This window comes from Protopterus annectens, chromosome 5.part0 (genome assembly GCF_019279795.1).
Source record: "Protopterus annectens isolate FY-2018-M chromosome 5.part0, PAN1.0, whole genome shotgun sequence".
NCBI classification, from domain to species: domain Eukaryota; kingdom Metazoa; phylum Chordata; order Ceratodontiformes; family Protopteridae; genus Protopterus; species Protopterus annectens.
In genome coordinates, this window is record NC_056735.1 from 1,950,707,487 (window position 1) to 1,950,779,575 (window position 72,089).

A 72,089-nucleotide genomic window follows, 5' to 3' on the forward strand; every position below is an offset into this window, starting at 1 on the left:
TGGCATTTACCCACGTGTGCAGTCATATATGCCAGTGCTATGAAACAGTAGCGGTACACCCACACATACACACCTTCAGTATGTTGTTTCCCATTGGCCCTATGTGTTGGTACTCACCATGGCAATCACACTACTATGGTAGCATGTGCAAAGGTAACCTGTGAATCACCTCTATGGTCCAGTTGTGGTTTATGTGAGTCATGTGGCAATGTCACAGCTGCCACATGTATGAAGTCAGCCATCACCCTTGGCCAAGAATGTACAACACATGTGTGGGATGCCACCACACAGCCAATCTGGGGACTGAGCTCTCTGAACCCAGTAATGCCATACCCTGTCAGGTGGCATGTCATATATACTACATCCTGGACAAACTTCAACCCCAATCCCTGCTGCTACTATTGATAAAACCCCTGAAGATGTTTCTGATAGTTTTGACCAATTCTTTTCTGAGACATTTCAAGCCCTAGCTAGCCATCTACCTCCTAGCTCCCCTGGTCCTTAAAGTAGCACCCCTAGAAACCTACTTGCATTCAGCTGCCAACCAGTCGCCACTTCACTTCTTCGTACCTTGATTGAAAAAGTAAAACCAACTACACTTTCTGCTGATCAACTCCCTGCCGAGTACCTACAAAAATCAGCTGATGCTATTGCTTACCCTGTCTCAAAACTAATCAAACGAACCATGGTAGAATCTAAATTTCCCACCATCTGGAAAATATCCTATGTAATCACACTTCACAAAGGTGGCAGCTCTACTGAATTCTCCAATTATAGGCCAATAGCTATACTCTCTCCACTTGCAAAGATTATGGAAACTTTATTCATAGACAATTCATGCACCACCTAATCCAAAATCGCCTTATGGCAGACACTCAGCATGGCTTCTTTCCTCATCACAGCACTACTTCAGGCCTCCTAGCCTTTACTAACACCATAAACCATACTTGCAACACTAATTATATATCCTCAGCCCTCTTTTTGGATCTTTCCAAGGCATACGATATGGTTGATCAGCAACTTGTAATCCACACCCTGCAAACATTCTGTCTAGATACTGGAGCCTTCCAATGGTTTCAATCCTACCTGCATGGTTGACAGCAGGCTGGCCTCTGGCAGAACAAACTCTCTAACCTTCTACCTAACACCCTCAGAGTACCACAAGGCTCTATACTAGGGCCCTTGCTGTTCTCCATCTTCATTAACGACCTTTATACTGTCATCCCAAAAGTCAGCTGTATCCAATATGCTGATGACTCTACTCTGATCTGCTCAGCCACATCTCCAGTAGAGTTATGGATAGAAAAATGGCTTTCTGAACATCGTCTGATCCTAAATCCCAAAAAAAACTAAACTGCTGTTATTTCACCAACACGTAGGTCTACCACTTTCACCTTTACCATAACATCAACTGATGGCACAATAATCTCCCCTGACCCATCTACTAAACTATTAGGTGTCATCATAGACAATAATCTCAAATGTGACCTACATGTTAACCAAATTATCAAAGCCATCAATAAAAAACTAGGGTCACTTTACAGAATAAAAACCTTCCTAACCCCTCCAGCTAAAATTGCCATAGCTCACTCACACCTTCTTTCAACCCTTCTGTATGCATCCCCTCTACTCTCGAATATGAACAAGACTGTCCTTAATAAACACTCAATTTGCTACAACCACATTGCCAGGTTTGCCACTGGGCTGCCTTTTAGGACACATCATTGCATCAATCTAAATCAGCTTGGTTGGCTTGAACTACCCAGCCTAATACAGTATAACTAACTGATTATGGCCTATAAAATCCTCTATAATCCAGACAATACTCCTGCACTTCAAATATTATCACCCCCTATAACAATCCTAGACCACTTCGACCCTCTAACAAACTACTAATTCAAACTAGCAAATTTAATAACACAGCCGGTGATTCTCTCTTTGCAAACTCTGTAAGTAGATCCTGAAACTCACTTCCAGCTGATATTACCTTACTTTCCACCTTAGGTCAATTTAACACTAGACTCAAACAACATTTGTCACTTAACTGGCTATGTCAATGTATCAAGCCTGGCTAACTTGAATGTGTAAAATCTGTTAACCAGTTTACTGTGTAATTTAATTTAATCCTGACTTGTGCTCAGGACTAACTTTAACCTGTGGAACATGTTTAACTTGCTTACTTATGTAATCTCTGTAAATAATCTGTTTGTAATATGTAATGCTGGTATTATGTAATGCTGTATCTACTTACCCTTGTAGATTTTCTCCCCGGTCCTCCGCTGGAAATGGACATGCATCCAGTCGGACTATCAACAAATGTAGGATAAATAAATAAATAAATAAATAAAATATATTACAGTGACTGCAATACAAGTCAGACATTGACACACACTGACAGCATGCTGAACACACTGGGGCATATATGGGGACTCAGAATAGCATCCTGCCTGAGCATCACACACCTCCGCAGCTGGCACACAGGCATATGTTCCGTCGGAACAGAGCACATGCCACACATGGCACACACATCCCATGTGCCACACACTCACAGCCTGTAGGGCTACACAACACACCTGCTACAGACGTGTCAGGTACCTGTCTTGGGTGCTGCACTGGGGTCCCGCTCAACAGGCTGTATCTGGTGAAGGTCACAGTGATATGCCTCAGGGGCAGTATGGTCCAGTACAGAACACATGAATACAGGTCAGTCAGAGGCATGGACACATATGACTCACTCATTGACCATGCCAGTATGGCTGACCTGAGACATACCTCCCTGGACTACATGATAGGGAACATAGAATGGATCTCTCAGCATGTGGCACAGGCCAGTATGAGCCTGATCTTGGTTGCCAACATACCCTCACCAGGTATGCTACCACTATATGTGGGAAGGGTGTTGTATGTCTACATTATGCTCAGTCTCCAATGTCATTCATAGGGTATCCGCTGGCTGTCAACGTGTGCTTACATGCTAGGGAAGCCACAATGATGTGCAAGGGTCATCTTGCACGTGACACCCATGGCCCGAAATATAATGGCAAAGCTCCTTGATACACACATATTGCCTTATGCTGCAGGACACGGTTTACATAGCCACCTCCATGGGTATCACACAGGTAAGGACACTAACAGTGCTGCTACACAGCAACAGCAGTGTACACCGCAAGATGCATGCACCGGACACTGTCCTCAGCACGGTGAACTGCAATGTCTGTGCAGTACCTGATTCCTGGTTCATGGCTCACAGGTGTTACCCATCACTGACAGGTTATGCCCCATACCATGCCTGTCGTCCCCTACACATGTAACACACATGGACAGGGGGGTGGTATGCCCCATACCATGCCTGTCGTCCCCTACACATGTAACACACATGGACAGGGGGGTGGTATCCCAAGGCACCACAGATACACACACCTCCAGGTTGTTGGCACAGCACAAAGCATCAGGGCCTAATCATGTGCAGCTAACAGTGTGTCAGACTGCCATCTGGTTCATAGCCTGGCACACACAACCCTCCCATACACAGGAAGACCACCTATCCTCCATAACAACACTGGCAATATGACAGTCTCAATAACTGTGTTTATCTGGCTTGACTGCATCCAGCCAAACATTGTGCATGAGCATTACTGTAGCTACAACACACTAGTTGAAGGGTTCACAGCATGTGGTCACTGAATTGCAGTGGAATGACATGTTACCACTACCACAACAGGTGGGAACATGCAGCACCTGTACATTGACTACATGTACACTATATGGCCCAGACTAGATGTATATCCCCTGCTGTAGGTATTTTACCATATACACCCACACTGTATAGACACATACCGCGTGCGGACCCTGCACAGTAAGACACAGTCATATTGGTATACATTGCAAATACCATTTATCCACTCGAGGCATGTGTCAGACATGGTAACTACTGCAGGTCACAGGTATTTATGTGTATGTGTCACACACATACATCATGTGTGCAATGCCATTGCTGGTTTAGGCAATGGCATGCATTGTTATGTACAAAGACCCACACAAGGTCATAATGTGTGACACAACCACACGTGGCAGTTGTGGGTTACCAAAACATACCTATCTGTACTCTGACAATGGTAATAGACACAGTAGCAGAGCGCACTATTGGCATTACTAGCCAACTAGCCCTTTTTGGCTGTGCTGATAGTGTGGAGAAATCCCCTGTGTTTACTGGGGGAATATGCAGCATCTGGTGTATTGTATGCAGCATCTGGTGTATTGTAGTATTTGCCAAAAGGATCTGTTCTCTCACACTTGCATTTACCCCCCCCCCTCCCCACCACCACCACCACCACCACCACCACACACACTTGCCATTTGCAGGATTCATTCTCCTACCTAACTAAGTCACGGCACGTGAAAGAGATGCATTAGCAAAGCGCACTATTCGGATTACTAGATAGTTCCTCTTCTCTGGCTGTACTTATAGGGTGCTGACAACATCAGTATTTTGAAAGGGTAATGTGCATCAGGTAGTGTGATCTCCTGATTGCCAAAACTAACATGTTTTTCAGACGGAAATGCACACACACAAACTCCCCACATCCAAACACACTTGCCGTTTCAAACCCCTACCTAAATATGTTATGGTACTTGAGAGTGATCTCCTGATTGCCAAAACTAACATGTTTTTCAGACGGAAATGCACACACACAAACTCTCCACATCCAAACACACTTGCCGGTTTCAAACCCCTACCTAAATATGTTATGGTACTTGAGAGTGATGCTGTAGCAGGTTGCACTATTCAGAGTACTGGCAGATGTCTCTTTTCCAGCTGTATGTATAGGGTGCTGTCATCATCACTGTTTGGAAAGGGTACTGTGCATCATGTAGTGTGATCCCCTGATTTCAAAAAAGCACATGTCTTTCATACAGAATTGCACACACACAGAGTTCCTACATCCAAACACACACACATGCCATTTACAGCTTTCAAACTCCTACCTAACTATATGATGACACTCGGGAGAGAAGCATTAGCAGAGTGCGCTATTTGAATTACTGGGAGGTTTCTTTTCTCCTGCTGTACTTATAAGGTGCTGACATCATCAGTGTTTAGAAAGGGGAATGTGCATCCTGTAGTGTGTTCTCCCAGTTGCCAGAAGGGACATTTCCTTCACACAAAATTGCACACACACTAATCCCTCTTATCCAAAGATAGACACTTGCCATATGCAGGATTCAAACCACTACCTAATTATGTTATGACACTCAAGTCAGATGCATTAGCGGAGTGTGCTATTCGCATTACTAGAAGGTTTCCCTTCTCCTGCTGTACTTATAGGGTGCTGACATCATCTGTGTTTAGAAAGGGGAATGTGCATCCTGTAGTGTTCTCCCAGTTGCCAAAAGGGACATTTCCCTCACACAAAATCGCACACACGCTAACCCCCCTCACCCAAACTTGCCATTTGCAGGATTCAAACCACTACCTATGTTATAACACTCGAGTCGGATGCATTAGCAGAGTGTGCTATTCACATTACTGGGAGGCTTCCCTTCTCCTGCTTTACTTATAGGGTGCTGACATCATCTGTGTTTAGAAAGGGGAATGTGCATCCTGTAGTGTGTTCTCCCAGTTGCCAAAAGGGACATTTCCCTCACACAAAATTGCACACACACTAACCCCCCTCATCCAAACACACACACTTGCCATTTGCAGGATTCAAACCACTTCCTAATTATGTTATGATAATCGAGTCAGACGCATTAGCAGAGTGTGCTATTTGCATTACTTGGAAGCTTCCCTTCTCCTGCTGTACTTATAGAGTGCTGACATCATCAGTGTTTAGAAAGGGGAATGTGCATCCTGTAGTGTGTTGTCCTAGTTGGCAAAAGGGATACTTCTTTTATACAGTCTTGAACACACACTAACCCCCTCCACACACATGGAGCATGTACAGGATTCAAACCCCTACTTAACTATGTTATAACACTTGAGACGGATGCATTAGCAGAGTGCACTATTCGCATTACTGGGAAGATGCCCTTCTCCTGCTGCACTTATAGGGTGCTGACATCATCAGTGTTTAGAAAGGGGAATGTGCATCCTGTAGTGTATTCTCCTAGTTGGCAAAAGGGATACTTCTTTCAAACAATCTTGAACACACACTCACCCCTTCCACACACACTGAGCATGTACAGGATTCCAACACCTACCTAACTATGTTATGACACTCGAGACAGACGCATTAGCGGAGCGCGCTATTCGCATTACTAGGAGGTTTTCCTTCTCCTGCTGTACTTATAGGGTGCTGACATCATCAGTGTTTAGAAAGGGGAATGTGTATCCTGTAGTGTGTTTTCCCAGTTGCCAAAAGGGAAGATTCCCTCTCACAGCCTTTCACACACACAAACCCCACTCACTCACACTGATCATTTGCAGGATTCAAGCCCCTACCTAACTATATTATGACACTTGAGGGAGATGCATTAGCAGAGAGCACTATCCGAATTACTGGGCATCTGTTCTGCACCTGTAGTATTTATAGGGTGATGACATCTTTATTTCTACAGAGGTAAGCACATGTAGTACTACCTGTCAGGTGGGGGATAACATATATATGCATTTGCAGCCACCTACGTCAGGGTCAGATATGCACATCGCACTGGTAGGTTATGTTCTATACCATGCTTTGGGACCACAGGACCTGTAACACACAACACAACCAGTCCAGAACACCACACCCTCATCCAGGACACACACTTAGCTTCCCTGGGAACAGTGCCAGGATATGCAGGTGTTCACATACACCATTCCAGTTGTTAACATCAGGTACAGGCATATTGTGTGAGAACTACTCAGGCCTCTACCACTTTACCCTACAGCCACTATAATTTGTGGGTCCATGTGCTATGGCAGAACCACACACCACAGACACATGGGGGAATACATATTGCACCTGTCCATCTGCAACGTGGGTACTCACTGTTCCACACCAGAGGTAGACCACCATTGTTGATATCTGACCATACCCACCTTTCCCTGGACATCCATATCACATCTCCACACCCAGGCAAGGTTGTCACTGCACACAAACTGTATTTAGCACAAGCAGACTCTACACTTGTGTAGACTGGGGTGGACGACTTCAGAGGACCCATGCTGGGGGACTATACTGGCCACTCAGCATAATCCTCGACAATTGCATTCTATGAGCATGTGTACGGTTTGCATTGGTCATGCTATCCCACATATAACTATGACTGCTCCACAACAAGACACCTGTCAGCTGTACACCAGCCATATATGCGCCGTACAACAGACAGAGTGACCTAATACATTGCAGAGCTGTAGCCCACAGAGGGAGGACATCTGTGAACAGTTCCAGCACGGCACTTCATTCACACATACTCATTACAACACAGTGTTGACAGTGAAATTGTCCAGAGAATGCAGATAGGGCTCCCCTCAGTCTGTTATTGATGGACACCTACTGTCAGAGATCCTCAGTAACCCTCTCACAGCACACACCGACAACATGGCTGTGGCTTAGCACATTCAATCCCTGGGACCTCCACGGTGCCCCTGCTTGACAGAGGCACAGCTCACTAGCCTCACATGTTGCCTTCAGTGACCTACTTTACAGTGGCACAGTAGCCTACTGTCCTGGGGATGCAGATGCCAAGCACACTCTGGCTGAGCTGTCATTCCCTAGGGCAACAAGCCTAGTATTGACCTCTACACCCATATGTTCAATTGTCGGATGCACAATATTTGTTGTGCTGTTCTACTGTTTGCAGGTCTTTATTGCCATAGCATTCCCTGTTCCTATGACCAACTTGTGTATCTGTGGAAGATGTTTGCATATGATGGCGATCCACTATATCACTTATGTGTCTGTAGTCATTTACTGTGTGCACTGGGCAGATTGCTGTGTTGTGGTTGGTTCCTGGACTGACATGTACAAATACCAGATATGTGTGGCCAACTGCTAAACGGAGATATGGCCTACGTGTGTGAGCATGCCCAGTTCAGCCTTTCCATGGCATGTTGTCTGACATATGCCTCATTTATCAAAGTGTGCGAGCATGCCCAGTGTGAGCTTTCCATATGTTGCACTCTGAAGTCCACCACATATTTGGGTGTGTGTGAACTTCAACAATATCTCACATTTATGGTTGTGTGTTGGGTGTCATATTGTGTACTAACTGGACAACTGCTTCGTGTCTGCCACAACAGGGATTATACTGTGCCTGCAGGGATTGCATGGGATACTTTGCAGACAGTTCTCAACATACTTTCATAATGACCTAACACTGTAGTACCGTATAGTGTACTGGTTCAGTACTTTCACTGTGGTGGACAGTATCCTGGGCTTTAGTCCTATGACTGCTTGACATCTTCATAGTGAACACAACAGACTGTGTAGGGGCCAGTTGTGCACATATGACCATGTTGCATTATGTTCAGATATGGACTACCTACACCAGGCTCGTCCAACACTGCAAGTGTATTCCACAACATGGGTGGACATTGGCAAACACTAGCAATGTTCCCTAGGCCATTTCTGATGCTAGTCACAGGGTGTGTTTGTCCTTCGACACACATTGTAACTGGAGTTTGCCATGGCATATGTCATGGTTAGTATACTGTGCCTCCGTCTACCTCTGACATAACAGTGATACCCAGGGTTAGCCTACCATCTCCCATCCACTCATCAGGATTCCTCTTGAGGGGTGTCGATATGTGACTCTCTGGCTGACCTGTACCAGGAGTTTACTGAAGAGTGGGGGTGCCTTCTGTGCTATGGATCATTCTGTACAGCTTGTCCTATGTATGTCAGTGCTGGGGTTCAGGTCTCTCATGTGCATAGCTCACTGCCATTCAAATTGTACAAGGTGCAACATGTTCATTCATTCCAGGTTGGACATGGCTTCATACATCAGGCACAGCTTGCCTGTAGCTGGGAAGTATGGCGGTGTGTGGGGATGCAGTTTGTTTACTCAGGCAATATATGGCATCCGTTCATGCTCTTTGCTACTCCTGGTGGGGTACTGTTGTGGACTTTACAGTTGATGGAGGTGTCTGCTGTGGTATATCCCACAGGGGCTATTGTAGTCACTTGTGACGCTGATGGAGGATGACTGCAGAGCCACAGTGAGTTCCCCTTATCTACATCTGCCAACCTTCATGTTTGGGTGGGTATATAGTATATGTTTCTGTGAACACTACAACCACATGTTTGTCCAGTGCAGGATATCTATCACCTTTTGTACCCAGGTCTCACATTTCATGTTAGGTACCTCATGGGTTAACACCTGTGTGGTAATTTGTGGGCACTTACTGTATATCCATGGTGGTTGTCTATACACAGTTCTGCAATTAGCTTGCTGACATGGCTATTGCTACAGTTGTCTGTTTGTAGGTGGCCCTTTTGTGGGTTACTTGTGTCAGCTGGGGGTTGGATATGGTGGGCTGTTTGTACTCCTCTGCATACATGTTCAGTCACAGTCCTTCCATGTTGGCCTATACCTATGGGACATATATACAGAACGGGGGTGGGGGGGCAAGACCAGACCTTGTGGGATGCCACTCATATCTGCTTTGTAGTCTGACATGGATGCGGCATGTCTGACCATGTCAGTTCTGTCCTTGGTCTGGTTTGCAACCCCTCTACTGACATAGGGGTATATAGTTAAGCTGGTGAACATATCCATACTGAACTCGTACAGTATTGTCTAGAAGCATGTGCATGGTCCAGCTACACTGTGTGGACCACATTGCCCTCATCAATGACCTTAATGACTGCTTCAAATGGGTCAGACATGTTTAGGGGCAGGTTCTGCAGTTACGACAGCCACACTGTGTAGGGTCCAGTATCAGTAGGTCCACAATAGCCTTCTGTCTGTGGTACATACTGATCCTTTCCATAGCTGTGCAGAACAAGCTTGTCAGGATCCCGGGGTGGTAGTTTGGAGTATCCATTCAGGCAACACCTTTGTTGTGATGGACCACTGTTGTTGTACACTGCTCTTTGGGTACATATCCTGTGGTAAGGCTGACATTGTTCAGTAGTGTGATTTGGCATTCCATTATTCTTGGAGTCCATGTTGGCCTCAGCACAGGACACCATCACATAGCTTTGCTGCTGTGTGTTCTGCTTTGCAGATGATGGCTGTTACCTCAGCATCTGCAATGTCAGGGGACCATCAGTCTGCTGGGATAAGTATTTTGCACTCTGGGGTGGGGAGGGTGTTTGCACTGCACCTGACAGGTTGTATGTTAGCAATATGTGTGTGTGTTTGGTATGTTGTTTGTAATATCTGTGTGATTCGGAGCAAATCTGTGGATGCCCAACATGGTTCCTACCATCAGTTGGGTAAGCCTTGTGATTATCCTTAGTGTCCTGTACGTTTTGTATCTTCATAGGTTCATGGGTTCATAATAGGCTATACACCCTAGGCCATTAGTAAGCCTAGCCAGAGTGTGTGTGTCTTTCGCCACCCCTTGCTAAGTTCTATTATGGCCATTTATGAAGTTTTTCACTGTGCCTCTGTCTGGTCGTGACACAGTGAGGACCCCCAGTATACATGTACGGTCATCCATCCACTTGGCAATATTCCTGTTGAGGGGTGTCAGTGAGGGGCTCTGCCTACCATGGATTGGGATCCTGTTTCTGGGTGTGGGGAGCCTCTGGGTTATGTATCTGTCCCTCCAGCACATCTTATTTCATTATGTGTTGAGGCTGACATCTGTGACTCTCACAGCTCCAATGGCTTTGATTTCCTGTGGTGGAGCATGTCCATTACTCCTGTGTTGGACATGGCCTTGTACAACAGACATACAATGCCTCTGTGTAGGCAGTCTGTGACTGCAGTCAGCTGGGGTGTCTACAGCCAGGCAGCATATGACATATATTTCACACCCTTTATACTGTTGGTGGGGTAACTATGAGGTCTTCCAAACCGCTGCAGGTGTCACGTACGGTACATCCCATATTAGTCATTGTACTAGATTATGGGTCTGATAAGGGAACAGTACAGTGGCACAGTGACCTCTGTTGATGTAGATGTGAATCCTTTCATTATACGGTGTCCAATATCGACAATCTTTATAGCCACATTGGCATTGTGAGTGTCACATGACAGATTACTGTCGACCTGTGTCCCTAGGTCCCTGATTACTCCTTGCATACATAATGGTTTGCCACTTATGTGGTAATTTGTGTGTACCTTGTCTGGTATTTGGTGGGACATTCATACTGTCCAGTGTGTTCAGGATGTCTGGGTGGAGTTCTTGTGTGTGAGAGTGTGGTCTGTCACATGCTACAGACTGTACAGCAGTTCTGAGTACAGTTAGGTGCACATGGGTGGTCTCCGCTGCTTTGTGCATTGTCAGTTACCTGGCCATATGGGTGTCTGTGCTGCATATGGATACTCCCCCTCCTTTGATGTTTTGATGCAGGTGTTGGGGCCATAACACATGATATGTGGTATAACCTAGTAGTGCTGGTGAGCTATCACTAGGCTTGCAGCAGGCTTCTGTCACTGCACAGACATCGATGTTCGCCATAATGGGAAGTGCCTCAGGGGCATGCATATTGCAGTTTACACATCTGGCATTGGTCAGCATTACCCTTATGTTTCCTACCACTTATGTTTTCTAGGGTGGTGGGTAGTCTTTTTGGCCTTGCCTACATACGGCTCTATGGAGGCGGCAAAGGCCTTATCCAGTATCCAGGCGCACATGGGTAACAGGTGCAAGCCATCCCTGGAAAAGCAGCATGGCTTGTCATGCTTGACATCTCAAACAGACAGACATTAGACCCTCTTGGACTGACAGCTGTAACTGTGCCAGCTGTTAAACATGAGCATTCTGTGTTTGTACTGTGGCATCATTCTTGGTGAGGGTTGGATGCTGCACACAGCCAGTGTCATACCGGCCTGGGGTACATACTCAGAGGGACCATCCATGTGTCTTTTCATGTTGACCAGCGAGGTACATCTCAGGTAATTCACACCAGCATGGACATTGAGTGCATCATATTTCTGCTTGCTTTGGGGTGACCTGCGTACTTGTGTTATGTGGCATTTTGTGGCAGCCTACAGGCAGCTTACTCTACCCTTTCCCTTGTTCAGTCTGGTGAGTGGGAAAGCAGTGTGTCTGCCTATACAGACACCTATTACGACTGTATCAGGCATGTTGTTTCTCCTTCTGGCCTGTGACTGTTTGGCACACCAGCTTTGCGTACTATTCGTTGCATGTGCTATGTTTGAAGGTTGTGGTTGCTTGTGGTCTGCTTTGGAGGCTTCTGTTGGTGTGGTGTGTTTGTAATTAAGGCCTCCAGGAATATTTGTCTGTGTTTATGTGTTTGGTTTACAGTTGTGGTAGGTCTATGTGGGACTGGGTTTGTGGTGTATGTGGTTACCTTCTCCTCCTGACTAGTTTTGACAGTACTGAGTTGGTGGAGCTCCACCTCTGGTTTGGATACATGATTGCATCTATCACATATATTTGTATTTATTGGGGGGTGTTGTGGTTGTCTGTGTACTTGGGACTGGTGTCACATTGCCTCTGGATTCACAGATTCTACGTGTTGTGGCTGGACTTAGTGGATTGTATGTGTGGACATATGTTATTGCCATACTACTGGTCAGTGATTACTTCCCTTTTTATGTTTGCTCTATCATGTGGTAGCTTCCTCATTCTCTTGCATGGTTTGGTAATGGCTAGAGTCCAGCATGCCAGATGCCTGCGTGTATGGCATTGTGTGTTGTTATTTGTGATTGCATACTCCAAGCATTCCTGGCTGTATTCATGGAATGCCTGTATAACATGTTCTGTGGTGTGTCCCATATTCTGCACTTGCACAGGGCCTTTCGTGGATTCAACATCGGTTTTGAGGGCTGCAACCTATGCTTTACACATGTTTTTCACTGTGGTATTCTGGCCAGGGACTGGGGTCAGAATGTATATATCCAGTATGATTACTCTATTGTCTGGTCTTACCAGTGAGGGGTACACTTCTCATCTTGCCATCCAGTACACATGTTGCTGATTATCACATCCAGTATGCTTACCCCTCTTGTGGGAGTGGTACATTGTTCCTGGGCATTTTGGTTTATGGATTCTGGGAAATTTTCTCCTACTGTGTTGGTGCTAGTATAATGCTCCCTGTGTATGTCTGGGTATTTTCAGTCAAGCAATATAATGTGGTTTGGGGGGCTTGATATATTCATGTATTTCGACATAGGCCAGGTGCAGTTCCTGGTATTAGGACAGTAGTCTGCAGCAGGCTATATACTGGGAGGCGGTTTTAGCCATTGGTATTTGACCATGGCTAATCCATGCTGCTTCTTGTTGTGGTACCAACATGGGGGTGTGGTTATCCTTGACATTTCTTGCTAGCCACCCTCCTTTTGTAACTTGTTCCATGTTTTGCGGCTGTACAGCACAGTATGAGGTGTGACCTGGTAGTGTTAGGGTGCTGATGTGAGCCTTGACCCAGTTCTCTATTACAGGACTGGTATCTACATTCTCCATACTGTGTGCGTTTACACTGCAAACATCCTGCTGTTTAGACATCTGTCATTGGGTAGAATTACATCTATGTTCCTATCCCTTGTAGAACCTATGAAGGTGGGTTTGTGTTTTGAGACTTACCTATTCAGGGCATGCTGTGGGTACTGACAGCCTTTGCCAGTATCCATGGGGCATGGCATGATAGGTGCACGCCACCCCTATCAGGTGGTGCATCATGTCATGCTCCGCATGTCTTCCCAGCCTGAAACACATTGGCTCCACTTTGACTAACTGCATTACTTCATCCAGTTATTGCACTTGATCATCCCATCGTCATTTCGTGGCTTCATGCTTGGTGAGGGTGAATGTTAGTCAGGGTGCTCATGTGTGCATATAGTACATGGTGTTACATTACTTAACACATGGCATTCATGCCTCAGGTGGTGCTGCAGGGCTGCCTCTGTCGGATGCACATATTACACTTCCCTGTACATGTTTGTGAACAGGTCATGTCATTTTAGGCATCCATGTTATTATTTGAGTGAGTCAGAGGGGGTATCTTTCCCAGGGTTCCTGCTGAGCCAGTGTATGTGCTATGTGTTGCCTCTTTGCCAAGGCCAGGATATACTGGGCACGCCTCCTTCTGCCTACTGGGGCAGGCTCAGGTTGTTCCTCCTCCGAGTCATGCTCTGCCTGTGATGGCCTTGGCAATGGTGGGGGGCTGTTTGGCCCGGCCCTATGCTGGTCCTGCTGCAGCTGTTTTTGCAAGATCATATTATGTAGCATAGCACATACCATGACAATTTGGGTACATGTAGTGGGTGTGTACTGCAAGGCTCCACCAGATGCGTCCAGACACCGGAACCGTGACTTGAGCAGCCCAAACACATGCTCTATTACATTACGTGTTTGTGCGTGTGCCTCATTATGGCGTTCCTGTTCAGGTGTGTGAGCGTTTCTGATGGGTGACATCAGCCACGGCTCCAGTGCATAACCTGCATCCCCCACTAGGTGTCCGTGTGGGATGTCCCCATTGGCAAATGTCTGGTACAGCTGTGTCAAATGCCAGATGTGGGAATCGTGGTAACTCCCAGGGCAGCCAGCACACACATTCATTATTATGCCCTGGGCATCACACACAACCTGGCAGTTGATGGAGGGGAAGCCCTTGCAGTTAATGTAGGCCCTACCCCGCTCACCGGCTGGTGCTTTGATGCGTATGTGCGTGCAGTCTGTTGCACCCACTACCTCAGGGTATTCCGCTATTTGCTGGAAGAGATGCATATTGCTGGCCAATACCTCACGGGCATTGGGGAAATATACATGATCACCGACATGTGCTGACATGGCATCCAGGAACTGGTGCAGTACCCTGGAGGCTGATGCCTGTGATATCCCCATCATATCGCCACTTGGTCTCTGGAAAGTACCTGTTGCTAGTATTCTTAGGCCAACACATACCTTGGTTTCCACTGGGATGGGTTCCCCTCTGTTGGTTCTGTGTGTGAGGCGTGGCCTGCACAGCTCAACTATTTGCTGCAGGAGCTGTCTGTCCACTCTATAGCGCTCTACTATCTCCAGCTCATGTAACCCGTGGTAGGTGACCCTGGGCCTGTACACTCTTCTCTGTCTCCTCACTGTGGGTTGTCTGGCACCATCTGAATTGTCACCACCCTCAGCAAGTCGCCTATGTCTCATTATGACAGCTATGGCAGCCCCTAACATTTCTGCTCTGAGTGAAGCTTTTTCAGTTTTCACTTCTATTAGCTTACTCCTGTCTTGCAGTGTCTCTTAAGAGAAACATCCTGCACTACTGTTTGCAGAGTTTTAAGTGCTGGGCTGGGCTACTATTCTGCCTGTGTAATTGCCTACTTCTAATTGTTTTCACCTGCTAGCTTCAGCAGTTATCCCTGCTAGCTTCCTATTAATTCTGTTGCTTCCTTTTTCCTCTCTGTTTCCTCAGGGGGGACCAACGTGCATACCATCAGAAACACGCTCACAGTGGCTTACATGCGTGCACACGTGCTTACACGGTTCAGAATCTACTTATTCGGGTTAAAACGCGCGTACACCCGCGCAAACAGTGTTACACGTCTGCCAACAGCCTCCAACATACTCAACCTGCCCTACACGTGCGCACACCCGCGCAAACAGTGTTAAATATCTCCCAACACACTCCCACATGCTCAGTCTGCCTTACACGTGTGCACACTGCCCTACTCGCGCTTCATGGCGCGCACACGTGCGCATGCATGCCCAGCAAGAAACTTTGGTATAAGTAATAGTGTACACCTTCCATTTCTTGACTTTCCATGACTTATCTAGTGGCACACCTCTTTCCATGATCTGTGTCTGTCATCTGTCATGTTACACTGACCTCCAATGAACTGCATTTCTTTCTACCATTCCCCCCCTGTGATGTCACCTATCTCCTACTCTATTCCTCCCCCTTATGTATCTCTTACACTCCTCAGACTGTGCTCATTTGCTATGTGACTGTGAGATTCAGTATCCTAACCCTCATTTACACGAGATTGCCTACTAATGCTTAGTTACATGTCTTAGACTCAGCTTCCCCCCTTAGCAACCACTACACGGTGGCCATGTTGTTTTTGGTTTGCTGGTCCCTGCATTGTCATTCCATGTATTGCATGAAACCCACATCTGTGGGTTTATAACCTTCTTTTTTATGATTTTATACAGCGCAGCCCATTTGCGTGCGGCTGCACTGGGTTTAAAGAAAAATTATATTTTTAATATTTTGGCATCGGGTTATATTGCCAATGGCCACATATTTGGCCATTGGCATGCTGCCTGAGTCATATGCACCCTTTTTTTGGAGCTGACATGGCTCCGTTGTGGAATTTGCAGAAACGTACTCAGTTGTCAACTGAGTACATTTCTGCAGCTAAAACGTCTCTTACACGGACTGGTTTCTGCTTCTTGGATCGCTAATATACCTCATTTGCATACCTTTCGGCTGCAAGTGAGGTATTTAGCATCCGCCAGTCCGTGTAAAAAACGTTTTAGTTGGTCTCTTACACGGAGTTTAGGGCTGTTCCTGGATCGCGAGGCTTGCATGGAGTGTTGCACGTCTCTTACACTCCGTGCAAGCCTTCGTGAATCCTGCCCAATGTATATGAAATGAGGTGACTAAAGTTTGTGCAATAACAGCTAAGCATCTTACTTATAGTCTATGCGAGCTGCTGTTACAAATGTGTTGTAGGTGGAAACTCATCCCTTCTCATTATTCTTGATAATATGTGCTGTATGATGAAACATGGCATTTTTTAAAGAATAATACAAAAGCAGTAACATGAGTAATGTGGACATATGTGTCATACATGCTGGAGAACTTAGGCGTATCTCACAAATATTCATCATAGGTTCATAGGTAGATACTAGGCTATCGGCCCAAGGGCCTACATAAGCCTAGCTAGCAAGGTACCATAGCTTACGCCACCCAAGAAAGTTATTTTCCTGTGCCACTGTCCAGCAGAGAAACAAAAGTGATCCCCGGAGTGTATTTCCTATTTCCCATCCACTCATCAAGATTTTTCTTGAAGAGTGCTAATGAAGAACTTTTCTTGACATAGATGGGTAGCTTGTTCCAGAGTATAGGAAGTCTCTGGGACAGGAATCTATCCCTCCAGCGTGTCCAGTTTATTGTGGTGACAAGGTTTTGGTCCCTAGAGCGTATAGCTTGGAGGGATTGGGATTTCTTTAGGTGTAGCATGTCCAACAGCTCTGGGTTTGACATAGCTTTATATGTTAGGCAGAGATCACCTCGGAGTAGGCAATATGCTATGGAGTAAAGCTGGAGTTTTTTGAGGCGGTCAGTGTAGGGCATTTGTTTGAGGCCAGTAATCCTCTTTCTGAGGTACTTCTGTGGACTTTCCAGCTGCTGCAGATGTCTTGTGAGGTACATTCCAAAAGGGGCAATGTACTCTATAATGGGTCTAATGAGTGACGAGTAGAGGGGAACAATGACCTCTTTTTTCCTGGATGAGAACCCTTTTATGATGAGGTGTGCCACGTAGGGCTTCCTGACTACTGTGGTGATGTGACTATCAAAGGAGAGACTATTGTCTACCTGGGTATCATGACAGTAATGCATTTTATTTTAAACTTTTATGCCATTATAAATGTATATACGGTATCTGAAAAGACCTCCTGTAATTCTCTGAGTAACTCCTTTCTGAACAATTGCTATTACATGAAATCCTAATGATATGTAACACAGATGTTACTTGTAATGTGGAAACCAGAAGTGAATTGGATGTTTCATGTTAATGTTATAAGTACTGTGTTCCTTGTTAGATATATCCTTTAATTGTGTTAGATTAAAACATAATTTATAAATAACTAGATAGATAGATACATAGATAGATTAGATAGACAGATATTTTTTGCCTTTCTCATTTACATGCTGCTCAGCAGTGAGCAACCAGGATACATGGTGCAAGGCAAAAAATAATGAAACATTTCATTTGGACTGCCTTCTGTAGCACAAATGAGTTGAGTACTGGTGCATGGCCATCAACACTCTGGCAAGTACTCAGAAAAGAAAATGCATCTGTTATCTGTCTAACACTGTGACAGAAGATGCACATGAAGTGAGTTTAAAGAAAGATAACAGGTAATGCAGGGATCAAATCCAGTTAACAGATACTTTTACTTAGGGACTTAGAGTGGCAGTTGTCATAAACTTTTGATTAGGAATGTAACAATAACTAAAAATGAGTGTCTCACAAAACACACACACACACACACACACACACACACACACACACACACACACACACACACATATAATCACAATCATTCACATACACACCACCACCACACAACAAGCACACATACACCTACCTAAAGACACTACAAGAAACAAAACAACACACACAAACACAACATAAACACACCTACCCTACCTATAAGCAGGGGGACAAGCCACTCTGCACCCCCACATCTCCGCTACTTATATATACTAACTCTGAGGTCGCACTAAACACACAAACACATAAAACTCACCACCACACACATTCACATACACTGAAATTCCTACCCAATACCCTTACAAGAACACCACTTACCTGAATACCTAGCTAAATCCACAAACCTTACCGCACGTCATAAACACGACAACACAATGGCGGATTTGACATTTCCGCATCAATATTATGCAGTTTCACGTAACTGCACTTTCAACTTTATAGTCTCAAAATACTAAAATTCAACATTTTAGATTATGAAGTGAAACTATATATATATATATATATATATATATATATATATATATATAAAATAGCCAATATATCAGTAATCTACATCATATAAGTCCAATATAATGAGTGTAAGGTATGTCAGACATGACAATGATGCAAGTTAATTTAAAATGTGCTTGCATATGTATCATGCATACAATGGTTTTATTATAATTTCATGAGTCATCACGTATCATCACTATCTGTTTAGGACAGTATGTTATATCTAGTGATGTATGCATATACAAGCAACTCCATGTATCTGAAATGTATTTACAACCACACAAACTGCCGTTTACATGGAATTGTAGTACCTTGACTAACGGAAGTCACACATTCAGACATCTATTACGTACATCTCCATTCATTTGTGAATTAGTATATCTCAAATTAACACTAAAAAAGATGTTCTATGTTGGCACTGACAGGTAATAAGGAAAAGGGTGATGTTTCATCCATCTTTTTCTCATGGATTCAAGTCCAAGGTGGTACTACTCAGTTTTACCAAAGTGTAAGTCTCTATAGTCCAATATGCACAAGTCATTCTATTTTACATACAATCAGCAATGATTATAACACCATGAAACATGTCAGTGTTTAATATTTGAAGATGTGTAAATAGGTGGTTCATCACACAGAGCCCAATCTTTCTTCTGCATTTCACACCTTCATTGTGTTTGGATGTAATCATGACAGTGTGTCTGCCATGTTTGTGCTTTCAGTTGCATCTTTATGCACTGTGAGTTACATGTGATATCAGAACTGGGCACCAATTCAGACACATAGTTCTAGCTTGACTTCTGAAGACATGGTTGTCTAAGGTGAGGATGATGTTCCCTTTAGACTACAAAGGTAGAATGTTGAAAAGTCCAGATTATTTATGGCACTCTTTGTCAAGCACCACAGCCATAGGCTGCTGCAGAGGGATTGCACCAGATCTCAGTATAAGACTGATGCTTGAAATAGCTTGGCCAAAGCTATCTCCAGTACAGCTGGCATTCCACACACCAGGGAGCAATATCACTTCCACTGCAGTGACATGAAGAGGCACAACCAGGACCTCCTGAGCCAATAGAAGAATGACTTTAATGTCTCCAGTACAACTGGCATTCCACACACCAGGCAGCAATGTCACCTCCACTGCAGTGACATGAAGAGGCACAACCAGGACCTACTGAGCCAATGGAAGAATTAATTTAGGACTGTAAATACCCCTCATTTGTGTAAGTATAGTGACCCTTTACCAGTTGATGATATAGCATTGGCTATCCAGCCAATACAGTTATTCTTTATGCTTTCATACCCCCCCCCTACTGTGCAGCTGCAGAAAAGATAGTGCAGAACAGTGAGGCATGCCAGAGTGAATCACACTCTTCATAGATGAAAGGGGTAAGTATGCATCAGGCATGAATTTAGCCAGATAATACTTTCTAGGCCATTAGTCCATATCATCTTAAGCAGGCATACCCAAACTTTTCCATCAGGCATACATGCCTTCTCCATTAAGTTTTGGTGATTACATTAGGCAATGGTTACACCATCTTAGTTGTGTGTGGGTTCAATTCCCAGAAGTAGAAACTAGGTCTTATTACAGCATAATATTTCTAAAACATTAACTGCAATACTGAATGACATTAACAATTTGATGTTGTTAACTTTAATTATTAACTTGGAAAGAATATAGCTGACATGGAATAGATAAATACATGTTTTCATGACTTCTATAATAGCACTGAGATGGATTTATTTTTGAAAACATCAATGCCTTCACATCATACCTGAATGCATCAGAGGTGGACATAATTAATTATCATATTTGTTTATGTACTGAAATAATAAAATACTGTGACATAACATTGATCCTATCTACTGTGTTTTGTCTCCCTCAACTGTATCTCTCTCTTTTTTGTGGGGTGTATACACTGCTGCTGAAACCAAGCTCACCCATCAGGACAGAGAGCTAGACCAACCATTGCAGTTTGGTATGTCATGCCTCCACAGGTGGCTGCATTAGCACCACCACAGGCACCACAGATACCCATCACATTTGGGTCACAACCTGTCAGCATTGTCTCCAAAACTCCTGCCCTACATGTTCCATGCCCGGGAGCAGTACTATTGGAGGTGGTGATTTTGTCATCCATCAAGAGCTGACAGGACTGGTGGTGGGCATATCAAAGAGGTGTCTCAGTCCAGAATCAGCAGAGTTTTAAAGGTGCTTCATTGGATTGACAAAACAATGCTATATCCAGCATTGACCCAGGAAACTGACACAAAACACAGTGATGACAGTTCTGAGACTGAGGACTAGAGTCTCATTGTGCCAAGCTAGATATGATTGTACCTGCAATGTCTCCTGCCTATCTCCAGTCATGATGTTCTCAACCTTTTGTGTTCTTCACCATACCTCTCTATCTTGTATGTTTGTACCTGCTATCTAACCTACCCTACCTACCTGACTCTCTTATTCCTAAGCAACTTCCAAACAGTCCTGTCTCTCCACCACAAAAAAAAAAAAAATGGACATGTCTCACAAAAAATATGCCCCATGCATAGCTCTCCACTTTGCCTATGTGTCATTTTCACACAATTGATTTGACTCTACAACACTATTTTGTTTTTGTTACCCATCCTTGGTGTGGTTACTCTTCAAATTCATCAAATTTCCTGTATGATTTACATATAGATTGTGAAGAAGTGGATAGCTACGGTGGTCTCCACCACTAGCCTACAAATTCCTATATTATTTTCTATGTGCTCCCCCTTCTGCTTACCCTTTTTTCACAACTGTGCTATCAAACCATTTTTTTCATTTAATCTGGTCAAAAAATAGAAACACACACAACACACATGGACGGAAATGATCCATCAAAAAGGCTTCACTTTTTGTCCTCGGCATTTGTGTGGATCTTGGCATCACACACCAGTGCTGAATTACAGTTAAAGCTATTTCCCATTCTATGAATAAAGCAGGTGAATTTTTGCCATCATCTGCACTAGTGTGGTTATCTTTGTGCAAAAGTACTTAAACCCACTGTGCTATAAAAATACAGAGTAAAAGCAGTACTTTGACCCAGTTATTCAAACAGTTATTAGGTTCCTGTACATAATGAACTATGAGTTCCTGTGTGGAGTGATGAGATAATTTGCGTGCCTGTAGACTGATATTTTTGCATAGTGTTAATGATTCAGTTAGAGATGTCAAAATATTATTTCATGTCATTTTATTTTCCTATCATATACTTAACTAAGAATTTCTGAATTTCTCTCCAGTTGCACATTTCATGAACTTTGCAGAATATGAAAAACATAGCATAGCATTTGAATAGTGGAGAAATAAAGCATTTGCAAAAACATTCCATCCCCAACAGGGAGGCTTATTCACCCCACTTATCCTGCTTATGTCATAATCCTTTTTCTTGCTCCATATAGTAAACACTTTACTGTACAGATAATAATGAGGAAACCCCTAAGAGCAACACACCATAAAGATGGTTCTCAATGTCTGATAAACAATGCTCTTGGTATTTCTCTTTCCATATCTCTCTCTCTCTCTCTCTTTCTCTCTCTCTCTTCAACATTTATGCATCATCGCTTTTTACTTTTGCATATCTGTTAGGCTCATGGATTTAATGTTCATCTTATGAAATTTTTAATTTTGGCATTACTGTGTTGAAGCCTAATACTTACATCTTCCCTTGCTTCAAAAAGGTGCCACTGACTGTACCTTCAATTGTGTGATTTTAACTTTGTGAATTAGTAGTTCATATGTGGTGTGCTGAGATGATGCTCAAATCTGTAGGCTGATTTTTGCATTGATTCAAGGCTTTTAATCCAGAACTAAGTCAAACTATTATTGACTCTTTTTTTAAGACCATTTTATGTGCAGCTGTTCCCTACATATTGTATTGAAAAAAATGTATCCTGTTTTTGTCATAATCTACAAAATTCCTGCCCCCCTTTTCCCCTCGCTATGTCTCTACCCACTTCTGTGTTATCCATCTGTCTCCTCAGCCCAGGTTTCGATACATTTTTGTTATGCTTAACGGAGCATGTGTTATCTAAAAATGTCTTTTTCTTCAATACCAAATGTTTTTCGCAATTAAGGGGTACAGCGATGGGTGCGTTTGAACCAATCTATGCTGACCTCTTTATTGGGTATTTGGAACAGATAATAATATATGATATACATCACAACATTTTTCTTGGTGAGACTGAAATCTGGCGTAGATTTTTGAATGACTGCTGGATGGTGCAGAAGTCAGATGCTGTATATTTACTGACTGGCTAAGACATTAATTTATGCTGCTTTTTGTCTTTAAGATAGGATTTTGATGCTTTTAATGGTTAAGTATATGTATATATTAATTTTATTTTATGCATGGTCACTTTAAACATGGTATATAGTTTTAATTGTCAGGTTTCTGATTGGTTGATTTGAATTAATTAATGTATTTAAAGATTTTTCTGTTGGATATTGTTGTCCGATGAAGCACCGTAGTTGGTGAAAGTGCTCACATTAAGGTTTTCTGTTTTTTTTACAGCTTTGATTCATTGCTTTCTGTGTTTCTGTACAGTCTTTCATTTTTTATCTTGTTGGGTATCTTGTGACTGTGCAGTTTATCACTGAGTTTTCCTACTGTTGGACTATTTACAGGAATTCGTTCAATATTTGAATGAAAACAAGTGGGGCATCAGGTTTACAGTAAATTATGATGCTACATCTATTTCTTTTTTAGATGTTAAAGTGTCTAAAGAATCTGATGGAACTTTGTCTAGTACATTATATAGAAAACCCCACTATTCCAACACTTTACTCCACGCATCCAGTTGTCATCCTAAGCACATTACAGCAAACATACCTAAATCACAGTTTATGAGAATACATGGAATATGTTCCAATACTGAAGAATATATACATTTTGATAATGGCCTTGTAGATCATTTTGTTGAATGAGGCTATTCATTGGCACAGGTTAGGCAGACTAGTAGGGGAGTACAATCATATTCAAGAAGACAGCCTTTGAAATACAAAGATTGTGGCCCTTGCTCTAGCAACAAAATTGGATTCACCACCACCTATGGTAGGAACACTCATAGATTTTTAGATATGATACAACAACATTGGGACATTTTATTAACAGATGACAGGTTGTGTGAGTTGTTAGGTCAGAGATGCTCTTTTACTTTTCGGAAAGGGAAAACTTTAGTTACTTTAGCCACTATAAACATTTTTTACCCTGTATAAATTCTGTACAAACTACTATAGATGGTACACAAGTGGTGGGCTGTTACCCCTGTGGTCATTGCTTTTTTTGTAAATTCATATATTCAACTAAGGAATTTTCAAGTAAGAACACATCCAGGGTTTTTTCTATCAGAATGTTTGGCAATTGTAATAGTGACTGGGCTATATATTTAGCTATTTTCTCTTGCACAGATTTTATGTAGGTCAAACGTCCAGACCATTAAAATTTTGAATTTCAGAACATCTAAGTAGCATTAGAAATAAGTATCTGGCTAAATGCCTTATATAAACATACTATTATACATAAGACAGCAATGTTTAAATTCATTATTATTGATATAGATCAATAAAAAGTGGTTGGCACAATGTTTTGAACAAAAAAGAAAAGTCTTGGATAGTAAAATTGGGGGGATTGTTTCCACCTGGTCTTAATGAACATTTCTAATAATTGTTTAATGGGATATAATTATTCTATTATGTTATGATATATAAGATGGGGAATGTACTGGTCTGTTTTATATTGAAAAAGGCCTGTGGGCCGAAACCGGTCTGTTTTTGTACATTAAATCTCAGCTGCAGGGGACCTATTAGTTTTATTAATCTTCCTGCTGTACTAGCTGCTGTTCGCATTTTTCCCAGTGAGTACACCCGACTAATCCTGCTTATCTGGATCTCTCACCCCTTTGCAGCCTCCTCGTGGCAAGAAATACAAGCATTCATTTCACCTGCAAGGGACCTATTAGATTCATTAATCTTCCTGCTGTACTAGGCAAGTTTCTATAGTGAAACACTTTAGTGCTTATTTGTCAAGTGGCACTCTCACTCACTCAATCAAATAGTGTTGGACTCCCCTACCGTTTCCCCTGAACATTACCCCTCCATTCCTCTCTCTTTTTAGAAACTGCTAATATCAAGAGCTGCAAACTATACAGAGCTAATAAGGCAGCATGTGTTAGGTTGCTATGACATGCATACGTTTATTACCTCTAGGAATTGCTGCTCTTAACTGCTCCACTGTCTTGAGGCTCTCTTTAACTGATTGTTTCTACTGTGGTCTGGCAAGCTGTCTCAAGGTTTCCAGGGATCATTTTTGTTCACTCAACTTCTCTTTCCCCTTTCCTTTACAGCCTGTGTCCCATTGCTGCTGTATTTTGACTACATTTCCCTTCATCCTTTGCCTCCTATTTAGACTGCACCCCCCCCCCCCCGCCGTGATTAAATTCCTCTCTGAAGTTACTTTGTCACTCTCAAAAACTGGAGCCATTTTCAAACAGCCTTTTCATCCTTATGAAGGGAATTTCCTCTGCTCCCCGAGTAAGTGTGCATACCACTTAAGTGTTATATGTAAAGCTGTTATTGTTAGATCATTCTGTACTTTTTATTTTCTCTGGGTGCTAACACTGTGCCATGTTGTCTGCCTCTTTCAGTTGCAGTTGTGAGATTCTTTAACATCCAACTGTATCCATAGGGTTTTTGTAACTTGAGTTCCAATTTTCACAGCCACTGTTTAAAGCATTACCTGTATGTTTTTCTGGGCACTACTGTAACCAATACACTGCTTTTATATGCAAGTATTTCTGGCTCTGGTCTCTATCTACTTTGTTAGTTACAGCAAATGTACTGAAGAGATGTTAACTGAAGAGAATAGTGCAGTGGCTATAGAGTGCATTTTGTATACAGTGTTCTACTTATTGCCTCATGTCTACTTAAGTTGCCTTGCTTGTAGGGCTAATTTTTCTCAAGTTAAGTGATATGTACTGTGCTGGTGTTGCTTTTTTTTTGTTTTCATGTATACACTCCCTTAAGGGCTTACAGTAACCAATCTCTATTGATTGCATTTTGTAATATGATTTACTGAATATATTGCGTTCTACTTCTGCCTCATTTCTGACACCTCTGCTGTACTAATCTATGTCCCTTCTTTTAGGGCCTCCTTCTTTCCTTTCTCCCCATCTTTGTTGTTGCTTCACTCTCTCTAGCCCTTTTATTAACAACCCTGTCTGCTATCCTCCATGTCTAGTTCTGCTATTTCTGTGCTGAGACACTTCCTAAGTTATCATATATCTTCTGTCCTACATCCCTCCTTATACCCCTGGCCTAACATTTATTTATTTATTTTTCCTCTTACAGCTGCTTCTTGCATTTTTCCCAGTGAGTACACCCAACTAACCTTGCTTAACTGGATCTCTCACCCCTTTGCAGCTTCCTCATGGCAAGAAATACAAGTGTTCATCTCAACTGCAGGGGACATATTGGTTTCATTAATCTTCCTGCTGTACTAGGCAAGTTTCTATAGTGAAACCCTTTAGTGCTTATTTGTGAAGTGGCACACTCACTCAATCAATCAAATAGTGTTGGACTCCCCTACTGTTTCCCCTGAACTTTATCCCTCCATTCTTCTCTCTTTTTACAACTGCTAATATCAAGAGCAGCAAAACTTAACAGACCTAATAAGCAGCATGTGTTAGGCTGCTATTACATGTGTAAGTTTCTTATCTCTAGGAATTGCTACTCTTAACTGATCCACTGTCTTGAGACACACTTTAACTGATTGTTTCTACTGTGGTCTGGTAAGCTGCCTCAAGGTTTCCAGGGATAATTTTTGTTCACTCAACCTCTCTTTCCCCTTTTCTTCACAGCCTGTGTCCCCCATTGCTAGTGTACTGTAACCCAGCAATTTAAAGCTAAAAACACTGGTCATTTTTCATACATTTATCTGCCTAAGCCTTTACTATAATTGACAAGTTTTGCCAAGAAAGACAGCTGCATAGCCTTCCTTAATTGTTTTTTTTTTCATTTCCATGTATACTATCCATCCCTCTACTCAAAGTAAAAGGTATTTTATTTAAAAGGCAAAGAATTATGGTTTACTGAAGTGAGTCTAGCAATATGGGGTTACCTTACAGACTTTCCACTAGTGCTGAGTTGTATAAGCCTATTGATTGGTTCCAGCTGATATGTACAACAAATAGTGTTTCTGCCACTACACTCGCTTCGCTCCCCTCCCTGCCCCCATATCCCACCTGCCCCCAGCACACCTACACTTATTCTAGCCAAACATCCCTCCCATTACAATCACAACCAACTACACCTGCAGCGCCAACTCTTACCACACCTCCAGCCTACCATCAGCCTCCCACATTGAGAACCATGATCCTACACACTCTACCTATACTCTTTACATGCACCCTTCTTGCACACATTACATCTTACCAAAACACCATTATACCCCCACCAAACACCTTCCTCTGCACAACTACAGTCACCACCACTCATGTCACACCATCACACTACTCATACACCTCTCACAACAAATACACCCCAATGCACAACCCACTTAAGCTATCACATCCACCACACAAACAAAAAGCATCCCTAATGCCTTACAAACTATCCCTCAACCTACTTTATCTATCACTCACTTCATCCAAACAAAAACCTACCCCAAAACTTAAACAAATTTTCTCATTACTAAAACTAATGTCTTCAGCCATAACAATACTTGCCCTCAGTGGGGACATCCACCCAAACCCTGGAACCCACAACTCCTCCACTGATAGTCAGCCTAACAACCTCACCCACCCTGAAAAACCTAAATATCAGAAGTATAACCAATAAAATCCATGAACTCCACACTACCATAGACTTATACTCCCCTGATATTATCATTCTAACATAAACCTGGCTCAAACCTTGCATCACCAATGAGCAAATTCTCCCTTCAGGCTACAATATCCTAAGACAAGATCGGCTGCACAAAAAAGGGGGTGGTGCAGCTGTAATGTATAAACAGAATCTTAATATTCAAATCCTAAACCTATCGCATCCCCCAACTGACAAAGAAGAAATAATTAATACCAACCAAAAAGTAAACCAAGACAAGACCATTAACATAATAGGATGCTACAATATCCCTCCACTAGAAAACCTCCTCAGCTGGGTAAATAATCACCTTCCACTAGAAACCATAATATTAGGTGATTTTAATATAGACTGGCTATCCTGTTCCAACCACCATCCAACCCACCATCTAAATCTTCATGTTTTTTTCCAACTTATCCAAACACCCACCAGAATAAGTGAGAATTCCAACAAGCATTCTACTCTTGACTGGATACTAGTCAGCAAGAGCCCCCAATCATACACAGCTGGCTGCCTACTGGATAGCTTCAGTGATCATACCCCAACTTTCTTACTCAAAAAACACATATATCAGGCTAAACCCAGTACCTATCAGCAAATATGTAATAAAGTAAACTTTAACCCTGCCAACTTCATCTCAGCCCTAAAAAACTGCAGCTGGACTCCACTAAAATACCTCAACCTTGATAACGCTGTCCAATTTTTCAATACCAACATCCTTAAAGTCCTAAACACCCATGCACCCACAAGATTTACTAGAGTTAAATCCCAGTCCTCCCCATGGCTGCAAAAAGCCGCTAGATCAGAAATGAAAAACCGAGATAGAGCCTAGAATCACTGGCGCAAGACAAAAAACCCTCTGATTGACAGAAATTCTGTGAATTATGTAACAAAGTCAAAAAATTAATAAAACAGGACAGAATCCTATATTACCAGTCTGCCCTGAACTCCACCCAAAACAACCCTAAGCAATTCTGGTCAACCATCAACTCCATCCTCCACTCAGGAAAAGTAGGAGCCCCTCCACCAAATAAAACAAACTCCTCTGAAAACATTGCCACCTCTTTCAACACTCACTTCACACAAACTGTTCTATCACTAGCAAAACAACACAACCCCAGTCCACTAACCCCTTCATATACACCTAGTAAACTGCCCACTGCATTCACTTTCTCTACTATCCCTATCCCCAACATAAAAAAACTCTTCTCGAAACTAAAGCCCAAGAAACTAGCAGCTGACAACCTCCCAGCTGAGTACCTTAAAACTGCAGCTGAAGCCCTAGCCTACCCAGTTGCAATCCAGATTAACCAATCTTTATCTGAAAGCTATGTCCCTTCACAATGGAAAATATTTCACATTATCCCTCTCCACAAAAGTGGGCCCTCCACAGAATTCGCCAACTACCGGCCCATAGCAATTCTGTCTCCTCTATCAAAAATGCTTGAGAGGTGCATTCACTCTCAAGTTCTAAACTACCTCCTTACTAACAACCTCCTATCTAACACACGACATGGTTTCCGACCATACCACAGCACAACCACTGCCTTACTTGCTTTCACTAATACAATCCTTCAACATAAAAACAATGGTTATTTCACCTCTGCAACTTTCCTAGACCTATGTAAAGCATTCAACATGGTCTCTCATAAGCAACTCATCACAGTCCTCAATAGTCTATCCTTCTCTCAGTCTGCCACAAACTGGTTCCAGAGCTACCTGACTGACCACCATTGATCCATTTTCTGGCATAATGATATATCCCCCCAACTCCCTGTCTCAATAGGTGTTCCCCAAGGATCCATCCTTGGACCCTTACTCTTCTCCATATTCACTAATAATCTAGCCTCTGCTACCAAACAGGCCACTCTCATGCAGTACACAGATGATTCCACCACCATCTGCTCAGCCCACTCCCTACCTGAACTTCAAAAGACAACAGAAAGCCTTTTCCTCAGTTGAAACTTGGCTTTCAGATGCACAGTTAATACGTAACCCAAACAAAGCAAACCTCCTCATCTTAGAACCCACCAATTTAATATTAAAGTAAATGACAACACCATTACCCCCCAACAGACCACACCAAACTACTTGGAGTTGAAATTGACAATAACCTCAAGTTTGACATCCACAACTCGTTAACTGTAAAAAAAAGTACACAAAAAACTAGGAGCTTTATACAGAAATAAGCAATTCCTCACCAAAACAGCCAAGATTTCAGTTGCAAATAGCCACCTTATCTCCACCCTACTCTATACCTCTCCAATATTTACCAACCTAAGTCAAAGTGAGTTAGGTAAACGTAAAGCTTGCTACAACAAAATAGCAAGGTTTGCCACTGGCGCAAACTACCATAGCCATCACTGCACCTCACTTACTGAACTAGGCTGGCTAAAACTCCCTCACCTCTTTCAATGGTACCAACTCTCACTCACCCACAAACTACTAAATCATCCTCTAAAAGTCCCTTCCCTCCAAATTCTACTCCAACCCTATTATACCACCAGACCACTATGCTCCAGCAACAAAAATCAATTACAGGTAACTAGAACCAGGAACTCTGCTGGAGAAGCTCTCTTCTCCTTCTCCATAGCAAAAATATGGAATACCCTTTCTCACACTATAACTTCTGTGTTATCCCGCACTAACTTCAAAGCTGCTCTAAAATCTCATCTAAAAGAGCACTGGGCATGCCCTTGTAACAAACCTCTCTAACATCTGTATCCCAACCTCTCTAATCCCTTTCTTCCACCCCTCTAACTACCTCGGATTGCAGCCAAATACATTGCTTGTAAACCTATATCTCAGCTGTAATCTTAGCCACTGTTATTCGAGGGTAATAGCTGCTAGCTCAGCTATTAAAATACTTGCTAGTCTTTATGGCACCAATGATATAAGTGTTGTACCGTTTAACTAAATACTTAATTTTATTTTGAAAATAATTGATTACTGCTATTGTTAAACAAAACCTACCTACACTTCTTGTAACTTGTAATTAATTGTTGTTTTTAATTATTGTTTTTATTGTGGAGATTTCTCCCCGGGCCACCACTGAAAAAGGACCTGTGTCCAGTCAGATTTTGCCAGTCAACAAATGTAAATAAATAATAAATAAAACTAGATATTTGCTCTAGTTGAGAGCTAGCTGTTTTGTTTTTTGATATTATTTATATTAGTATTATGTATGCAAGTATTGTTTACATATCTTACTAACCTACCATTACCCTGCGTATGTTTTCATCAAGTTTCTACTTTCATACCTTGCTTACTCCCTACTGGAAACATTTGATTGTACTTAGCATGACAGATTACTTATTAGGGAAAACATAACAATAACACAAAATGGCCCAGAAAAGAAAAATCTTTGTCTCTGTTCTTGTCTCCATCTTTTTATCAATCTCCTTCTGCATCATCACTCTGTGCTGTTGCATATTTATTATGCTACTGGATGTAATGTACATGTTACTGGATTTCACAATTATCGTGAGTGTAATGTAGACTAATACATGCATTCGCCTTTGCTTCAGTCTATTGTCAGATGGGAATGTTGTGAAGTAGTATGTCCTATGTGATGTAGTTAGATAATGCTCCAGTATGTAGATTTGTTTTCTAATAGTGCCAAGGTACAAATCTCAATGTATATCAAAGTGTTATTGAATATTTTGTATGTCTCCTTTGTGAGCTACGGCTTTTATTAACAGACCATTAACCTACTGCTGCTTTCATCTGCTTTTGGGTTAACAGTCTTGTACAGATCTGCCTGAATAATGATGATAACACACCAAACCGTAACACAACACAGTGATGAGCAGAAATGGATTATAAGCAAATCTCTTCCTATGTTTCTATCTCCCAATATCTCTTCTCCATATGATGTTGTCAACTTTTGCATAGAGCTTGGCATTGTGCACCAATGGTGAGTGATGGTAAATGTCATTTCATGTCTTATGCAAAAGCTGAAGATTTTAGTTTCAGCTGCACTAACAGTATTCACATTGCGCAAATGTATTTAAGCATTCTGCTCTATACAAATACAGATTGATAGGACTATTGAGACACAGTTTGTCTAATATATGTGTTAGGCTGATCAATGTTATATACAGCTTATGGGATGTTATACCTGCCGTTACTGTGATGAAGATTGCTCCTACATTTTCCCTTGCTCCAATCTGTTCTTGGTGTCCCTTCAAATTTGTTAGTTAAACTTAAGAATGTAAGAGTTATATGTTGAGCTACAATAATCCTCCTGTCTGGACACACTCATTTTATACCTTCAAGGGTTCAAATCCAGATATATGCCATACATTTATTTCATGTTTTTACATACAAATATCATGTGTGTAATTGTATGCTCCATATATTGTTTACTCAAAAGTATCCACCCTATGCCCTCATTATGTTTACATTCTCCTTTCTTCATGCATATTGGAAACATTTTATTGTTCACAACAATACATCCGAAGTGTACAGAGTTTCAAAAGATGTGCACATTTCTGCATCTTAAATGTTTGTTGCTGTCTTCCCTACCCTTGAGAAATTCTTAACAATGACTGACAATTGGTGGCATTAGGAAAAGACATAGATTTGATTTTGTAAATTTATATAAGTAAGGAAATGTAGAATAACACAGCACAGATATGTCAGAAAGGAATAACAGATCAATCTCTGTGTATGTTTATATGTGTATCACTGTCTTCAAATCTCACCCTCTTCCCACCCCTTCTACCTCATCAAATTATCCTCCTCCCTTCAAGACTGTTTCCGTAACCCATTTTTCTACCAGCAATAACATACTTGGTCCCTCATGTGTTTCATATTCATTCACAAGATGCTCATATCTTCCCCAAAATAACTGCAACACATGAAGTACATTCAAAGTTTTTTTATGGTTTAAACAATAATGCACAATTGACATATGGACCATATTGATGATTTACACTGAAGGTGATAGGATTCATGAGGTTGGATTTGCATCCTTGGTTGGCGGTAAAATCATTATGGCACATACCTGTCTATTATGGATGTATTGACTGTAAAACTCAGTTTTGTCATATAACTACATACAATTATGCAATAACAATTGCAAGGTGCCACAAATACATGAACATTCACTGTATCTGAGGACTATGTCACTATACACCTGTATCATACATATAAGAAGAGAAGAGCTGCAAATATCATGACAAATGAGTTCATCATGACACTTGAAAAATAGCCATAACACATTTGGGTTCTGTATTCCATCAGATTCAGCATGGTTGCAACTCTATACTGCTTATTTGCACAAATGTTTCCACAGCACACCAAAGACTACTGTTAACTCCAGTTCTAAATTCAACACATCAAGACATGATTATTCATGCACTAATAATTTTGTTTTTATCTGTGCAAATTATATTGTCTACTGTCCCCCTCAGGGAGAGAATAAAAAAATACTACAACAAAAAATTATGTGAGTGGGTTGAAAAGCTTCTGTATGTGTTAATGGAATTTTGTAACTAAGGTATCTAGATTTCACAGTGATGTTGACTCAATTATTTCAGTCTGTTAAGATGTGTCTGCACTCTAACATGTGCACCTGCAACTTTGGTACAATGGCGTGCAACCTTTTCACACATAATCCATCAGTGTTTTCAGCAGTGCACTCTCATATTTGGGAAATGTCTGTATTGCCAATGCACATTGTCCAAGAATGTGCCAATACAACTGACAGTAACACAAGAAATGTTTAATTATTTACACACAATCATCCTTGGATGAACTTTTATTGATGCTTGTTTGACAATCCACAGTATTACAATTGTTATTGTCATTGAAACACCATACTGTAAAACAGGTACGTTAGTCACTGTAAAGAACTAACCACAGTATACAGATGTCATCAGTGCAGCATTCAATTACATTGGACAGGCACATTGCTGTTATGTTGGCCTGTCCAGATACATGCATTTTTTCAACAAATCCTGTGATACACACAATCTGCTTTTCAAAACACTGATGTATTAATACTTACAATTGTGCATTTTCACAACTTTACATTCAAACTTCTACAGTGGCACCTGCAATTCATACTGTGTACTCTAGATTGTAGAAACAGGTAGGTGGTTCAAATCTGACAGTGATGAAGTTGTATATATCTTTGGTTCTACTGTCAGGTAGGTCAAGCTTCAACAACAGATGGGATGTGTCCACTTCCACTCAGGAGAAAAATTTAAATTTAGAGATAGCTCCTTCGGCCCTTTATCACACTTTTACAACAAACATCTTGTCTGCAACAAACTCTCTCTCTCTCTCGCTCCTTAAAAGTCAAAGTTCTACTGTGGCACTTGTGATTCCAACTGTTTTCTATAGATAGTGTAACTAGATAGATAGGAGGTTCAAATCCAACAGTGCCAATCTTGTGTGTTAGTGTGTGTGTGTGTGTGTGTGTGTGTGTGTGTGTATATGTCAGAAGTGTCAGTGACATAGAACTTCACTGACAGAAATACTGAATCTGCTTCCACTCAGTTGAAACATTTCCACTGGGAGAGGACTGTCCCCTCACCTAATGCCTCTTTTACCAAAAACATATTCTTTGCAACACATTAATGAGGTTACCCTGTCAAAAGTATGCTCTCTACCCTTAGAAGTCAGACATCTCTCCTGGTGCCTGCATTTGATACTATTTCTAGATTGTGCAGTCTAGAGAGATACATGGTCCAAGTCCATTACTGCATAAATGCTATGAGTTTGTGTCTGTACTGTCATGTCAAATTTGCTGCATCAGAACATCTATTGTATAGGCTTCTTTTACAAGACATACTTATGCTCTAAAACTACGCCCTATTCAATGTGTTGCAATTTTTTTTCAAAGCAATCTGTGCAACTCCATGATGTCTTTCTTTTAAATGTACACTTTCTAATTATTGAACTCCAGCTTGTGTAGGACTTCCTGTTGATACTGTTTTCTCCAGATTACATGACTAGATAGATAGGTGGTTTCAAATACATCAGTGAGTGAGTACTGCATGATTTTTCTCTCTCATAATGTGTAGAAATGGTTTCAACTTCAGATAAGATGTGTAGCTGTAGTGTTACTAGGTTCTCCCAACACTTCCATTCCCTTTTAACAGAGGCACGACCCTATTAAAACCATGTTGATGTCATCCATTCAAATGCGCAATATCACAGTTGTAAAACAACACATTGTGTATATATATATATATATATATATATATATGTTGTTGTATCTTTCGGCTTTTCCCGGTTAGGGGTCACCACAGCGAAACTCCGGTCCGCTAATGATTGGCAGTTGATTTTTACATGCTGAGTTGCTGGCCCTAATGCACATCCTTCAATGAAGGTACGCCCATTCACACATGTCTCCACAGTAGATGCTCTAGCTGAGAATCGAACGGGAGAACATCTTGCTGTGAGGCGACAACGCTACCGCAGCACCACCACCGCAGTTGTATATATATATATATATATATATATATATATATATATATATATCTATATATATATATATATATATATATATATATATATATATATATATATATATATATATATATATATATATATATATATATATATATATATATGTATATATATATATATATATATATATATATATAAATATATATATATATATATATATATATATATATATATATATATAAAATCTATGTATATATATATATATATATATATATATATATATATATATATATATATAAAATGTAAGAGTTATATATAACTCTTTACATTCTTAAATTTAACTAACAAATTTGAAGGGACACCAAGAACTGATTAATGCAATATTCTCTAGCTTGTGATATTTGCCAGGTATTCTGTTCAAAACCACACATTACTCCTTAAACTCAGTTGTGTCATTTTGAGTGTGAATGCACATGTAGGGTAAAAATGTTGTCAACCAAATATCTGATGTGTATATGTATAGCTGATTATTTTTCTTTCAACAGATTCTGTGCATTTTAGTACAGAATAGTCATCTGTTGAGCACCGCTGATGCAATTTGTTAAAATGTGCCTTCGCTAAACCTCAGATTAAGCCTTCTCCTTTGTTGTGAAGAAATGATACAATGCTCTGTAGCTTCTTGCCTTTGTAAGACATGAGTTCAAATCTGTGGTCATCTTCATATTGGGCATGATTCTGCTTCTGCCATCACAGTAGTAAATGCATTATGCAATGCATTTGTTTGGGTATACTTAGCATAAAGTGATATTTTGTGACAAGATTCTTCTATATGTGATAGACGATTCTTCTGCTGTGTACACTACTGGACCCCCCCCCCTTTTTCCTCCCATTTACTGTAACAAATATACAACATTTTCCATAGCTTTACATTTATTTTATATTCTTATATTTTATTTATCTTGTATATTACATTTCTTTTATATTCTTATATTTTATTCTCCTGTTTATTGTAACAAATATATACAGTTTTCCCAAAGCTTTACATTTATTTTATATTCTACTTCCCTGATGCTCTACTAAATTTGCTTTTGAATTCATACAGATAGACAGACACCTTTAGGTAGTGACCTGGGCTAGCTGGTTGATAAATTACTCTGCGTTCTGTGAAATTAAGGTGGTAATAGACTCAATTTCATATTACTGAACAGGGTGACTTTCTTATCAATTATCACTGCTTGTTCCGTAACTTATTTATTTGATTAAGTACTGCTTAGCTGAGCTACTTAAATTGTGGTATTTCCTTCCCTGTCTGTTATTTCAACTTATTTACTTCATCTACCCCCTTTTCTGGCTTCATGATAACATAACTCTCTCTCTCTCCCCCTCTCTCTCTCCTTACAGTCCCTTAAACACATTCAAAGGTCCCAGAAAAAAAAAAAAAAAAAAAATAAAAAACCTGAAGCAACTGCCTGCACTGCATACAAGAACACAAAGAGCGGAACCCCGTAGAAACCAGTGAAAGCCACTCCAAGTTCTACTTTTATCAACAGACTGTTAGCAGTATAGGTCTATTATAATCTTCGCTCTGTGACACTCCTACTGATACTTCTGTTGTGCACACTACTGGAACCCCCCCCCCCACCTTTTCCTCCCATTTACTGTAACAAATATATACATTTTTCTTATATTTTATTTATCTTGTATATTACATTTCTTTTATATTCTTATGTTTTATTCTCCTGTTTGTTGTAACAAATATATACAGTTTCTCAAAGCTTTACATTTATTTTATATTCTACTTCCCTGATGCTCTACTAAATTTGCTTTTGAATTCACACAGATAAACAGACACCTTTAGGTACTGACCTGGGCTAGCTGGTTGATTGTTTTTCTCTTCTCACAGCTTTCACCAAGTCCTGGTCCATAGCCCCCCTCCCCCCCCCCACACACACACACACATTTTCTTGTTCTGCTAACATAATTCTACTGTACGTTTCCTAGCCCTATCAAACCTGTTTTCTGACAGCTTTCCCCAAACCCTGGCTGTTAGCCCCCCCTTCTCACGGTCTCCTAACATAATTATTATTGCAAGCTTCCCAGCCCTGTCAATCCTGTCTATTCCCTCCCTCTGCCTCTTGAGAGTTTGCTTATTCCGCCCCTGAGCTGTGGCACCATCTTTAAATATGAAAAACCTCTCCCTGACTACACTCTGTTTCTGTCTGTCCCATGGGTATCCCTCAGTAGTGTGCACAACTGTAAGTACCATTTGTACTTATGATTGTACTTGCATATTGAATCAAAAAACCTGATGTTGAAAGGCACCATCTTTTGACTTAGCTTTTCTGCCCTTGCTTCACAGGAATCCCCAGGAGTGTACTCACTTATACCATATTCCATTCTTTAATTTTAATTTGTACTCTGAGTCATAATTTACTGCATGCCCCTTATTACATTATTTTCCTACTTCTCAGTGAACTGCAGCTCCCCATTGGTGCATAAATAATAAAAATAAACAGAAAGGTAACATTCAAACCAAAATGATAGGCTGCCCTATTTCTGTAGTTGCTAACCTTCTCACTGATTGTTTTCTGTTTGGTGAATGCTGGTCCTCCTGGAAGGTGTAACCCTCTCTATTCGCTCTTCAGGCTCACTCTGCTCCCCTACCCTGCCCCCAAATCGCACCAACCCCCAGTAACTGTACTTTTATACAACCCCTGACTCCTCCCCACCCAACACCTCTCCAATTACAATACACCTAAGCCAAACTCCACCCACCTGTAGACCTACATCAACGCAAACATCCACCCCTACTAACATGCTTTACATAACATATCTCCCTATAACCCCATTTGCATACTAATCTCTCTCTCTCTCTCTCTCTCTCTCTCTCTCTCTATTCTTACCTATCTCACACTTTTTCCCAACCCTTGTCATAACTCTCACACACACACTCCACTGCATCTTACCATCAACCTCACTTCCCATCCTACTCATCCATCTCACATGAACTCTTTACCTCTAACCCAATCTATTTTTTCAAACCAAAAACTGCTCCCAACCCAACAGCCCCTGTACTCCCCTCTTAAATGTGGTACCAGAAAATCACTACTATCACACAGCCCAAGCTACCCTTGCCCAACACACTGCCTCAGTCTTCTACTCCAACACATCTCTCTCTCTCACTAGCCAGTGACATGCACTCCAACCCCGGACCTATCCCTAACATCATTCTCACCAAACCCTCCACTCAACCCACAAACTCAAAGTCCATTCGCCTTACAACACTTAATGCACAAAACCTAAAAATCAAACTCCCTAACCTCCATGCCTGTTTCTGCCATAACCACTCCGACATTACCGCCGTTTCTAAAACCTGGCTGAAAACCTATATAAAGGATAGGAAAATCCTTCCACCAGGTTTCCAAATCATTCTCAATGAAAGAGCCCACAAAAAAGAAGATGGATTAGCAATAATCTACCCCACCTCCCATACCATAACTCCCTACTCCAATAAAATACCAAACTTTGTTAATGCTGAAATTATAATAGGTTTACTAAAAAAAAACAACCATAAGTCCATATGTATCATTGCCCTCTATATTCACCCTGGTGATAATATCAAAACTCTTGAAAACATCCTGTCCTGGTTCTCCTCCAATATAAAAAATGAAACCGATATACTCGATGATACCAACATCAGCTGGAATACTATTAACTCTGAAGCCCCACACAATCAACCTGTACAACTTCTCCCAACTAATACCAGACCAAATAAAGATGTACCTCTGGTACCATCATTGACTGAATCCTAACAACTCACCCAAACCTTATCACCAAAGCAGGAACATTACCTGATCCTCTCAGCGATCGCCTACCAGCCTTTGCTGATGGTCTCCCATCTCCACTGCATAAATACCACCACTACATGCAAACCCGCAACCTTTCCTCTTTCAACCCTCTAACTTTCTCCGAATGCTAAAAGCATACTGACAAGTCCCCTCTAAAAACCCTTCCTCTAGATTATGCCGTTTCCTACTTTAACCACTCATTCCTAACCCTTCTCAATCAGCAAGCCCCCCCCCCCTTGAACCAAACACATCAAAACCAATCCCTGCCCATGGCTGTCAAAAGATACTAAACTAGCCTTGCACCAAAGGGGCAAAAAAATGAAAACAATATCAAAAACATAAAAACCCTAACACCCTCCTAGAGTATAACTAACTATGAAACTCTGCAAAAAAACTAATAATTAAAGTCAGCAAAGCCCATTACTCCAAACTCCAGTCCTTGCACTCAAAAAATCCCAAAAAATTCTGAGACTCCATCTCATCCATGCTCCATCTTGGCAACAAAGAAAATCCATGCCCATACACCAACATCTCCAACCTTGAAATAGCCAGCCAGTTCAACTCATTGTTCATAGACTGCATAGCTAAAGTATCAGCCTCCTTCCCACCACCACCCCCTCCTGCCCCAACCACCACCCCAATTATAAACCTTCCTCCACATCCTTCTGCCTCAAGCCCATCCCCACAAGCACTATAAAAAGACTTCTCCTCAAACTCATACCCTGTCACAATGCACCCGACAATCTTCCACTCACCTTCCTCAAACAATCTGTAGACAGCATTGCCTATCCCAACTCTATTCTTATAAATAGACCTATACAAGAATCAAACATCCCTTCTATCTGGTGCCATGCTTATCCCCCTCCACAAAGGTGGCAAAAATACTGATACCACCAGCTTCAGGCCTATTGCCATCCTTTCCCCTCTTCCTAAAATACTAGAGAAAACAATACAAGCACAACTCATGGCACACCTAACAATAAACAATCTTTTCTCCCCTACCCAACATGGTTTCCACCCTGGCCACAGCACCATGACTACACTTCCTTCCTTTCTTGAAATCATAAACCTTGAATGCAACTCAGGCAAGTCTGTATCCACATTATTCCTAGATCTGTCAAAGGCCTTTGACACCATCTCACACACCCTAATTATATCCCAACTCTCCAGCCTACATCTCTCTCCCACCACCATCGCCTGGTTTTCCAGCTACTTGTCCAACCACCAACAAGCTGTCCAACACAGGTGTCCCACAAGGTTCTGTTCTTGGCCCTCTTCTCTTCAACCTTTTCATTAACAACTTTCACCAATCCATCCAAGACTCATCTATCATCCAATATGCAGATGACTCTCAACAATCATCTGCTTAGCCTTCTCTCCCTCCAAGCTCCTAGCAAAAACCCAACCAGCCTTCTCCAAAACCGAAACCTGGATGCAGTCTAACCATCTGGTACTAAATGCAAATACAAACAAACTAATATTTGTTTCCCCTACCAAAAACTCCAATGACAAATCCACATTCACCATACGGAGCCAAAATAACACCCTCCTTGAAATTGTTCCCAACACCAAGCTTCTTGGTATCATTATTGATGAAGAACTAAAATTTGACACCCACATCCACTCGACAATCAAGAAAACCCACCAAAATGTATGTCTCCTCTACAGGCACAACCACTTCCTAAGCCTCTCTACCCATCAAGCTCTTGCATCCACCTTCCTACTCCCTTCCATTATGTATGGTGCCCCTCTTTTCACCAATCTCCATCGTAGCCTTCAGTCCAGACTTGAATCCCGCTACCACAAGATCTCCAAATTTGCAACCAATTCAAAAAACTCATCCCACCACTGCCACTCCTTCCTCACCCTCAACTGGCTTGAACTACCCAACTGCCTCAGTTACCTACAACTCACCATTGCCCACAAGCTCATCTTTAAACCTGCCAACTGCCCAGCTCTTGCTACTTCCTTAAAACCTTACATTCCCAACCACTCACTCAGATCCAAAATCTCCTTCAGGTCTACAAACCCGCACAACCTCCTGGCCATTTATTGCTGTCCCACTCTTTGCTAAATGGTGGAACTCTCTCCCCACACACCTACGCAACCTACCTAACCATACAAATTTCAAATTAGCTACTCTTGTCATCTTTCTTCCAAATGGTAATGCCCTCGCCAAGCTCCAACTTAACCCCCCCCCCCATTCCACCTTGCACTGTCTCATCCAACTATCTCTACTATTACTTCATCCCACCCAAAACAATCCCTCCCCTACCAAAAACTAATTTTCTCTAATATCTATTGTACTATACTCTCCAATCTCAGTTATACTAGTACCCTCTCCGTGCATAATATTTTCCTAACCTATTAATTGCTAGCAGCTGTATATTTTGAAATGTTAAACCTACAATTGAGTTTATAACAAAAATATTCACTTTATGTTAATGTTGAAATTTCTGTATTGAATTAAGTGTTTTCATTTTTCTAACATTGTGACAAACCAATTGCAAATATCATGGAGCTTACATGTAAATGTTTAATTAGCTGTATGAACTATGTCCTTTTGTAACATGAAATGTAACTTGCAATTATTGTGGACCTTTTCTCCCCAGGCCTCCACTGAAAATGGGCTCTTCTTGAGCCAGTAGACTTTCAAGGTCATCAAACTTAAATAAAATAAAATGAAAAAAATAAGACAATAGACCTCACCATTCTTTTAGCCAAAGTACAGACATGTATTCCTTGCAGCAATAAGATGATGCAATGCCTTCAAATACACAGTATCCCACAATCTGAGTAAGACTTATTCTGTGGTGCATTCAATCTACACAATATCTTAGAACGTATATGGTCACATAGTTAGGTGTTCAAATTCCACAGTGACTGAACAGTATCACTGTGGGTCAGTATAGTGCTACACATAAATGACATCCAAAACAGTTGTCATGTATACAATTACAGTAGAAGAGGTGTCATTCATCATTGTAACCTCAACTTTTTCACAACACAGTGATATGCTGTCATGACTTTAAATTGGTTGTGAATCACAGTTGTGTTAAACCTTAACCTGTGGTCCATGTAGTACATATACCTTTCGTTAGCTTGTGGACATACATAGGCAGCTGTTCAATTCCAGCAAAGTGTATTATTATGTCAGTGTACTTATGTGCCACATACAAAATTGCATTAACTTGTTTCTATGCATTTTCATGGTAGGCAAATGCCTTTCAACATATAAGGGATTTCTTGTCAGTCATATAGGTGTTCTGTGATTCATGTGCTGAGAATGCTCCTTTGGCACATGCAGTTTTTTGAATCTGGAACTGTATGTGTAGAAAACAATATTGACAGAAATCATTAACTTGGCCAACTGACATTGATAGTGGACTGTTCACAGCTGTGTACAAATTAATATAGCCACCTCTTTTATGTCACTGAAACAAATTTGCATTGGACAACTTTCCTCAAATGGCCTTTCTTACTTCCTACCTTGATTTGTGTTATTTGAAACAACCATCATTACTATCTTCTGCAGCGGACACAGTTAAAATACAGCTCTGTAGAATGTGTATCATGATTGGTAGGGGGTTGAAACTATTAAAACTTGTCTGTCAGAAACTTGGGACAGAAAGTAGTGGTTTAGGCTAGAAATGCAGATATGGCACAGTTAAAGGGTCACATATTTTTAGGCCTAACAATCCATGTAAGAGGAGCTATACTAATTGTAATAGGAGAGTGATATAAGCCATTCAGGTGTGTTTTCCATGGCATGAGTGGTATGCCTATTTCTGTGATGTCAGTGGTTGATACACAGCTCTATGCTTAGTTTGTTTTTGCTTTTTTGTATTATGCATTGCTTCATTGCCTCTTACGGTTTTATATATTTTGATTTATTTTCTTTACACTGCATTTTACTTGCATTCTGCTTTTAAATGCATATTTAAACTAGGAAGGATACCACAGCTATGTTTCTTCTGAGTCACACAGAAATTAGAACAGCTTAATTAAAGTTAATTACCTGTGAACTAAGGATGTAGTTAGGAACTAAACCTTCTATTTAAGGGGTAAAAGGAATCATTTCAAGGCCTTACTGGAAAAGCTCAATCGGACTCTTCCACAGACTGCTATGAGAGAAAGGATAATGCGCTTTTGCTTTCTTGTATTTTGCATTGCTTCATCACCTTCTTCTATTTAATATGTTTTGGTTCATTTTCTTAACACTGTGTTTTACTTGTATTCTGATTTTAATTGCCTATATAAACCAGGAAAGAGACCACAGCTGTGTCTCTTATGAGTCACACAGAAATTACATTTTCCCCTACCCTCCCAATTTGTCCCTGCTGTGTTTTTAAATTCAACTGTCTTTCTGGTTGCCTGCCCCTAATGTTAATTTGACCAAATATTTCCTTCCAGCTACTCTTTCATTGGCTATTGTGAGTAAGCACAAAAGTATCATTTTGTGAAATCACTTCTCGTCAGCTATTTTAAATTTATTGACTATCCCACTGTCTTCCATTGAGTCAAAATACAAAGTGACCACCCTCTGCCTGTCTATCTTGCTCTTTTAAAATTAAAGGCTCCTCATTTAGACAGATAAAGCTGAAGTTGCCCCCTCTTTCATATCTAACTGCTTACTGCACAATGTAGCTCTTAGGATATTCATTGTTTCCATCTTACATTTAAAATCTGCAGCATCAAGTCCAAGACCACCAATTATTGTAGAGTCCACATTCTGCCTGTCAATAGTTATATTGGGATTAGTGCTTCTCTTTTGCTCCTAGTGAGATAAGGAGTACAGGGACATTATTTCTTAGAGACTGTTGATCACAGAGACACTTAATAACTGCTTCATATGTTCCTTATTTTGCTCCTTGTGAGAGATGGAGCAGAGTGCATTGATTCTTGACTGTTTCTTATTGAGTAGTGAGTATCTGCGTTGGACCTTCCTGTTTGGTCTAGTTGCTATTCAAGGCATCTACCAGGAAAACACTGCAACAAGCCTACAGACCCTTGCATCATCTGGGACAAGACTATTGATCAACAAAGAGTTATCTGCTTCTCATCATGGGATTGGTGCTACTGTTTTGCTTCTGGTGAGAGAAGAAGCAAAGGAGCATTATTTCCCAGCAGCTATATTTGATGACATTTCATGAGGGAATGTTAATGGGGAGAGAGGGGTAAAACTGGAGCAGACTTTGTCAGCCAGAAGGCTTGCTATATCTTGTGGGTCAGCATAAGTGTCTCCACTAACAATGAGCTCTGCACACAATTGTGTATTGCCTTTGAAGTTGCAGACATAGCTAAAGAATGCCTTGGTTGCCCTTGCCCTTGCCCTGGAGTCTAAATTAACCCCAAATTTGGCTTTGATAGACTTAATTTGTCCTCTCAGTTGTTAGTTTAGTTTTATAAGAGTGCTTTTATCCTGCTGGGTGCTACCCCTCCTCATTTCTGCCATGACTTTCTTCCTTCTGTTATACACCCTGTTGATGTTGTGATTCCACCGGGGTATCTTGTTTTGTTTTTGAGTTAAAGTAATATTAACACCTTCAAATACTGTGGTAAGGACAACAGTAGTAGCAGCCAGATAGTAGACATTCAAGTGAATCTCCTCTTTTCATCTTTCTTGATAAAGCCATTTCTTTCTTTTCAGTAAGTACTGCTTGATTTACTGCTGTCTAACCCAAGTTCAGAATATCATTCTAAACATCATGAAATCATTGGGATCTACTTATCAGTTCACCTCAAGTGTTTGGCAGTACCCTGTAGACACACATACCTTGAGCTAACACTTTTCCTGTAATTTCATCAATATCTAGGGACACAAGGCAACTAGTTTGCAGTGATACTGCCTCCAGAATTGCAAACTAGATACACTTGACATTACTTTATATTCTCACTCCGACCATCTAATCAATAAAAAAGAGCCTGTTGCCATGGATGTGAACTTTCCCACTATCTCCATTACCAGCTTGGCTGATATTGTCATACTAAGGTAATGTAGACATCGCCTCATGTTTACTGACAACCAGTTCTCAAACAGATGTGGTATGTGAGAGCTGTATTTACACAATGTCACTGGAGGCAAAGCTTTCACATCAAAGTACTCATAATGTTAATCAGGTTGTCAGTAGCATGCACTCTGCACAGATCACACACAGTTCAAAGCAGACACATAGACTTACATATGGTGAGGCACTTAAGACACATAGACTCACATATGGTGAGGCAATTAAATGTAACCTTTCTAAACCCCAAGGATCTCCTAGATGAAGTACACACAAAAAATACCCTCAGGAGCCCTAAATGCACTCTTTTAGAAAAACACCCCATGATCAAATGCAGCTACATCTCATGGACCCTTTACATCTAAGCCCATAAGGGAAGCTACCACACAATAAAACATTCTGATAATTGGAAACTCCATTGTGAGCTGCCACATACATTCATAGATTCATCGACTGCTGCTATAATAATGACCTAGGGGTCTTTCAAAGCCTAGCCAAGTTTTTTTCAAAGGAATAATGATATCCTGCATCCAAATGGGACATTGAGGGCCAGGCATTTATAATTGACCTCTGTCCATAAGGGACATGGGTTGCAGAGTAGCTGTAATTTTCCTATTCCCCATCTACTTGTCTAGGTTGTGCTTAAACTGGTAGTAGACAAACTCAGCTCTACATGGATGGGAAGCCTGTTCCATAGGAGGGGCAGTCTCTGGGACACAAATCTGTCTCTCCAGCATGTTCTGTTTGCATCACAGACAAAATTCACATTCCTAGACCTTGTATGTCTGGTACTGTTTGACTTACAAATAGGTAGAGATTCAAAAGTGTGGAGTTTGTGGATGCCTTGTAAGCCAGGCATAGATAACCCCTCAGCAATCTATAGGAGACTGAATAGAGGGAAGGGGCTTTAAGGAGCTCTGCATAAGACAGGTTTGTTATACCTTGCATTCATTTTGTAAGGAACCTCTGAGGTTGCTTTAGCTGCCGCATATGAACCTTTGAGGTTGCATTAGTTGCTGCATATGCCTGGTCAGGTACATACCAAAAGGAGCATTGTATTCTATGATTGGACTGATAAGGGTGGAGTACAGTTGGATAATTACCTCCTTGGACTTAGATGCCATGCCCTTACTCATAATTTGTGCAACATAAAAGTATTTCCTCACTACTGTGGCAATGTGGTAGGCGATTATACACACACTCTGGTCATTGGACTATAAGTACCAATATGACACAGTCATAGTCCATGTGGGTGTAAATGGCCTGAGATGCACCTACCTAGACTATACAAAAAGAGACATCAAGGAGCTCTCAGAATATGTGTCCAAGGTTGGTATGTGCCTAGCATTGAGCAGAATTTTATCTTATTCAAGGATGATGCCACAATATAATCAGAAGATGACTGACTTTAATAATTGGCTTTGCTTCTGGTGTCATTCTAAGGGGGTGCAATATTTGTCACCATGAAAGAAGATGGTCAACAGAGCATGTTGCTTTGCCAGGGATGGTCTGTAACTCTCCCCTCCAGGCATTTGAATATTAGCTAAAACATTTCACTCCCCCATAGTCCCATTTTTAAGCAATGCTAAACTAAAAGTACTTCCAACATAGCAAATAAAAACCAAGAAAATCTAAAGGTGTTACTACTCAATGCTAGGAGTCTAAACAGAAGCTCCACTCCCTACACACTCTCCTTACCCTGGAGAATGCTGATGTCTGTGCAGTCACTGAGACATTTAAAATCAAGGACATCATACAGGCAGTGCAATGCTATAATGCCTTCCAAACATTTACACCAGCTACTACACAGACAGGGACTAAAGGTGGAGGTTTCTCAATTTACATAAAAAAAAAAAATATATATATATATATATATATATATATATATATATATATATATATATATATATATATATATATATATATATATATATATTCAAGGCCGGTCAAACAAGACAATGAACTTTAGCTTCTCCATATTCAAACCACCACAGGCAAAATCCCATATCACTTCCCATAAGCTGTAGCTCCCTTTCTTTGACCCAAGAAACCCATAACATGTGTGACTTTTATTACCCCACTATTAACTGGAAACTGTATATGACTCTATACTCACCAAGAAACCTGGAATTTGTAAACACAAATTCCCTGGAACATGTTGTCAATACATTGACCAGAGGTGCAGACGTACTGGATCTGGTCCTCACTAATATGGGACAGGGCTGCATACCCCGTAGTGCAATGACTTCTCTCCTAAGGTCAGACAACAAAATGGAAACCTTTAAAGTAAAAATAAAACTGGAACCCCAGCTAATCCCTGGAATATTCTGGAAATACTCTAAGGCTAACTTCCCATTATTAAGAGATAACCTGGCAAAATTTCAATCCACCATAAACCTTGAGAACACTGTTGCTTATGTGGAACTGTTCAAAGAAACCTTACATAAGCATGTTAATAGATGCAGAGAGCCAGCTAAGTCCACCAGGAAGATGTACAGAACTAACTCAAAAAAAACAAGATACCCCGGTGGAATCACAACATCAACAGGGTGTATAACAGAAGGAAGAAAGTCATGGCAGAGATGAGGAGGGGTAGCACCCAGCAGGATAAAAGCACTCTTATAAAACTAAACTAACAACTGAGAGGACAAATTAAGTCTATCAAAGCCAAATTTGGGGTTAATTTAGACTCCAGGGCAAGGGCAAGGGCAACCAAGGCATTCTTTAGCTATGTCTGCAACTTCAAAGGCAATACACAATTGTGTGCAGAGCTCATTGTTAGTGGAGACACTTATGCTGACCCACAAGATATAGCAAGCCTTCTGGCTGACAAAGTCCGCTCCAGTTTTACCCCTCTCTCCCCATTAACATTCCCTCATGAAATGCCATCAAATATAACTCCACCTACTATCACTAGGGAACAGGTCCTTAATGCTCTCACTGAAGCCAAGAACACTGCATCAGTGGGCCCAGTCAATATCCCAGAATGCCTTCTAAATAACATGACCTATCTGGCATTCTGGAATTGCTATTTAACTGTAGCTTTCAAAAGCTTCATGCCTCATGAATGGAGAACAGCAACAGTAATTGAGCTGCACAAAGGTGGGCCATCTACAGACCCTGGAGTCTACAGAATCATCAGTCTCACTAGTGTAATATGGAAAGCCATGGAGATAAGTATCATGGAAATGACCAATAAGGACATAGGAAACTTCCAGACACTGGACCCAACCAAGTTTGGTTTCATCAAAGGGCAGGTCATGACTATTCAACCTGGGGGACTTGTTTGAGAAGGTCACCAAAGCAATAGATGAAGGCAAATGGTTCACACTGCCTACTTTGACCTGGCCAAGCATTTGACACAATACCTCACTTAGGCATTGTTGACAAACTCAGTAGCTTAGGTATAAACCATTATGTCTCCTTGTGGATAGCCAGCTGGCTGAAAGACAGGATCCTGGAAGTTAGAACAGGGGTATCTTTCTATACAAAGGGGCTAGTCACAAGTGGAGTCCCTCATGGATCAGTCCTGGGCCTGCTCCTTTTTGTCCTTTACTTCTCTGAAATCATGGACAATGACAGTGGCCTCTGACTATCTAAATTTGCAGATGGTTGCAAATTAGTAGCAGTCATAGAATCTCTCACTTACTCAAATATTCTTCAAGAAGGGCTATCACAGACAAACAACTGGTGTCAGAGCCATGGACTTAAACTTAATGCCAAGAAATGCATAATTGTATCTGTTTGGAAGTCATCCATCCCTGTTAACTATCACATTGACAGCATACTTCCAAGAGTTGACTGAGTAGTCAGGGACTTGAGGACACTCATAGATGGTAATCTAGACTTTGACCACCATGTATCTTTAATCGTGAGAAAATCATTCGATGTTGTGCAACTTATAAGCAAAGGTATGGCATCCAGGTCCAAGGAAGTCATTGTTCCACTGTATCCAGCATTCATCAGACCTATCATTGAGTATAATGCGTGCTTTGGTATGCCCTTAACCAGGCACGTCGAACAATTACAATTACTGATCCGGTCATTAAGACCTACGGACTCTGCATATTTGCCACAAATGCTGAATCGCCACCATAACTGAGCTCTGAGTCCCAAACCAAAGCCAATCCCATGGGAAATCCATTCTGTATCTAGGAAGCCTGTACCACCTACAATTTAGCCTTGCTACTACCAGGGAATGAATTGCCACCATAACTGAGTTCTTTTCATCTCATGGTCACAACACTGAGTCCCAAACCAAAGTAAATCTCAGGGGAAATCCACACTGTATCTGTGCAAGCCTGTATCACCTACGACTGAGCCTTGCCACTACCACGAAATGAATTGCCACTGTAACTGAGCTTTCCTCACCTCACAGTCATGACACTGAGTCCCAAACCAAAGCCAATCTCAGGTGAAATCCATTATCTATCTGTGGAAGCCTGTACTACCAAGGAATGTATGTGTATAAATATTGGTCATATTAATTTTTTTGTCTGTCCCTTGGTCTCTGACCGCTCAATTCCCATCGTACATCACCCCTCAACTTCCCCAGACACTGTCTACTCCACACTGCTCTCCTATCCCTTGTTCTTAAGCCTAGCACCTTCTTCTGCTTAGTTGGTATCCTCTGTAAGCTCTTCTTATACTGTCGTTCACTCTACTATCCTCCTAACTCTATATTTGGTAAAACTTTCACTTAAAGGTTCCCTTCCTACCCCTTTTTACTCCTTTCTATTGGCTCAGCTACCTGATGCTCTACCCAAAGGCAACTCTTTCTCTAGCAAATATCCATGCTCTCTTCCCCTTCCCTTTCCTTAGCAAATATTTCTAACTAACCTCTTCCATACTCTCTTCCCCACTATTCAGTATCCACTCATGCTGTTACTTACCTTACTGATTGTTTTTTTGCACAGAGCTGCTCAAGGGGCTAGGGCCTGCTATCACAGTAAACCTTCCCTCTCCCACTATTGTAAATTTGAGTTGTAGACAGATTTTCTTATCACAGTCCTAAAAAAACTCTATAATCATTTTCTATTTGCTTTCTGTTGCTCAACTTACAGATTTTTTTTGCCGTCACTTACCTGCACTGCTTGGTGCAACCCAGCTAACACTCACTCACTTTGCTCCCCTACCCTGACCTCATTCTCCACCCACCCCCACTGCTCGCAGATTTATCCGTACTCCATATCACTTGACCCTAGTACCACACCTACCATCCTATCCAATCACTCACAAAATAAACCCACTCCCTATGGAACACTCTAGACCATACCACACCATCTTTAGGTAACCAATCCCTCTTCCTCTACCCACTCTTATCATAAGCACCTCCTACTGGTCCCATAACATACTCCAGCTCACATTCTGTTCTACCCATGCCCTCAGACACAAACCTCCCTTCTTTAAACTAAAACACTACCACTATGTCACATACTCCCCACTCCCAATATCACAATAATCCCTTACTACTAATCTCCTTACGCATCTGTCTCTACATAGCCTCTCTCAGTGCCTCCTATCACTACTCACTCACCAAATACAATGACCTCAAATCCCCTACCCTACCCCTTACCACTACTAACCCCTCTAGACATATAGTCACATCCCCAGCCATCTATAACCAGCCCCCTCATCCAACTCACCTCACCTCCATATTATGTATCACAATCCAAAAAAACAACCAAGTTTCAGATTCCACTCCCTAATAATACTATACATTAAAGGTATTACTAACATAGCAGCTTAGTTACTACTAGGAGGTGATATTCACCCCAACCACAGCCCAGCAACAATCTCTAATAACACATGGAACTCCAACCTTCCATTTATGCATAGACCCAATGACTTATTAATACTCAGTTTGAATATTTGCAGTATTATGAACAAAATAAAAGAACTGCATTCCACTATCTTTTTATATAACCCTGACATAATGCTTATTACAGAGACATGGCTTAAGCCTCATATCATGGATAATGCCATAATCCCACCTGAATATAGCATTAAAAGGGTGGAGAGAGTACAAAAAAGAGGTGGTGGCATTGCCCTGCTTTACAAAACTAACTTAAAACTCCAGTTCCTACAAAAAGAATCCCCAAACTTCAAAAAGCAGAAACTATATTTACAAAACTCCTCTTAAACCAGCACAAGCATCTAAACTTACTCAGGACTTATATACACCCAGATGACAACCTGAACATCATAGAGTCATTAGCTCATTGAGTCTCCCACTCCCTTCCCTAAGAAACTATATTGCTATGCGATGTCAACATCAACTGGAACTCTATCCACTCTCCAACACCCACCAACAATATTAACCTATATAACTTCACCCAACTCATGCAATCACCCACATGTATTGATAGGTCAGCAAAAAGGGAATCCATATTAGATTGAATCCTCACAAATCAGCCCAAAACTGCCTATCAGTGTGGAATATTGGCCAACTGTCTCAGTGACCAATCCCACTTTTATCTTTAGACACAAACTTAAATCTAATAACTCCCTCTCCCTGTTCAAACCCATTCCAAGAAAAATTTCCAACAGATCAATTCTTGGAAACCTAAAAATCCTGAAACTGTTCTCCCATCAAAATCATCCCTCTACACAAGGCAGTTGAATACTTTAACTCCCCATTTCTAAACCTCCTCAACCACTTTGCCCCAATCAGAACAATTAGGATACATAGTAACCCTTCCCCTTGGCTACAGAAAACCACAAGGGCCTTACTTAAAGACAGGGATAAAGCTTGGAAATCCTGGCGCCAATATAAAACACCCACAACTAGGCAAGCCTTTTTCAAACTTTCGAATAAGGCCAAAAAACAAATTAAGATTTACAAACAAAATCACTATATTCCCTACAAAGGAAACACAGTACCAACCCACAAAAATTCTGGGCAGCAGTGAACAATATCCCCCAGCTCGGAAAAACAATGACACTCCCACCCACTATTTAAGGTACAAACTCAGACATAGCCTCCAGTTTCAACAACTATTTTACCTTCTCTGTACTTAAACTCATAAACAATACAAGTCCCACCAACCTCCCACAATCCCCTAAGCCCCCCCCAAAAAAAACACTCCTACTCAGTCAAGCAAGTACCATTATCAACTATCCAAAAACTCCTAGCTAAACTCAAATCAACCACCCTCCCCACTGACAATCTTCCTGCCCAATACCTTCAATTCACATCCAGGGCCATAGCTTACCCCATTTCATTACTAATAATTAGATCCATTACTGAACACACCATTCCATCCTTGTGGAAAACCTCATTCATCATTCCACTTAACAAGGGTGGCCCTCTATTGACCTATCTAATTACCAACCCATTGCGATCCTGTCACCTCTATCAAATATTCTAGAAAGTTGCATTCATCACCAAATCCTCACCCACCTTCTCTCCAACAACCTACTATCCAAAACCCAACATGGCTTCCTCCCACCCCATAGCACCACCACTGCCCTAAAAAACTTTATTAACACTATAAACTCATACAGGAACCAAGGCAAACTAGTCTCTGCTACCTTTCTAGACTTATCCAAAGTGTTTGATATAGTTTCCCACAATAAACTCTTAACCTGCCTCTCTGAACTCAAAATTGACACCCCCACTCTGCTCTGGTTCAGTAGTTACCTAGACAACTGCCAACTGTTTGTCAAATGGCTTAACTCCCTATCCTCCCAACTCCCTTTCACACTAGATATACCACAAGGTTCGATTCTCGGCCCCATTCTTTTTAAGATCTTTACAAACCAACTTCAGTTAGCAACCACTAAAGCTGAAATAGTCCTATATGCTGATGATGCAACCCTGATCTGTTCTGCATCCAGTATCCAACTTTTCCAACAAAAAGGCCAAGAATCCTTCACAGAGATAGAACATTGGCTAAATAAATCACAATTGATACTAAACCCAAAGAAAACACAACTTCTGCTGTTCCACCCAACAAAGACTAACAACCTCACCTTCTCCATATTCTCATCCAACAAGACCCTCATCACCTCAGTCCCAGAGGCCAAATTATTAGGACTTGCACTTGACCAGCAACTAAAATACAACAAACATATATCCCTAACTATTTCCAAAGTCCACGTAAAGCTAGGAGCCCTCTAGTGCTGCAAAACATACCTAACTTGTGAGTCTAGAAATGCTATAGCAAGAACCCATCTTTTATCAACATTACTTTATGCATCCCCAATACTAATAAACATAAATAAAACTGACCTTAACAAACTCTCCACGTGCTAAAACAAAATCACCAGGTTCACAATCAATGCCAAATTGTGCTCCCACCATTGCCAATCCCTACATTCATTACACTGGCTAGAAATTCCCAATCTATTACCATAGCACCATCTCAACCTAGCACACCAAATACTATACTATCCTGAGAAAACCGCTTCCTTGACTGGCCTCTAAACATTTACAATTAAACTAGACAACTATGATCCAGTAACAAAGCTCTGATTGAAAATATCCCATGTAGAAACAGCCCTGGGGAATCTCTTTTCCCTCATGAAGTTGCTAAAACATGGAACACCCTGCCTCCTGACCTCAGATTACAAAATCGTACCTCCATTTTCAAAAACCTCCTAAAATCATACTTTTGCACCAACCCTTTATGTAACTGCAATGGACTTTCCTGAAGCCTCACCCTACTGAGGGTTATTTCCTTATGCTTCTGGGGAATACTAATATTGTCCTCTATTGATGCTCATTGTTTATATTGTAACTAGTGTGCATATCTTCTTACTATGAAAATGCCTTGCACATATATTGTACCTATGATTACTCCATGATAGTGCTATACTCACATATTTGTACTTAAACTATGTACTTCTCATTTTTAAACTTTTCTATAGCACATTTCTAACTATTGTTATCTTTTGTACTTTGTAACCAAAAAATGTTACCATGAATTAGTCTTTATTCTGTAACTGTATGGAGCTTTTCTCCCCAGGACTCTGCTGAAAAATGACTCTAAATGTCCAGTCAGGCTATCCTGGTAAACAAATGTTAAATAAAGAAATAAAGAAGGAAATAATTGGAACATCCACAGAGGTTACTCACTAATAGAATACCGGGCATAAGTAATATGTCCTATGCAGACCACCTCAAAGTCCTATCCCTGTATTCTGTCTCCTACAGGTTGTTGAAGGGAGATATATGCCATTGTCAGACCTCACCCTGATGGATCTTCTGCTTATCTCAAAACAAACAGCACCATAATTACTCATGCTAAAGACTTAAACCTTGCCTGTGATAAAATTAGGACCTGCTGGAAAGACAGGTATGTATCCAAGAGACTATCCCTTCTCTTGAAGAGGCTCGTCTATGTGAAGCAGATTTCATCCCTAAGCCACTTCAAGTGTAACTTGGACAATTGAATGAGGAAGAGGAATTTCATCCCTGGTTTGGCACCTATGTCTCTAATGGACACAGACAGCTTGTAAATGGTTCATCTCCCAGGCCCCTGCTTGTAAACATTTTAATCTCCCAGGCCCTTGCTTACACTTATCAAAGGTACAACAAGTTGTCAGAGATTTGGGATGCATGGCTAGGCCCTCATGGCTGTAAACACCTATGAGCCTGCCCTGGCATGTGTTTGAGTCTGGCAAGATACTAGTGTTGAGTATGTCTGTAATTGCTCACAGCCACCACTTATTTTTGAAATAATAATGTCCTGCATTGCATGTCTTCATCCAAACATTTTTGTATTACTGTAATTCACCTGTTCCCATTGTAGAGGTTAATGGGATATGAGGGTTTATATATTTTATTGTACTGTATGGCATGCTGCAAGACCATCAGAAAGTGTGAGTGGGAATTTGTTATGAATTTGTTGTGTGTTTGTGTTCTTTTCTTACTGTTATGGTACTATTTGCTGTAATTCATAGGTTCATAGAAGGTTACTAGCCTAACTGCCCTAGAGCCCTTATATGTCTAGCCATATTTATCCAAGTTGCCCATATTGTCAGTGGTTAGGCAAGTGAAGTTCATAGAGGCAATAGTCTATGGTAGTTAACACTGACTTCCTCTGTCCAGGAGGGACACGGGTGCCACCCTAGGAGTGGAATTTCTGGTCACCCATCCGTTGATCTAGGTTTGTTTGAAGAAGACCAGGGAAAAGATCTGTTTCACATGAACTGGAAGCTTGTTCAGAGAAGTGGCAGTCTCTGGGATATGTATCTATCTCTTCAGCATGACCTGCTCATGTCAGAGGCTAAGTTAAGATCCTTGGAGTAAGGGACCTTCGTGCAGTTTGATTTACGAATGTGTAGTATTTCCATCTGGGCCAGGTGAGTGACTACCCTTTAAGCAAGGCACAGGTCACACTTAGCAACCTGTAGGAGGCAGAATACAATGACAAGGCTTTCAGTCCTTCTGCATAAGACTTGTTTTGTGTACCGTGTAATTTCTTGGCGAGAAACCTCTGTGGTCTCTCCAGCTGGCACAGGTGTCTGGTGAGGTACATGTAAAAGAAAGCATTGTACTTAGTTATTGGTCTGATGAGGGCTGAGTATAATGGAGCTATAACATCCTTAAATATTGATGTGATGGCTTTACTTATAAGATGCACCACATAGAAGGATTTTCTTACTACTGTGGATACATGATGGTCAAAGTTCAGATTGCTATCAACCTGAGTACCCAGATCATGTATCACTGGGTCTAAACTTGGGGTTGCTGTCTATAATATAATAAGCAGGGATGTCAGCTTCCCCAAAGGTAATAATAATGCATTTTTTTATATTTATCTTTAACCTGTAGATTTATCACCAATCATTTGTCGGAGTTAACCTTGCCTACAGTATATTAACATTGTTGGGGGACTCAATGGTTGCTCCCAGTTTGTAATTGTCAGTGAACTTAGTCAGCCACAAGCTGTCCAAGTTTGCCTGGACTTCTGAGAAATAACTTCAGAACAGTAAGGCCTTCAGCACAGAACCCTGTGGTATGCCACATAGCCAGTCCACAGGCTGTGGATAAACAGAGATCCAAGTGGGTCTGCTAGGCCATGTTTTAAGTTGTTTAAAAGGCAACCTGGGATGCTGTCTGGTCCCATTGATGCTGTGTTTGTAGCCTCGGAGAGCACCAAGATGACCTGCTGTCTTGAGATAATACGCTGAGGAATGGTGACAGGTATGCTTTGGGGGATGACTGGAGGGGGCAGGAGGGTGAAGTTTGCTCCAAATCTGTCAGCTAAGAGGTTGGCTATTGCATCTGGTTGAGTATGCGTGGTGCCATCCACAGCCAGTTCAGCATGTAGCTGGGTGTTTCCTTTTAGATTTCAGATGTAGTTAAAAAAAGCCTTCTGGTTATCCTTAGCTAGGGAGGCTATTTTTACTTTGTAATTAGCTGTGGAGGACTAGAAAAGATCTCTGATTTGTTTGTTTAAGCTAGAGAGGGATTTCTTCCTCTGCTGAGCCATTTCCCTCTTGTTCTTGGTCCTCGATATCATGCCCAGGATAATGATGTAGTAAATGTCTACTGTTTAGCAAAGAGACCTTTCAGCAATGGATGTCATGAAATATGTGTTGTCATTTGTCATTCTTTCTCAAGAGGTAATTGAATTAGCTTCTGGATGTTGGCTTTGTCAACATTCATGCAAAAGAGTTTGTGACTTCCAGGCAGAGGATAACAACATTACTCACAGGGTAGTGTACATTTGCTGTATGAGTAATTAGATCTACTACAGCTGAAATACTAATGCACTATGATGCTTCACCTAGGTGTACTGTATATTAAGGTAGTGTCATAAATGTATTGCTATTGTTTTGAAAAATGATCTCTTTAGGGCTAGATATACATTGCACTTATACTTGATCAAGTCAGCAGGTTAGGAGTGGCACTTACACCAGGTATGACACGTCATGTCACAGATTACAGTAACAAAAATGCATCAGAGCGACAAATAACTGCAGCCTGACATTTTCTACATTTGCCCTTTAACTGATGTACTAATAGCATAATGATTGCATGTACTTTTATTTTACCCATATCACGTGTGGGCTGCCTATCCATTTGTGAAAACACAGAACAGCCCATATAAATTGATATACATCACAACATTCAAAACACAACCCTTTTGTCAGTGGAATGATTATACTTGACTTATATGAGGTATGTATATGTTCATGTATGCCACCTTAGCATGACTCAATCTGCATATATGTATGTATGCATGTCACATCTACTATAGTTACAGCAATGATACTATCTATATCAGGTCATTACTTTGTTTATATTCTAGGTAATGCGATGCATCTGCGCTATGTGTCAAGTCCTTCTGTATTTTGCTGCATATATACATGGTGTGCATGTACAGGTACTAACTTTCTAACATTCACAACATACCAGCTGCTTAATAAAGGCTTTTTTATCACTTATTTACATTATTATTATGATTGCACATTTGAGTGCAATCCTCCTCAATAGCTCTGCAATGTCACATGCATGTACACTGCTCTAAAACCATAGGTATTGTTTTCTTCATGCACATATAGCAGTGACAGCCATACTATTCTTTAACATATATTTGTGTTTTAATATGAGTCTTGTGGATGTAATTCATTTTACTCTTGATCTGTCCTTCATTATATATTTCAATGGCAGAGTACTTCAGTACACCTGACACACTTTTAGATAGGCATTCTTGTACAATCATGTGAGTAACATAAATATTCCTTAGTGTGCCAGTGAACACATGCTTGGTTCATACATGTTAAAAGGTAAAAATACTCCTTTCTATGATTGCAAATGACAACAAAAGGCAAAGACATGTCCCATTCTGATTTGCATAACACAACAGCTTTAGGGTTCATTTATTAATGTCTATATATGATGAAGTGGAGAATACAACAGTACTGTTAGTTAAAACAAGTAATTTCCTGTAAACATATATTTTTATGCAGTAACAGTAATATATGCAAACATCATTTAATGTATCTACTGTTCTTGCTAAATGTTAACACAGCTCCATATTTTATTAACAATCATATCATATTTATTCCCTTTTACATTGTTGCTTAGTGTCCCACTCACATCCTTTTTCAGGATGTCCATTTTTACTTATATGCATGAGTAAATAAAGTTGACAGGATTAATTATTATTAAATTAATATTATTTATGTTAAAAATGCTCATGTGGAGTCTGCATGTCCTCCCTGCGGTTGGGTGGATGTTTGAAAGACATGCGTAAATGGGCGTGCCTTCGTTGAAGGATGAACGTCGAGCTGGCACCTCGGCGTTAGTGAAAATCTACTGCCAATCATTAGCAGACCGGATTTCCGCTGTGGCAACCCCTAACCAGGAAAAGCCGAAAGACAAACAAACATGTTAAAAATGCTCATTGTGAAATAATTATCTGAGTTACAATTTCTTCATTTACTCTACCATGCTTCCTATTTTTGCAATTACCCCATTCAGTGAGTATAGTTTCCACTAATAACTTCCCCTGCTTCCCATTTCTGGAGCAATCTCGTACAGTTTCTAAGAATAACTTCACCTGCAACTTTGCTTTGTATTAGCTATCCAAACATGCTTGCTCACTAGGTTTGCCTGCAGGCGGCAACGTTTGTTTACATTGTGTGTTCAAGCTTCTGTGCATCTTTTTATGTATGCTAACACTTGTGCTAGCCATGAAGAGGCGACATAAATGTGTAGGCTTCTTTTGTTGCATGCATATTCAGTGTGCACTGTGACTCATGGTGCTAACTCATGTAGGCTTAGCGCAGACTGTACACAGACAAATTACCATCCCCGGGAACATCACACAAAACATTCACATCTCCCATTTTTTCCAGTCCAATAATCCCAAAGCCAAGGACAGAAGAAAACATAGAAGTTGCTATTCAGTCTAGCCATGATGGCATTTTGAACACATGTTATGGTTATAATATGTATAATATTTTTAACTACAGTGATAACGTATTGACCTCAACACATTTTTCTTTGTTTTCTCAAGATTTTACATTTATACCATACTCCTTCCTTTATTAGGTTGACACTTTAAGAAAGCTTAGATTATTTATTAGAAAATTAAATTAGAGTATTTTGCTTAATCATTCCTTATCTGATTGTTGTATTAATGTGTTTGAAAAAAGTGTTATGATCCCTGCCTGCATCCTTTGGTTTCAGTATTGGAAAAGGCTTGTCAAGCTGATGTATGTATGTATGTATGTATACATATATACATACATACATATATACATATATATATATATACATATATATATATATATATATATATATACATATATATATATATATATATATATATATATATATATATATATATATATATATATATATATATATATATATACATATATACATATATACATATATATATATATATATATATATATATATATATATATATATATATATATATATATATATATACATACACACATATATATATATATATATACATATATATATATATATATACACATATATATATATATATATATATATATATATATATATATATATGTGTGTATATATATATATATATATATATATATACATACACATATATATATATATATATATATATATATATATATATATATATATATATATATATATAGATACACACATATATATATATATATATATATATATATATATATATATATATATATATATATATATATATATATATACATACATATATATATATATATATATATATATATATATATATATATATATATATATATATATATATACATACACACACATACATATATATATATATATATATATATATATATATATATATATATATATTTATATGGGTCCACTTTTAAATGTCAAGATTCTGAAATCTCGACTTTTAAAAAAAGTACCCAAAACATTGAGATTTCAGAATCTCAACATTTAAAAGTGGGTTAAAAAAAAAATAAAATAAACTGTTTGCAGGGGTTCAAGCCCCCCTGCACGCCCTCACCCCCTTATTTAAATATATCAACTCTGAAATCACACTACAGTGAAGAGAATGGTAAGTGCAAAAGGAGCATTACCGTTCTCTTCACTGTAGCGCAATCTCGGAGTTGGTATATTTAAGTAAGGGGGTGTGGGGAGTGCAGGGTGGCTTTATTATAGCAATAACCCATGGGTGTGGGTAATGTGGGATGTACCCACGGTTGGCGTGGTTTGGTCCCGAGGGTGAAGCCCGAGGGACCAAACAAAGACAACCGTGGGTAATCCGATTACCCACACCAGAAGTGGGTTATTGCTATTATACTATGACATTATTTAAGAAAAGAAATAACTTTTCTTAAATAATGGCATTGTATAATGCCTCTTTGCTGCCCTTCCACAGTTGTCTGGTATCGCGGAAGTTCTGATGTACTGCGCATGCCTACGCAGTACATCAGTGCTGTGGCCAAAAGCAACGGAGAAAGCAAGATCTCCATTGCTTTTTACTGTTTCGCTATGTTAAATGGGTTTAACATAGCGAGACAGCTTTAAAATAAGCAACGGAGATGTCCGTTGCTTATTTTAAAGCTGTCTCACTATGTTAAACCCATTTAACATAGCGAGACAGGTTTAAAAAAAGCAACGGAGAAAGCAAGATCTCCGTTGCTTTTTACACACTGTGTCACTATGTTAAAGGTGTTTAACATAGCGACACAACTTTAAAAAAAGCAACAGAGATCTCCGTTGCTTGTTTTAAACCTGTGTCGCTATGTTAAACTCTTTTAACACAGCGAGACAGTGTTTTAAAAGAGACTTATGCTAATGGAAAAAGTCCGGGCGACCAGACCTTTTTCCATTAGTATAAGTCGATTTACAACGTGCACGCTGGCCAATCAGCGTGCACACATATATATATATATATATATATATATATTTATATATGTATATATTTATATATTTATCATGATTTGCCTGCCTCTGAAAGGGACTTACTTCATTGACTTATTAGCAATTTGTCATTACTTATTATGAATCATGTTGTATGACAGCATTACGTATTCTTCTAGCATGTTTACTTTATTGCAGAACATGTCCACATATTTACCAGTTTCGAGAAATTAAATTCATATTGCCTACCAGAAAATGTATTTATTTTTGGAAGACTGTTTTGCAGCAAATGATTGGTGAAGATATTTTTGATTTTTTACGTAATCCTTACTCTCAAATATCGAGCATCTTCAGTATTCCTAATGTACATAAATATATTTTTCATGCACCTTTAGGTTGGTTGTATTTCCCAATATTCCAAGACACATTCCTTGACTGTGTTTGTTGATAAACTTTTAAAACTTATCTATAATGATATGGGATTTTTTAAGTAGGTTACACAATGATCTTTGTGATTAGTATTTAATATTTTTAACTGTTGACATTGTGGATTCCTTTAGTTCTTTAGTTCTATATCCCAAAAAGAGAGGTTAAAATATTTTCATGCAGCCACACCCCCCCTCAATGTGGGGGGCTTCATCCCCCACCCCATAACTATGTATGTACCAACTCCAAGATCGCACTACAGTGGGGTGAAAGGGAATATACATGCTGGGCAACCTTTAACTTACCCAGAGAGATTCAGGACGTTCATGATTCTCAGCTTTCGACATTCTCGTCTTGAGAATGAGAAAGACAATACTATGGGCTTCAGAACTACAAAGGTGACCCATACTTTTTAACGAGCAATGAAATTCGTCTTGTGAAAGATTTTATGACACTAGTTTTGGAAAATTATTTTGTATTTTTTGACTTGGAAGTTTTTCGACAGACTAAAGGTGTGGTAATGGGGGCAGCTAATTTAGTTATGAATACTTGAGAAGACAATGTATTTTCTTGTAGTTTATTTTCCTTCAGAACTATATTTTTGTTTTTGAATGACATTTTCACATACTCTGCATGTTTTGCATATTCAGTTAATTATACAGCTATTCATTATCTTAATGCTTTGATTACTAAAGACGACTGTTTTTTCTCATCTAGAATTTATAGTAAACCAGCCTTCAATAATCCATATCTACATTTCAAAAGTGACTAACCTTCACATCAGAAACTTAGCTTGGTGAAAGGACGATCTATAAGACTTTCTCTTATGATATCCAATAATTCAGCCTTTTTTGAAGGTGTTAACCATCTTAGAGATATGCTTTTAATGAGATACTATCCTATAACATTTCAATATGTTACTTGATCACTGCTAAGTGAGGTACTTTCCTCTTCTTAGGAAGTCTAGTGATTTTTAGCAGTCATGCTTATAAATTAGAAAAATACTAATAATTTATAAATGCTAGTGTGTTGGCACATGGACATGATATTAATAAAATTAAGGACAATATTAACCATAATTGGAACATTTTTAGCACAGATTAAAAAAAAAAGTAAGGGTCAGACCACATATTATAGAAAAGATCTGCAGTAATTTTAAAAACGGTTTGAGCATTCCCATGATTATAATGGTCCAAATTCTAACAAAAGAGGGACTTGTAAATGTAGTGCATGTGGACAATATGTTTATATTATTGATTCTGAAATATGCATTTTAGATAATTATGATAATACTAAGGTTTATTTCCAAAATGGTAATTGTTCCTCTAAAGGTTTAGTTTACCTTGCCAAATGCAGAACTTCTCCTGCCCTTTATGTAGGGAGAACTGTGTATCTCCTGAAAAAGAGAATATATGAGTATTTATACTATATTTGAAACGCTAAGCCCAACACTGCACTATACAGACACTGTTTACTTTGTCATAACTTTAAAAAAAATTGTATTTGGTATATTGGAAATTCTGGCATGAGATTCTAGAGGACATGCTTGGGCAAACTCCTTAGAATACAAGGAAATCCTTTGGCAATCCTGTTTAAATGCTCATAATAATCCTAGTATTAATAGGTGCATTTATATTGTCCCAATGGAAAAAATAAGGGCCGTAAAATTTTGAAAGGTTTTATAAAATAATTATTTTTTACTTGTGGTATAAATATGTTATTGTATCATCTTTTTTTATCATTTTTTTTTTATTCTTAGAGAAGTGTTTTTGATGTAATTCGATTTTTTAAATTATTTAATTATGTTAACTACTTCCTGTTTGTTATGATTATTGGCTTATCTTTATGTGGCCTTGGTTCAATCTAGTGTTGCCTTGGTTCAATCAATTTTGAGGAAGTTCTATTATTATGCATGAAAGCATTTAACTTATTTTCTGTAGTAAAGCTTAAGCGCCTGCTAGTTTGTCAGCCTGTTTTTTAAACTGCTACTACATTTGGCTTGCTACAATTCATGAATATTCCAATCTCTTTATCTAATTCACAGACTGGTGCAGGCTTTTTCAATCTACTTTTTATTTGATATATTTTCCTCCTTACAGAATGTTATCCATGAATACTGTATAAAGTGGGTCTCAAATTCTTCTCACATAATGCTTTGTCCATTTAGAACCGTAAGTATGTATCTTTTTCCTATAGATACAAATAAATACATTATATATATATATATATATATATATATATATATATATATATATATATATATATATATATATTCTTCAACAGTTTCTTAGATAGCCACTGCCAAACATGAATATTTCTGTTGGAAAGATACCTACTATCAGGTAAGTTCTAATTCTGCATTTAAGCAAGACCCTAAGTTGGGCAGTTAGTGCAAAGGACACAAGCAATGAGCTGTTAATGAGTTACTTTCTGTGCCCACGTTATGTGGTTTGCTTTCTCCCACCTTCATTTGCCTGCTGTTTGACTCTTAGTAAGTCACTTAACCAAGCAGTGCTCCCATGTGACACAATTTGCCCAGTGAGCTCGCCAGATCAACAAATAAGTGAAATAAACCAAGTAAATAAAATAATAGATGACTTCTGGCATATTTTTCTATACTCATTTGTGATTTTCTCCTGTCTTTCCTTTGGGACATATTACCACTGTATAGCAAGGCATAAAGATGATGCATAAGACAGACTATAAATTATATGACAAATTGTCACAAAATTCCTCAGTTATTATTGAAACAAGTTCTAATATGAGACGTTGTAGTCAACCTTTGCATTAGATGTTCACTTCCTCCATGATAAGTAGACAATTCATGAGATAATCATTCATACAGAAAAAATGCATATGCATAATGGATTGTCAAGTAACTTCCATGGGTGTAACAAGAGTTTAGGTGATGATTTGTTTTATTTTTTTTTTCTTTGCTAATCCTTGCTAGGCCACCATACACATGTTTTGGCCAAACATTTCATTCTAGATATTCTGAATCATAGCTTTAGAGAGGTATTTAGCTTGTTTTTAAGGGTTAGTGAAAAAAATAACTTCAGTTCTATTTGCATTCAAAATGAGCTTGCTGCTGCAGAATCGCATAAGTAACTTTACTCACTTCTAAACACCTCCCTTTTACACTCTCATAGTTCCCCCTACATCCAATTACTTTTCAGTACCCTCCACCCAACTATTCATTTATGCCTAAAACATACCATGCCTTCTCAAACCCTATTCATCCCTTCCCTCTGCCTACTACTTCTAATTCCTATATACCATGCTACCCCTTATTCCTCTTATGAACTACCCCCTTCTTTCCTACCCCTCTTCACCCTACCATCACCCTCAACACTCATCACTCTACCATATATCACTTTCACACTATATCTCCCTCCCTAGTTCAACTAAACCCACTTCTCTGCTTCAAACTAAAACCTCTACCCTCCTTAATGAAACGTCATATTCCTAAAGCATTATTATACATCCCACAAAACACTAGGAGTAAACCCAAACTCCTGCTCTCATTCCCCTTTAACTGCCTATGCCTAGCAGGTGACATGCTTCCCAACCCAGGACCTAGTACCAGCAACAATCCAACTCCCCCTATTACCACCCATATTACCAAACCTAAATATCCCAAATTCTTGACCATCAATGCCTATACCATACCCTACCTGATATAGTAGCTGTCTCCGAGACATGGCTAAAACCCAATATTTCTGACTTTGAAATCCTACCCCCTGGGTTTCAAGCTCTTAGACATGACTGCCTAAAAAAGAAGGGAGGAGGAGTGGCCTTAATCTACTCTAACCTACTCTCCATCACTCCCTACAAAATCCTATTCCTCAGTTCAACAATGCTGAACTAGTCATAGGAATTCTCCAACTAAATAACAATACATGCATCTGTGTCATAGCCCTCTATATTCCCCCTGGAAACCATACAAATATACTTGAGGAAATCCTTCTATGGGCCTCAACCAATATTAAGTTTGAGACTTACATCCTAGGAGATGTAAACATTTACCGGAACAAAACTGATAACAATAATCCCACCATGTCAATTAACCTGTATAATTTCAGTCAACTTACAAATACCATTACCGGACCTAATAAAAACCAACCCCCTAGGTTCCATACTTGACTGGATCCTACTCTCTCATCCTAATAAAATCTCCCATAAGGGCACCTTACCAGACTCCATTAGTGACAACTTGCCAGCCTTTGTCCATAGAACAACTCCCGAAACCTCACTAACTTTAACCCCACAACTTTCTCCAATTCTCTCAAACTAATAAACTGGGACAATCTAAAAACTCTTCCTCTAGACCAGGCCATTAAACATTTCAACTCAACCTTCTTAGCTACCCTTAACTCTCATGCCACCCCTAGAACAAACGTATAAATACCAACTCAGTCCCTTGGCTTACTAAAGACACCAAAATACTTATGAAACAAAGGGACAAAACCTGGAAACTTTACCATCACAATAAGAACCCAGACACCCTTCTTAAATATAAACAACTCCGTAAGCTAGCCAAAAAACATATTATACAGGATAAAAAAATCATACTTTACCAAACTTCAGTCTAATCATTCCAAAAATCCAAAAAAATTCTGGAAGTCAATCAACTCTCTTCTCAACCCTGGTACCAAAAACAATCCTTGCCCTGACACTAGCAAGTCTGACCCAGATATAGCCACACTATTAAACTCCTTCTTTATTAACTCCATAGCAGAACTCACCAAGACCTTCCCAAACAACAACTCCTCCTCCTCCTCAAACCCTCTCCTCCACCATCCATTCCTATCTCATCTTCCATCTTTCACCTCAAACCCATTTCCACCTCATATATAACTAAACTCCTCTCTAAGCTTAAGCCAGGCTCCAATGCCCCCTGACAACATCCCCTCACTCTTTCTAAAACTCGCAGCAGATGGCATCGCCATCCCCATTAGCATTCTCATTAACAGATCCATAAAGGAATCTTATGTTCCTAAACTGTGGCATGTAGCCTTAATCCTACCCCTCCACAAAGGAAGCAAAAATAATAGTATCTCCAACTTCTGGCCCATAGCCACTCTCTCACCTATTTCAAAACTGCTTGAGAAATGCATTCACCTCCAACTAATGCCATTCCTTACAAATAACCCACTCCTCACCCCTACTCAACACAGATTTTATCCGAGCCGTAGCACAATAACTGCTCTCCTCTCTTTCCTAGACATAGTAAACCACGCCCATGACTCTGGAGAACTTGTAGCCACAGTCCTCTTTGACCTCTCCAAGGCTTTTGATACTGTCTCTCACTCCCATCTCATAAACCACCTTTCTAATCCTAATCTCTCACATAACACCCTTGCCTGGGTCAGCAGCTACCTCTCTGATCGATCTCAGGCCGTAAAATGAAAAAAACTCGCAACTCAACCTTCCTCCCAACCCCAACCGGTGTCCCCAAGGATTTATACTCAGCCCAGTGCTTTTAATATCTTTATTAATGACTTCCACACAGCTATTCCTAACACCAAGATAGTCCAATATGCAGATGACTCAACTCTAGTCTGCTCTGCTTCTAACCTCCAAGTACCCCAAACAAAAACCCAAACTGCTTTTCCACAACTGAAAACTGGATGCTTCAAAATCACCTCTCTCTAAATGCCAACAAATCTAAAATTCTACTATTCTCTCCCTCTAAATCTCACCCTCTTGACAAAACCTCCTTCAACATTATCAGCCATGCCAACTCCACTATTGAAGTTGGTCCTTTTGCTAAACATCTTGGGGTAACTATTGATGAACATCTCAAATTCGACACCCATATTCAGCTAAACATTAAGAAAACACATCAGAAACTTGGCATGCTGTACAGGAACTCCCATTTTCTATCCCCTTCCACAAGACAGACCCTCACCACTACCTACTTACTACCATCTCTGATGTATGGTGCCCCTCTACTAATCAACCTATCTTCCTCTATCTCCTCTAAACTGGAATCCTGTTACAACAAAATCTCAAAGTTTGCCACCGAGTCCAAGTACTCTACCCACCACTGCATACCTCTCCACCTACTGCAATGGCTAGAACTTCCCAACTGCCTGGATTACCTCCAAATCACTACAGCCCACAAACTCATTTTTAAACCCACTAAGTGCCCTGCACTAACTAATATCTTACCACTATATACCCCTCACAGAACTCTAAGATCTGTTCACCAAAATCTCATTTCTGTATAAAAACCAAACCGTTCCTCAGGTCAGCTTCTACTATCCTTTTCCTTAGCCAAAAAATGGAACTCTCTTCCTCCCTCTCTAAGAATTTCTCAAAACTTTGATCACTTCAAAACCCAGCTCCATTCCTACCTATCCAATAACAGGAAATGCACTTGCACTCTACCTACCTAATCCTGCCTGATACATGAATAATACATATGCATAAACTACCTTCCACCTTACCCAATAGGAGTTCAATCATATTTACTGTTTTCTTACAAATGTTTCTTTAATAGCATTCTCGGAAGATTTAAAACCTCAGTATAATGGTGACTCTGTATTATCAACCTCTAATTGTATTTACATGTAAATATGCACTGTATATCATACCATGTTGATATTCTATTGTGCTTATGTTTTACTATATCATTTTTACTAATTGTTTAATTGTTACTATGTCTGCTATGTTTTGTGGAGCATTTCTCTCCTGGCCTCCACTGAAAACGGGCTCCTTGAGACCAGTGGACGTCCCCAGTCATCAAACTGAAAATAAATAAATAAATAAGTTGGTGAAGCTTGGCTACAATTTTATTGACAAAGACCCCTGGATTTTGTTTGACTTGATCAGGAGGCTATCACTGGCATAAATTACCAACATGAAATTAGGCAGGTCTAAAGTAATGTTACTTTATGTACAATATGTCTGCAGAGCACCTTGGTAGTGAAGCCCTGGGTATATATCATTCAGTAGCTCTTACTCTAAAGGCCATTCAACTTCTTTCATATATATTTTCCCTAGTTTGTTTTGTAGATCATCCCTGAGATTCAGAAACATTGGTTGAATTGAGGCAGGCCATTGTTAAAAACAAGCAGCCATGCTCATCATGGATGAGATTCACAGGTTCATAGTTTCACAAGTGATTATTAGGCTAATGATCTCAGTGGACCTTTTTAAGACTTTCCATTCCCTCCAAATGTACCTGACAAGTTTGGAAATACTATGGTTAGTTTAACATGTATATGTAGGCTTGCACATGGGTGGTCAAGCATTTATAGGCTACCTCTGTCTACTAGAGATAGAGGTGCCAGACCACAGATACATTTCTGATTCAAGTTACTCTGAATTGGGTTTAGAAAGAATTCTGCTTCCAACGGACATGAATCCTGTTCATAAAAAGGGGAGTTTTCTAAGAAACATACATGTCCTTCCAACATGTCCTATTTATGTTGCATATAACATTTAGTTACCTAGAGTGGGTTAATTGGATGCTGTTTGTTTTGTGAAAGTGCAGCAGGTCTGTCAGGGTCTAATCAGAGGATGCTTTATAGGCCAGAAAAAGATTGCCTCTCTCCAATATGTGGGAGACTGAGAGCAGGGATAGGGCTTTGAGGCGGTCCACATAGGCTATATTGTTTAGGCAGTGCATTATTTTTGTGAGCAACCTCTATGGATGTTCCAGTTGTTGAATATATCTGGTCATGTACATACAAAAAGGAATAATTGTGTTCAGTGATAGGTCTGATAAGGGCTACATACAGTAGTACCATGACATCTGTTGTTATAGATGCAAGTATTGGGGGCTGCTTATATAAAATGCTCTATAAGTAGATGGTAATGATCAGCAATATTAAAATATGGTGCTCTGTGTGTGCGTAGGAGGAAAACAAGATAGCAGACCAATTCAAAAGTGTATCAAGAGAGTGATGTGATTTGCTTACATAAAAAAAATCCCATTCATGCAGGGGAAATGTAGAAATACACAAGGGTCTGTTGCAATGTTTGTGAATGTGTATATGTAAATGGCTATTATTGTTGCTATGGGTCATGCATATTATTACCCTTGTAGTTGCTTTATCTGCCTGTACTTACCTTTTCATAGCATTGACAAAGCCAACAAAGTAGACCATTTCTGTAGAGGTATGGATGCCATACAGGAAGTGGTAGAAGCATGTTAACCTTACTTGCAAGCCCATGGGAGCAGCGGAGTACCCAAATCATCAGCTACAAAGGTATACACATACATATATATATATATATATATATATATATATATATATATATATATGTTTTACATTAAAAAGGTTTGTGGTCTGTACTGTTGTGGCAGGACAGGTAGCTTACATCCTTCTAAGCTGGGAATTGCTGATAAGCTCAGTGTCTGCTAGTATTAGTTCTGGTTTAAGCACTTGGGCTTCAGGCCAGTTATTCTACATTAAGAAGGTTTGTGGTCTGCACTCTTGTGGGAGGAAAGGCTGGATTCTGCCTTTCTGAGCTGAGAATTTCTGGTCACAGGCTTATTGTGCCTGTTTATTCGAACTGCTTCTTTCTGAAATTGGTGCACCTTGTTGCTGTAGCATAGAACCAGATTCAGGCCTGCTGAATCTAGCTTTGTTTGCATAACTTGAGCACTGATCCAGGCCATCTTTTTCTGAGAAGGTTCCCCTTCACCATAGTAGCGGGAATGTGCAGTTAGAACTTGTCTGATTCAAGACTGCTGGAACAGGGCTCAGTTTTGAGTTTTTTCTGGTTAATTGGGTAACTTGTTTAAATCAGATTGTTCGTTTTCTATTGTTTTACATATATATATATATATATATATATATAAATATACATATATATATATATATAAATATACATATCTATCTATCTATATCTATATATATATATATATATATATATATATATATATATATATATAAAAATTTACACTTTATTCATCTGCTTTTACTGTATTTGTTTCATCTTACTTTATTTCTAGGGGCATTGACTACAACTCTGAACTGAGATATATAACAATAAGCATCTTTTTATTTGCATTTAAAGTATTTTTTTTTATTGTATCTGCTTTATTTTCTGAAAATATATACTTGTTTCCTGCCTTTCTAAGCTAGTATAGTCCAGTTTTCAGGTTAGTGCTGAATTCAGGGCTGTGTTACAAATCTCTGTGTTTGCCCATACCTTACTTGGATAGAAGGAAGTTTCTTTTTTCACCTGAGAGAGGGGGAGCTTTGAGCAGCATATCTGTCCCTAAAGGAGTGGTTTCAGCCCAGAAAGTAGTAGTTTGTTGGCCATTTTGGGCTAATTTCTATTTCTTTCATTTCCCTGCTATAAAAACTGCATTTGCCCGGTTTTGCGCGCCGGGCAGCGCTGGTTAGCTAGGGTATAACTATTCCCGGCTCCACAGTCTCCTCTTCAATTTTTCCCTTTGAACTAGACAAACTTTCAACTTAAGCACTCAAGCCATTCATTTCTCAGCCCGGCACTTGCTCAAAACTCATAGCAAGCAATTATTAACCCTAGCACTACAGAAAGACAAGGCTCTCATTTCGACCTTACCAGCCATTCAGTAAAACAGTTTACTGTACCTATCCAGGCATGTCCAAAGGGCAGTTTCAGGTGTACTCTCCAGTCCAACTGGTGAATCTGGGCATTTTGAGGCAATATTACAACTGCCTCATGTACACAGAAAACCCTCTCCTCCTACCACCAAACACTAAAACATACGAGAGATGCAATTATACAGCCAAACTGGAGGCTAAGCTCTCTCAACCCAAGACTGGATCAGACAGTCAAGAGGAGAAGGGAAATACTGGCATCACACCACCAGTCTCACATAGACCCATTAAATCAGCACCGGCAAAAAACACATGTAAATACAAGAAAACATACTCGGAGGCTCTAAATAAAAATCTGCAAAAGCAACAGAGCCCTCCAAAGCAGACATCCAAGCAACCTCCACCCCCAACACAAACCATGAAACACATACTTCACAAGATCAGTGTGCCACACAATCACAGCCCTCAAGGCAAAATAACATACCCAACATACTAGTAATAGGTGACTCATTAGTCAGGCACACTGACGTCCCACTCACTAGGCTGAATAAGGCAAAGGTTACTGTTAGTTGCCTGTAGGGTGCCAGGATCCACCACACAACACAAGCACTCAGGTCACTCCAGAACAAGTACAAATATGACTCTGTTATTGTCCATGTTGGTGTGAATGACCTGAGCCGTACCTCCCTGGACTCATCCATCCATGATGGGTACCATCTGTAAAGGTAGAGTTGGGAGCTCAGTGGCCCATGCTTGTGATGTGGCAAGTGAGTTTGGAAGAAGCTGTCTTGCATCAGTATGGGATCAATTCTTTCAATAAATGTCACACATATGAATCATGCACTCCAGGAGGATATCCTGCACATGTTGCATTATCCACATCCACTTTGCAAAGGCTGTGAGGGTACTGGTTTGTACCTCTGTTATGGCCCTGCATACTCATTGAGTCACACCCATCAATGCAGCTAATTTGGGCTAAGAATATAACTTGTGTCTTTGACATGCACCAATACACACATGTATGTGATCCTTTATGTCACTCCTTTGGTTGTGTAAGTAGTACACATAGAAGGTATACTTTATAATCTTCAAACCTAAAAGTCACACAACAGTAAAATTCAACAATAAAAATATTTAGATATGATTCAACACACACACAGATGCTATGACATGCTGGTGACCAGTCTGTCAATAGCTCACCTCACTTCATATGGTACTTTCTTCTGTACAATCTGCCACATGCACTTCCATAGAAACATCATAGTGTAATATCTGCTGTGGTCACCTTCAGCCCATGCACAGTCACACACATACAAGTAACCATGCAGAATGCTGTTGCTGCTGTAGTATAAG